At 38.8% G+C, this 72,089-nt stretch overlaps 3 protein-coding genes across 6 annotated transcripts in view; 1 reads left to right on the top strand and 2 right to left on the bottom strand.

Annotated features, from left to right (window-relative positions):
• The window catches only part of LOC121864022 (DNA polymerase subunit gamma-1-like), a 13,913-nt gene extending 9,430 nt beyond the window's left edge, over nucleotides 1-4,483 (bottom strand). Inside the window, exons 1-3 of one of the 2 annotated variants that reach the window (XM_042362899.1) lie at nucleotides 4,458-4,483; nucleotides 4,390-4,424; nucleotides 1-2,621 (exon numbers count right to left, since the gene is read on the bottom strand). The exon at nucleotides 1-2,621 is cut by the window's left edge and continues 227 nt beyond it. In XM_042362899.1, coding sequence (XP_042218833.1) covers nucleotides 1-2,615 — 2,615 coding nt within the window. In that variant the 5' untranslated portion in view covers nucleotides 2,616-2,621; nucleotides 4,390-4,424; nucleotides 4,458-4,483. Of the gene's footprint in view, nucleotides 2,622-4,389; nucleotides 4,428-4,457 lie in introns of those variants that run through there. The other variant, XM_042362901.1, reaches the window with a different exon arrangement.
• Nucleotides 4,484-4,659: 176 nt separating this feature from the next.
• LOC121864024 (serine/Arginine-related protein 53-like) lies at nucleotides 4,660-11,676 on the top strand. Its single transcript, XM_042362905.1, has 6 exons — nucleotides 4,660-4,844; nucleotides 6,229-6,354; nucleotides 6,909-7,037; nucleotides 7,562-7,758; nucleotides 8,337-8,563; nucleotides 11,192-11,676. Exons 1-6 carry the CDS (start codon nucleotides 4,783-4,785, stop codon nucleotides 11,279-11,281), a joined length of 831 nt encoding a protein of 276 aa, XP_042218839.1. The 5' UTR covers nucleotides 4,660-4,782; the 3' UTR covers nucleotides 11,282-11,676.
• Nucleotides 11,677-14,680: 3,004 nt separating this feature from the next.
• On the bottom strand, nucleotides 14,681-43,801 carry LOC121864023 (double-stranded RNA-specific editase 1-like). Of its 3 annotated transcripts, XM_042362903.1 has the most exons (16): nucleotides 43,301-43,800; nucleotides 42,790-43,183; nucleotides 41,546-41,698; nucleotides 38,706-38,846; nucleotides 38,236-38,381; nucleotides 36,322-36,522; nucleotides 32,683-32,917; nucleotides 25,063-25,219; nucleotides 24,747-24,858; nucleotides 23,557-23,716; nucleotides 22,545-22,771; nucleotides 21,964-22,157; nucleotides 21,648-21,790; nucleotides 21,301-21,497; nucleotides 20,453-20,541; nucleotides 14,681-20,266 (listed from the first exon to the last, which is right to left on the bottom strand). In XM_042362903.1, the coding sequence occupies exons 1-16, from the start codon at nucleotides 43,661-43,663 to the stop codon at nucleotides 20,263-20,265; spliced, it is 2,916 nt and encodes a 971-aa protein (XP_042218837.1). In that variant the 5' UTR covers nucleotides 43,664-43,800; the 3' UTR covers nucleotides 14,681-20,262. The 3 variants fall into 3 exon arrangements, with proteins under 3 accessions (XP_042218837.1, XP_042218836.1, XP_042218838.1); XM_042362902.1 differs by having other exon boundaries at nucleotides 42,790-43,801; XM_042362904.1 differs by lacking the exon at nucleotides 41,546-41,698 and having other exon boundaries at nucleotides 42,790-43,801.
• Nucleotides 43,802-72,089: the final 28,288 nt, after the last annotated feature.

Here is a 72,089-nt window from a genome sequence, read left to right as displayed (position 1 = left end):
AGTGGAACAAAAGCCACACCAGGAATACCAATATCCCTTAACCTCTCTTCCTGCTTACTTTCTTGTTTGGGTGTTTTAACATTCTTAGTCTGATTTTGAGAACATAACTCCCAGTCTTCTTCATTAACTAACAAGCTATAATTATCTGTTTCAGAGAGTTCTGTTTGGTCCTCAGGATATTCTTTCTTACCAGAACACATTTCATACAATGCCTTAATAGGAAAACATGGTGAATCTTTAATAGTATTATTATCAACTGGAGGAATTTTAGACTGGGGTATCTCGTTAATGCTATTGTATAGTGGTTTCAGGTAACCCCACCCATAATGCCTTTCATAATGAAGTGGAAGGCCATCCCAAGTGAGTCTTAGTAACTTTGGTACAACCTGAAGACCTGTGCTCATGTTTTCTGGTTCAGGGGTGCCCTCTCTTTCACCAGTACGAGCACAGAGCTTTCTGTACCAATTTGGATAACCAGGTAATTTCTTTACTCTTCCTTTAGGTACTGACCAATCAAGGTTCCATAACCAAGGGTCCTTCTCATATTGTTTATTTTCCATGTAACCAAGAGCTGTCTGAACTTGTTTTACCAGTTCTTTGTTTAATAATTCTTCTATATGACGGAACTCTGATTCTGCTGCTGTAACATACTTATCCCAATTTTCTGTAACTGGGAGGAATGTCAACCCCATTTCTAACATTCCAGCAAATGTAACAGGATGAGGAAATCTGTCAAAGAATAATGGTAAGAGTTTGACCAAGACCATTTGTGTTGCTTTCACATCATTGGCACAATATTTCATAAGATTTTGAAAGTCATTGCGGACATCCTCTAATTTGCCTTTCACAAATACATCTCTAGTGCTCTTCTTGAGATCTTCTGCACGACAATAAAATTTGTAGACCTCATTAAGGCTGTTCTGGCATCCAACAAACATCCATGGGAGCCTGATTTTCTTATCACTATTTTTGTTCTTCATTACCAATGTTCGTTGTTCTGATACTAAGCCACTTGCAGCAATGTGTAGTGACATGGTGTCTACAAAGCGTAGGGAAGTCCCCTCCATAAAGTACTGTTCACGAACTCTAATTCGATCATAACTTACATTGTGGCCAACAACCACTCGAGGAACATCTCTGTTTTCATGGTGTTGGGAGGTGTCAGAGCTCTGAAGTGGAATGAGGTCTTCTAAAGTAAAACTATCACTATGTTCCTTCTCAGGATGAACCAGGCACTGGCTGCACCAAGAATACCAATATTTATCAGATACAGCAGTGGCCAATGTTGGTTGACTGCCCTCCTTCACACAAACTTCCACATCAAAAACAATGGCATGACAGTCTGGGAAGTCCACCTGTGTGTAGGTGCCATCAGAATTGTACCGAGTCCATCCTGGATAAAAGTGCCACTCACTGGGAAAATATGGAAGGTCTGCTCCTACCAGTTGATTTAACAAATCTTTATATGGAGCACACTGTTCCTCAGCAATAACACGGAAATGTTGGTCTAGATCAGGGTCCTCTAGTGGAGGTAATTTTAAGTCATAATCTGGGATGACTGATGACTCCTTATTCCATAGCCCATGTGCTTGTAAATGATCTCTGCTTCTCTCAAGATCCTCTTGTGCTTCCTGAGCATCCTTTGGTGTAACTGTACTAAATATCTGATCAGCGAGAGAAGAAGAGAGTGTTTGTATACCAATTGCATTCTTACAATATGATGAAGAACACTGTCCAGGCAAAGAATCATTTGTACATGTGTCTTCACCTTTCTTATCCTCCTTTAATCCTAGAGAAAATTTATTGTACTTTTTATTAGGGCTTCCTGTTTCACCTGCTTCTGATGGTTTGTTAGTCTGGTGTGAATCTGTGTTAACCTGAGTCTTCTCACCATCCTCTTCAGTAGACATCCCTCTAACATCTACCTTTTTACTGTTTCTTTCACTTCCAAATACAATGATTTTCTTTTTTTTCGTAAAAATATCTGTTGAGCATGACTTTTTCCTAGTGTACGTGATCCTAGTCTTATATGTATTTTTAAGGAATTTTTCGTCTTTTCCATGAACATCAGGTCTCCCATTAGAAAGTGAATTTAATGATTCCTTAGGTAGAAGGCTACCAACTGTTTCCGTGTTGACCTTTTGGCCATCCTTATACATATCTCGTCGTAAATTTCCAAGCACCTCATTAACAGATGTGATCCCAATGGCTGGAGTTGGACCCTGTTTAATTTCATTTTCATACACTTTTGTTTCATTTTGGATCAAACTGGAAGAGTCTTTGGAAGCTAACTCATCATTATCTGATATATGCACTGAATTTTGGTTGATATACTTGTACGATTCCTCATTTTCTGGAGAATAATCAGACAACTGACCAATATGTACATTTGAAAACTCAGAGCCGTGTTCTGTATCATAATGTTTTTCAATATCAATGTTTTTTTCTATGGGCTTTTTAATAGTGGATTTGTGTCTCTGTATGAAGTGATGTAAGTTCACATAGCTCATACATCGCCCAACACTGGCTTCATGTCCAGGGGAACACAATGAACAATAAAGTGGAGGTAGAATTTTTCTGAGCTGCAACACAGCAGCCATAATATTCTTCCCCATTCCCACCTGAAAAAGAATAACACTATATTGTGTACTCCCTGTACAGTATACTGTACATGCATATAAGGTAATTCCGAAAATTAACATGAGTTTGACTAAGAAAATTATATCCTATCAAAAAGGAAAATTCATGGAAATCTTGCTCTATCAGATGCCCTTTGTTCAGTGAATTAAAGCCAAGAATCCTGGAATCCTGCATTTTAATAAGAATGAACCACTGAGAACTGCACCATATTTTAGATCGCTCAGAACACTTTTTGGAGACTGGAATGACGCCACAAGCTTAAAAAAACTTAAGAGATTAGGTGTCGTCGTCCATAAGCCTCTTAATTGCTCGAAATTCACTAATACAGTAGTGCAAGTGTCACAAGTCATGTGTCAGAGAGAACTGACTACAATTTAAAAATTTGAGCGCCTGACGAACTGCCAATATCACCAGGAGGTTTGTAACGACCCCGTTCATTGGCTCGCTAGATAGATGTGACAGCTCATTGGAGGAGAAAAAAAACTTCAAATATATTGGCCGTTGATTCTATGGCAAACATACGAACAAACATCTCATGACACGTAAGTCACTGCGACCACGCCCATGGCTCAGTCGTTGCTGAGTGAGGGGAGTGGGAGCGTGTCACGCGCAGTTCCTTTGAACGTGCATGCGGTATTATACTGTAGTATAACGTATAAAAAAGGGGTATTTTTATAGTAGTTCACACAACTTTCCTACCCCAAATCTAATATCATATTCGAAAAATACATCTAATTTTAAGATAATTTTCTTCTACTGCATTACCGTTGGAAACGTATAATAACGGAGATAGCGTATGCCAAATCTTTCTCTATTTTCATCCAATAATCTTCAGCCATTATTGCCTACCCGACCACCGACTCAGCGTATTCCCTTCATAAACCGTCATGCACATGCGTTCCCGTACACGTCACGCAGCCACTCAAAGAGTTTTTTTTTGCCATCAATTAAAATAAATTGTGGTTTCTGCTTTTAGAATTTGTATTTTTTGACCAATCAGATTCGATTGTGATTTTGGGTCTCTCATAATAACGAATTTCAAATTTATTTCCGACCAGGGAAATCTGTGATGGGCGTCACTTCAATTCTATGGAGTTAATTGCGAATTTTGGGGAAAAAACTAACAAGCAATCACATTTTTTAGATCTCATGGTATTCTCCCGACCTCAGTAAAGTGTCCTAAGTGTAAGAACGAGTGTAAATATCGTCAAGACAACATAGTTAACATTGTAGTAACCAAAGTTAAGCGACAATCAGCGTCAGCCACCTGTACTGATCTCAGAATCCGACGACGAACCAGAACCAGGTCAATAAGGTAAGAAATACAGGTAACAGTGATTCCCTCATATGGTGAGAGTTTGGTTACGTAAAATCACCATGAGAGTTAGGTTAGGTTAGGTCAGGTTAGGTTAGATTATGTTAGGTCAGGTTAGGTTAGATTATGTCATCCCAAAAAAGTTTAGGTTAGGTTTATATGTTTTTCTAGTGTTTTTTGGTGTATTTTGTATTCACTTGGCCATGATTTTTGTCAGAAAACGACCCACTCAACACCCCGGTTCCCAACAGGATCCCCAATCTCTGTTGAGGATAGAAGGGGTGGAAAAGCAGTGTGTTCTTGCTAGACTCATTGGCAGCATTAACCTACACATTAACCCCAAAATAGACCAATCAGTGCCGAATTAAAGGTAAGAAAGTTTTACACATTCCAGCTTTGAAAATATTATGTCAATCACAGATAGAGTTACTTACCAAACTAAATTAAATCAAATAAAAAACTTTCGAGTAAGGGATTTTGAAACTACACTCAAGAGGCTTGTTTGTTGTGGCTCCTCGTCTGGTCACATTAAATGAATCCCTATGAATACTTATTTCTTATCCATCTATCTCTATAACTATATATAACAATTTGAAGATTTTTTTTAATTCTTGATAAAATCGTTTTATTTATGTGTTATAAAATAGCGAATATATTACTGCATTTGTCATGAATATAAGATAAACTCACTAAGATGAATCTGAACCCGTAACACAACAACAGTACCAAGTGTGTGTGGGTCTGGTGCACACATTCTCTCTACTGTTAATAACCAACTATTGTTCCCTTTGGTAATATAGAGCAAGAGAAGTAATATCTAAGCAAGTATGGGTCGTTACTCCAGTGAATCAGATAGTGAACGAACAAGTAGAAGAAGAAGGAGAAGCCGGTATGATAAATGTTCAGTTTAGTCAAATGGTTAAGCACTGCTAAGCACGTTGATTATTTTTTTTAATTCATTATTTCCATCATTTAACAATTTGCTAACCATTTAGGTGTTTGATATGTTCTTTGTGGCTTTGAGTAATTAATCCGAAAACAGGGGTAAAGGATTTAAGCATGATAAAGAACATTTTAATGCAGTTTTTCATGCTGAATGCATCGCTTGGTGATATTAAAAGTTTAGAGAAATGTATAATTAATGAATTATGACTATTCCTACCCTGTTAATATTGATCTCGTCAAAAGTGGGCAGGGCTTCAAAGCAGAGAGGGAATGTGAGGTATAAAGCATAATTAAAACCTAACCCAATCAATCATCATTGTGCTCTCCTACTGGATTATTATTCCACAAACACTGACATATGATTTAGGCTCATAAGCCAGTGTTTTGGAAATATTAACCTTGCTTTGTTGTGAACTTCATTATCCAATGATAGTATAAGAGGAACCCTGTGATGGTTGGTGGGCTCACATTGAAGAACACCCTCCTCACCTCTGACCTGGGCTGGAGATTGAACCCAGTGCAGTGTTCTGGTACCTCCTCCTGTCTGAATGTTCTCCTTACTAATTATGCTCATGTCCTATGCCTCTCAGACTGTGGTGCCGTATGTGACTGTGTACAGTATTACCAGACAGCTCCCCGGTTAGGTTAGGTCTTGGCATAAAATCATGCATGCCTTTGTTCACATTTGGTGAGATTGGAAGCTTCCTGAATTACCAGGTACAGTACTGTTAAATAATTTATCGTTCATAAATTGAACCAAACTACTATGCTGTAGTGTCCCGAGGTAGAGGGGCACTTGGAGAACATTTAGGTGGAGCCTTGGTGATGAAAGCAGGCAAAAAAACTGAAGCTAATCTATGCAAAGTTTTTGGTCGTGGCCGGAACGAGGACTGGCTAAACTCTGAGCCCACGTGGCATGGGGATGCTACCAGTGGACTGTATTGGACATGACCGCTGGTCTGCTGGGGATGTTATCATGGACTGTAAATGAATCAGCCGCTGGCTCACACAAAACTTTTTCTACCTGATTGCGTTCGGCTCAACCCATTTTCCAGTGAATCTTAATTCTGTGTTAACCGATACCGGGTAGTAATAAAAAACAGTGTTCAAGGGAATCCACATGGAACATACCAGCATTAAGTGAGGGGGCAGTGTACCAATGCCTAGAATTTTTCATTTTAATCCTTGCATGTAAGTACAGTATTTAACCAATTTCATATGCTATTTTTTTTTATTCTATGTATTAATTTTTACATATGCTGTACACTACTACATTTAGTAATATTTCTGTTGAACATACCTATATAGAAAATTAAATTTATTTAAAGATCTCGTAGTAGCAGCAGTACAAGTTCCAAGAGTCGCCACCGCCGTCATAAGAAGTCACGGAGACACAGGCGATACTCCAGCAGCCGGTCTCGCAGCCGTTCTCGTAGTCCATCAAACAGTCATAGGTAAGTTGAGTGTACTGAATTGAATCTTGAATGTAAAAAGAATTTCATTATATCAAGATATAGAAGGGATTCTGCTAGGTAGCTTAATGTTATGATTAATCTTATTAAGTGGAACCATAATACAGTATAATGGTTGAGCCAAATGTTCTGTAATGACTGGCTCTAAGATCCCCAAGGTTTTCATATGCTTAAGCACTACACAGGAAGATTGTACAACTTGTCAACTGCACTAGCTCACCATTACCCTGATGAACATCCAGGTTTCCAATTACTGCTGGGTAGACAGAAACAAATGGCACAAAAGAAACTTGCCCAGGAATTGAACTTGGGGCTACTCTCTTGTGAGGCGATTATGCTGACCATTATGTCACAGGTCATAATTGTGAAACAGTGTTATAAAAAGAGCAAATTAGAACAAAGAGATAGGAAACTCATAATGATAGCATGTCATGGCTATTTTTTACATCTTAAGTAGGATTTCAATTAATATAAATTTGTACTTGGGTGCATGTTACAGTATGGCCCTATGTATGCTAACCTTTTATGCTGAGCAGGTCCCGTTCGATAAGTCGAGATCGAGACCGTCACAGGCGTCGTCGCAGCCCTACTCGTTCTCGATCAAGATCAAGATCCAGTCGGAAACATAAAAAATCCAAGCATAAGCATAGAAGACGCAGCTCCAGGTATGGTACACATATAATTGGTTTGGTCTAGCAATTTTATGGACTGCTGTATTGTTTCTGTAGCTTTATGGATAAATGACCTGAACAGATGGTATCATAAATGTAAAATGAAGGAAAGAATGAGTTTTTCCAGGCCTCAGCAGTTCAGTGTTTATTCAATTATCATGAATTCTCTTTTGTACATGTGACGAGTTAACCATTAAGTCTATTCTTGTGATCACTTACCCATTAAGTCTGTACATATGAGCAGTTACCCACTAAGTCTGTACAGTATGCAAAAATACATATAGAGGGAGTGATTACAGTGAGGATTGCCTGTATTTTAATTCAGTTCAGATTGAAGGCATGAAGTTTAACTGAGTAAAGAAAGCAATTGCATTTTAAGATAATGAGGGAGAGTTTGTGTTGCTCTTGTGTTGGCCAACCGGCACCTTACAAGAAGGGCTTGCAAGACGGAAAAAACACAACTCCCTCATTATTTAAGTCTGGGATGTACAGTATAACACTTTTTTTTTTTTTTTTAGTTCTGATTCAGATCGAAGTGAAAAGTATTCAAAGTCTCGGTCAGCTAGAAGTAGCGTGGATCGTGATCGGAGTAGCAGAGGTTCTACCAAGGACCGTGATAGAAGAGATAGAGACAGGGACAGAGATAAAGAGAAAGAGAAGGAGAGGGATAAGGTTCTTAGTCCTGTACCTGAAGAACCAAAGTCTGCTAAGAAAGGTATGGCATTTGACATATGATTTTGTCTTCCAGTTTGCCCCTTGTTACCTATTAAGCATCAGCCATTAATTATTGTAACGTATTCCTAAGTAACACATGTAGAAACTGCTTTACCAATCAGAAATTTATGTAGAAACTGCTTCCCCAATCAAAACTCAAGCTAAAACTGCTCTATCAAACCAGTCATTGAAAATTTCTCATTGATGAGGACTCTCCTTCCCTGTCTTGCTGAAGTATTTTCTTTATGTAATTCTCCTCTTTATAAATTCTTCTCTTCTCTAGGTGACTAATTCCTGCGTAATCTTCCACATAATCCCATCTCTGTCTGTAAAAACATTCACCTCTTCCCTTTGCACTTGACTAATCCTAGGCATCTGTGCTGTGGATGTTCTATAGATAGTGTACTTAATACTGTATTGAAATATCATTGCCACATGGGTGCCTTTTTGAGGGAATTTAATAATTGATTACAGCTCATTTTGTAATTATGTATTATGCTTATTACTCTAGTTCTTTAAAAAGCTAATTGATGATTAAAATCACAAACTCTTTACTGTGATTTTTCATTTTCTCTATAGAAATGTCAGAATCTGAGAAAATTGCCTATTCAAAGGCCATAGAGGAAATTGGAGAAGATGGATTTGTTCAGCAGACCTTTAAGTCCAGCCGAGGTGAGAAAGCAGCTCCAAAGAACCAAGCTGACACCAAAAATGGAGATGAATTCAACTTTGGAACACAGGCAGAATTGTCTGCAAGGGCTGGAAAGTTTATTCCTCTGAGTGATGACAGTCTGTTTAGTCCACATGTAAGTGTCATATGATTGCTGTAAATTCTGTAATGGGTGAAACTTTGATTTTGTACCTGACACAACAGGTATACTCTTGAGCAGGAAGGATGGCATGAATACACAGAGATAAAAGAGAGAGCACTGCACTTCAACTAAACATGAAGTGAGACACGCGGTCTGAAGTGGATGCAGGAGGAAGTGGGGGTGATGTAATGCCACCGCAACCGACTCCGAGGTGTGCACAATTTGAATTTTCGATCGTACTATTTTTTGCATAAGTGAAAATCCCTTTCAGATAGCAATAAATAGGTGTATGAATAGAACTTTAATATAGCATTCATTTGTATAGTAAGGGATACCTGTACAGTACTCCTTATACTGTATTGAGTTTTCCTTTTATTTTGAATGTATTTCAACATTTATATAAAGTTACTTAAAATTTAAAGCGCTAATTCTTTTTGTGCACAGCGGAGGTAGCCACAGATTTGTATTAGAACATAAGAAAATAAGGAGTCTGCAATAGGCCGGTTGGCTTGTGCATGGCAGCTCCTGTCGAGAGTTACTACCACTCTCTGTCATCCATGAATCTATCTAGCCTCCTTTTGAAACTTTCCAGAGTTCCCGCACTTACTACAAAGTTGCTAAGCTTGTTCCACTCGTCCACCACCCTATTTGTGAACCAGTTTCTTTGTATCTCCCTCCTAAACCTAAACTTATCCAACTTGAATCCGTTGCTCCGAGTCCTATCCTGCTCGGATATTATAGATTATAAGAACTTTATCTATATCCCCTTTATTGATTCCTTTCACCCACTTAAATACTTCTATCATATCTCCCCGCACTCTTCGTCTTTCTAGGGAATGCAAGTTAAGTTTCTTTAACCTATCCTGATATGGAAGGTTTCTAAGTCCCGGAATCATTTTTGTCATTCTTCGCTGCACCGACTCTAGTGAATTTATATCCATTCTATAATACGGGCACCAGAACTGAACCGCATAATCGAGGTGCGGCCTGACTAGCGCAAGATATAGTTGCAATAAGACCTCTGCACTCTTGTTACTTACACTTCTAGATATAAAACCCAATACTCTGTTTGCCTTATTTCGAACATTAACGCATTGTTTTCTAGGCCGTAGGTCCGGGCTTACAAGTACCCCTAGGTCTCTTTCACAAGTCGACTTCTCTAGGTTGATGTTGTTAAGGCTGTATACATTTTCAGTATTTGTTCTTCCAATATTAAGTACGCTGCACTTGCTGGTGTTGAATTTCATTTGCCATTTTTCAGACCACCCCTGCAGTTTATTTAGATCCTCCTGTAATGCATTTGCATCCTGCCCTGAATTAATCTGCCGCCCTATTTTGGTGTCATCCGCAAACTTGCTTATGTCACTGCTGATCCTAGTATCTAGATCGTTTATGTAGATTATGAACAAGAGTGGGCCTAGTACTGACCCCCTGGGGAACCCCACTGGTTACACGGCCCCACTCAGATTTAACACCATCTACGCTGACCCTCTGCATTCTATCGGTGAGCCATGATTTTATCCGATTTAAAACTTTCCCCTCGATACCGTGAGCCTTAATTTTTCTCAGAAGCCTCTGATGCGATACTCTGTCAAATGCTTGGTGTAAGGATTAAAATAATTTATTCAGTATCTACTGTACATAAAGCAAATTTCCGAAGATAGATATTAATGATTGACCTCAAATAATAAAAATTATTTAGTAAAGAACATGGTTATAGAATGTACAGTACTTACTAATCTGACAGTTTCTTGTCTGTAAATATTATATGATTATTAATTTCTATTCTCTTCATTGTTGGTTCTCCTTTGTGCTGTCAGTACAGTATCATTGTGGACCCAAATGCAGTGTATGAATAGAAACCTTGTAACATGGGCAGTAAAGTCACTGACTGGCTAACTTAGTTTAGTGAAGGGGCCCCACCAAATTCGCGGATTTTTATTTTGCGGTTCTCTATTATTCGCGGATGATACTCTGGATGTACCCAAGAATGTCTGTGGGTAGTTTTAAAGTTGCCGGCATTTTTGTGGCTGGGATAGGGAGCCATTCATTCTAGAGACAGTAATTTCATTTACCTGTATTGTAAATGTGTGTGTATGTGTGTGCAGACACACACACACACATATGCAAAACACACAAAAATATTGGGAAAATTCTCTTATAAATTATCAGAAACAAATTTATTAAAAATGTGAGTCTACACTCAAGTCCGTGCTTTATTAATAAAGCACGGACTTGACGGACTCATATTTTTAATAAATTTGTTTCCTAGAGTATTTTCCCATTATTATTTATTTGTGTGTGTCTACACACACACATACGTATATATACAATACAGGTAAAAGAAAAGAAATAATTGTCCTAAGGGCAAACGCATAAAGGGAAAATACATTTCTTTGTACACAAGTAAAACTATCCCCCCCCCCTTATTATTATTCACGGATTTGGCAATTCACGGCCATTTTGAGAACCTAACTCCTGTGAATTTCGGGAGCCCCCTCTGTATCGGTTATATAAATAGGTTGGGGATCTGGACACACACAAAGTACGTAAGATCATTGACAAATTTTATATTAACACTTGTACAGTATAATCTTAAACCAATCAAATTTCTTTCCCCAGCTGTTTGGTGATCCAGAGGAGCGAGAAGAAAAGTATCTGCGTAGGATTTTCTCACTTCGTCAGAAAGCTCTGTTAGGAGAGCCAATATAAACTTAGGTATGACTAGAACTGCAACTGGATAAAATCTAAAACTTACTTCAGAACATGAAGTTAATCCCATCACTGTCATAACTGCAGACATTTAGTTTCCTTCATATTTTGTACAAATTAGAGAGAAAATGTTTATGGTGGTCTGTAAAATTAGGGGTGCCCTTGTATTTAATAAAAAAAAAGTCCAAATATAGTTCAGTAATAATTCAAGTTACATGTTTACCTGTATGAATAGCATGCTTTCAGAGCTTTTGCATGTAAAGTGTCAAGTTTTTTATTATAAATATCTTAAGATAATACTTCGCACCTTTTTGTACATGATACTTACAGTACACTATGACTTGTGTACCTTGATGAATAATTAGATATGGTAATTTTATAAAGAGATTTCAATTTTCATTGTTTTATATTCCAATACAGTACAGTATAATACTCATTTAAAGAAAATGAGATGTCAAATTTAATGAGATTGAACTCAGTTTATATTGTGAAAGATGTATATTCTTGTATGACTAAACCATAGGCCAGGGTTACCAAACTGAATTTCAAGTGGCCCTCATCTCCCTGGTAGGAATGTTAGCAAACCTCTGGTGAAGAGACAGGTTGATAAAAAAAATTTTTTGCTATAGCACCAATCAAACTTAATCTAGCTTATTTTTTATTTGATTAGGCACATGTATATGGATCTGGTATTCTTGGCCAATGTGATGCAACATTTAAATTAGCTTCAAGCTTTAGTTGCTAGGGTGAGATAAGCTCATATGATGTTTTTAGAAGTCAAGGCATTTGAAACAAAGTTTCTTGTCTTCTTGAAGCAACTAAGAGAAAGTAACAGGTCACACTTCCAATGATGTGAAAGCATATACCACACAACATGGTTAAATTTTGTTGATTTTCCTTGTCAAGACATCCTGTGAGTCCTTTTTACGTGTGGAGTCTCATTATCAATTTTCAGATTTTCACAAGCACACCAAAAATATGATTACTTCAGACTATGAGACTGACATATATGTGTTCCCTCCTTTATATCAAGTGGAACAGACAGACTAGGAAATTGATGCCTTCATGGATATCTTTCAGACAAGTCGCCTTATCAGCTTTACTCCAGCATTTCTTGAGAAATCCTACGCAAAAGTAACTTTGGGCTGGAACAATTACAGAATTTGGGAATAAATACCTGTATGTGGAGACATTCACCAGGATGAAGTGTGTTAAGTCGAGGCCTAGATCACGACTGTCGATCAGCACTTGCATCAGATACCAAGGCTGCAGGCTATCATGAACATGTTGGTTAGTGCTAAGCAAATGCCTGGTTTTCAGTGAGTGACAGCAAGTTTAAAGTAAAACAAATTGTGTTTAATATATTTGATTTGATTATCACTGCTTCCTTCACTGTATTAATTAATTTTTTTTTTAAGTATTCTGGCATTTGACACACTCAAAAATCAATTTCAAACAAGCTGGAACTATTTAAGCAAGCACTAATTAAATTGTTTTGTAACTACATTATCTTAACCCATTCACTGTGCCTGATAAGTATGTGACCTCTGAATAATAAGAGAGTTCACTGCACCTGGTACATAAAGGTATACCCTGTAAACCGACATCCCATTGACCGATACTTTGCATAACCGACAATTATATACAGTATTAGGGAAACACCCACCAAGTTTTGCCGACTGCCCCCATTGATCCAACGATTGGGGTAGGTTTTGAGTTTGGTGTGGTGCAAACTCTTGCCAGGAGAGCACTTTACACACTGACTTTGACTCGGTTTCCCTCCCTGCACATCTATTTTGCTTTCCATGTTGTCTCCGACTTTGTGTTACACAATCATGCCTAGACGCCCCAGCAATACTTCGTGTTCCTGGCTGCTAACATAGCTTGTTACAGCTTATGAATCAGGATCTGACCAAGTCATACAAGCAAATTTATTGGAGGAAACAAATGAATGAATACCAGGTTGTTCTGGAAACATCAAAATTTGGTGGGGGACCTAAGGGAAGCTCGCTAGTTACAAAATTTCAAGAATTACAATTTACCAAACGCTTTTTACAATGTGGCTGAAGCTTGGAAACCAGTACCCATGTCTACTTTAGCTAATTCATGGAAAAAGTTGATAACAGGTGAACTTCCTTGGTTTTGGATCGATTGATTTCGTTAACCTTGCAATACCTGTAGAAGTAGCGAGATGGATGTAGCAGATGAATTGCCGAGTGGTTGCAGATGGATGCTGATGACTGGGTACTGTCATGCAACAGAAGAGAAAATTGTTGCCACTGTTATGGAAACACCTGATGAAGCAGCAGTGAGGATGACTCGACAGTTGCTAAAATTAAGTTATTTGAGGTGCAAGATGGTCTGGACAAAGCATTTTTGTGGATCACACGCCAAAGTGGATCATAATTACTACCCTGTGCTGTGAGACTTGTGTACCTGTGTGATCAATCCGCAACATGCACAATTGAAACAAGTTAAACTCCACTTATTTTTCAAGCCAATGCCATTGTCAAGAAAACATAACCAATCAACTAGTAGTGATTCTTCTGGCTTCATTATAGGAATGTTCTCTGAACGACCTACCTAGGTCGTCCATTCACTCACCCTACTCCTCTCGAGTTAGATTTGCATGTAATCTCTAATATGCCAACACACACCCTCGATTCCAACAGTGATTAAGCCAGGAAATAATATCTAGATTCAAGTGCATACTAAAAAAGTGCATACAAGTGCAAACTAAGTGTAACAATATACAGTAAGTGAAACTAAATACAAGTGTAAGTATTGTACTGTTAAGTGTACAGTATTTAGATCTAAATATGAATATACATACTGTAGTGTAAGTAGCCTCCCCCATCATGATTCATATGCTATAATAAACATGTGTGCTGTAACTTTGTTTTGAAGGAATTTTTCAGCAAAATGATGGTTTAAAAGGTTTACACCTAAGTCACAGCCTTGAGCCCCAGTCTGACTTAGAGGTCTTATTGCCACACAAGGAGGTAGGTCATAAAATAAACCATACACAAGGAATGGATTAAAAAAAAAATTTTAAAAGGTAAACCGAATCACTTCTACCATTTTTTCACCAACAGATTTTTTACCATTTCACATCTCATGTTGCCCATGGATGATACCAATGATACCTTAACAAATTTAGGGATCCTTCTGTTGGCAAAGCTCCAAGAATAAACTGTATCATGGTTAAAAAAAACTTTTTGTGGTCTGCAAAATCTGTTCTGGAGACCCATCAAATTGTAAGTAGAGCATTTGGGCACAAACACCCTCGGCTGCTTCTATAACGGCCACCATTTCGTTTTTCCCCAGGGCTACTTAGGTTTTCAAAGATGCCAGTGTTTGTTGAAAGGGAAACAGGTAAATAATTCAATTTATTTTTAGTAAGTTTTCATTTATTTAATCTTGTGATGAGGAGAGCTCGAATATATAAGAATTTAGGAAATGAAACTATGGTTATATTGATTTTGTGCCCCATATAGAATACACAAGCCAACATGACCTAGAAACTACAAGAGGAACTTAAAATATTCAAAATGTTAAAGTTAGAAAATTTTATGATTACACAACACCATGATTACCCACAGCTTTGATAATATGTATCAATGTCAGGTCCTGATACTCATCATATTTAACCATTTGCACTGATCAATTACAAATGCAAAAATCTACCAACATTTTTCAATAATTCCATTTGCTAAGCCATGGATAATGCAGCATTTGTGTTTCTATGCACATTATTTGAACATGATAAATGCAATAATGAGCGGCTCCCTTCATTAATGGTGGGTATCACCACTATTGTGTTGGGACAACTACACCTAAGTGAACTCACTGTAGTAGTTATGGTGATGATGTTTATATTTATCATGTATGTAATTAACAAATAATTCTTGAACGATGAGTCAACTCTTCGGTATCTTAAAACATATAAAGGTCTATGAAGTAACAAGTCTCTTAAGAATTTGGCCAAAACCTCAATTATCCAAGAACAACAATCTACTTATTTGGCAAGTTATGGGGACAACTACCATTAGACCTGACATATTTCAAGGTGCAGAAGTGTTAGTTGATTGTACTGTCATCAATACAAAAGGAAATATGATCAGGGTTTAAGCTAGACAAGTTGAATGTTCACATCCAAGCATGCAGTACAAGGAAAAAGAGAATGACATTTTTTGAGGACAACAATCCATTAACTCCAGCTGAAAGTAAAAGCTTTATCAACTAATATCTTAGTGGTCAATAATAAAGAAATGGTATGATGTTCAATACATACCCATTTTTCCATTAACAAAACATGACATTGAATAATTAATCTCAATACACCACCTGACATGTCTAGAGCAACTCATGGACCAAGTATTTGAGGACCAATCCACTATACTGTACTTCTAATATATTGTCATAAAAAACTATATCAAAGAGTACACCTATTTCACAAAAGAAAATCTTTGGCACATAAAAATGCTCGAGAGCACTGACATCCAACGGTCTTCAGCTTAAACCCGTGCACAGGATTTAAATGTTTATACCATACCCTTTTTGATTCATGCAATGTTTAAGTAGATTTTCACAGCATTACTTGAGAACTACTATCCATGTCCTGTTTACTTCCATGGCTCCCATATTAACAAAATACATTATTTGTGTGTGCTCAAAAGAAATTTCTCTTAATGCCAGAGGTTAATCCTTTAAGTCTATGTGAATGATGTACTGATTTGAATAGAAATGCCTCTTTATAAAATGCAGACAAGGTTACAGCTGTTTGTGGGGCCAAAATACATTCCTGTAAGCTTAGTCCGAAGCAAACAGATGGACACCCGAGCCACAAAAATGTCTTGGGAACAACTCTTAATTTCATCTACCTTAACATGCTTGTATATTTTATCTAGTATAGGTCTGCATATGTTGCTACTCCAGATTATGATTAAGAAACTTTGACCATTATACATCCTAGCCTCCTCAACATTTCCTAAATAATTATCTGCATTTGGAGTTTAGAAGATAACTTTCCTTTTCTATTTATAAATGACAAATAATAATAAAAAATACATACATAAAAACCTTTAAATCTAGTCCAAAAACAAGTACTCTAACGGTTTCAGGAACTCAAAATATAAAGGCTATCTCTAAAAAGTAGTCCATATTAATTCTCGACACATTAAAATACGTACACTGACAACTGTAGGTATGAAGCATTGACACTTAACAATAATAATTTCTTATGCCATGTTCCAATCATGCCTTCTCTCAAAACCAGCAATGACTCAAAAGTTTTGCTGTAAACCAATTAACAAGGTCTGATACTTGACACAAAATGGAAAGGAAACGGAATGATCTTATTTGGCAAAAGTAGGCAAATCGGTTTTTGGCATCCACACTTCCTGTTTAGCAATCAGAAGCCCATTTCTCTTCCACCATAGGAATCACATCTTCAGCCAAGTTCCAATCTGAACTTTAAACTATATAACAAAGTGTACAACTTTTTAAAGAAATGATGCAAACTGGTGCTGAATGTATTGTATTATTGATGACTTCAACTTTTCTATCAAAATTACAAACCAGATGATTAACATTCTTAGTTTCAAGGCCATAATGTGTTGCCTCTGGTAAGAAAATAATGCTATAACAAATTTTAATTCATAATTCCTGGTAATATTTATACAATAAGTTGTATAAAATCCTATACTTTTCACATCACTAAAGTGCCCTGAACTGTAATTTCTCTATGTTCCTGAATGACGATCAGAATCATCTTAAAACTTTATATAACATAAGGTTTTCCCGCCAATATTAATAACAACCATAATATTAATGTGAAACAACCATTTATTTATGTATGATTTTAATAAACACATAAGTACCAATATCAACATCACTAATTTAAGAGAGTAACTTCCAAGAAAGAAAAAACTATGCCCTTCGTTACTTCTCAAGTGCATATGGGGTGTTCAGGACCATAATCTGCCAAGAGCCATATTTTCCCAGAAATGTGTTATACCATTGTTCCCCCCAACACCCCCTATCCCTGGGTAAGTCAGAGAGCTAATTAGGAAACTGTACGTGTGGGCAACAGTCGTCTAAAAAGCAAGCTTGGACACTCCTATACGGGCAGTCAGCCAACAAAAATTATCTTATTCAGTGTCTCTTCATTACATAGCACATGACATACTAGCATACATCATTCTTGGCCAATGGGAGCTTTACTTATCATAGGGTTTCAGCCAATTACAAATTGGTATTTTCTTTTATACTTGGAGCCACCCATGTAGCGAGTATGCTGCAGGTGCTTTGATTGTATTTATCTCGAGTGATACGTGCCTGGTTAAAATGCCTTATTTCTTCATTAATTGTTGTAACCAAAATGGGGGATTCTAGTGTATGCATTCATTCAGAAACTAGTTGATAAAGTACCTTGGAGTAGCATCGGAAGTAAAAAAAAAAATTAGCTGCTCAAGGTTGCCTGCATCCTTTTAACTACATGTACACTGTTGTGTATGGAAATAATAAGTATCCTCTCGACATTTTTATTTATTTTTTATCCACATTAAAATAAATTCAGTACCTGAGAATACCTCATTGATCCCGTGGAAATATCACACCAAGTCAGATCTGTGCCTGGCGCATCAGAGGGGTGGATATCGATTTTATTAAATTTATTATCGATCCATTACTCACATGTTTAATAATACTATACATTCAAAATAAAGTTAAATTAATCAGAGAACATAATAATATGTTTTGTAGCAGTTAGTTAGTTTTAAAACCATAACCTTAGAATTATTTTTGTTAAAATAATTACTTTTTGCTATATTGCATAAAACTACATGTCCTTAGCTACATTATGCAAGAAAAAATTTGTCAGATATCATTAATGGTTAAAAAGTTATTGCAATTTAAATATGGAAATTCTTCCTCTATGTTGGCACTTGGCAGATTACAGTCCGGAGCACCTCATATATGCCCTAAGTACAGTACCTTACAATGAAGCTTAACCATACTCTGATATACCATTACAGTAATTACTACATTTCAAACAAACCTTCATAGACACACCACTTCATATTAGACCAAATAAATGCTATTAAATTTATCTATTTTAACAAAGTACTGTACTGTAGTAAACATTCATTTAAACAATGATGTGAAACAAGCTATTAACGCTGTCTTGCAAGATTCCGATACACTGCATTTGCACAGTGAAAACTCGCAAACCAAGACCTCTGGGTATCTGATGTTGGCTGGACGGACTGTAGGCCTCAAAACTGTCCATTGGAGACTTATTTGTTAATGTGTATACTGTACTGTCAAAATAATTCTTGAGGAAATAAATGAAAATGTGCTTGAATGTAGGCCATTTTAGACTAGCTTTTTCCAATATAATTAAAATTTGTAATTTTATCATCTTTACTAAACATATATCAGTTTAAACAACTAAGCCTTCATAACAACAAAGATACCATACAACAGTGTATGACATGCAAGGTGAGTTTAATGGCTGGAAGATTTTTATATCTAACATTCCTACAGCAATACAGTTAAGTGACCTCTTTTATTGCTCCCTTCCTTCCCTTGTAAACGCAATGCTGCTGATCATACCCAAATTTTCTAATCTGCTTTGATATCAGTATAAACATATCTCTCAAGACAAACTGTAAGCATGTAATATGGTATCTTTCGGGAGTATAAAAACATCCATATCATGGACATTCCCTTTTAACCTGAAATACTTAAAATGATTAACTTAACTGTAACCTACAGATCATGGTTCATCTAATACTTAATATATGAAGACACATTTGGCTTCAGACAAAAACAAATGTAATTAACATAGTTAATCAAAATGGTAACCTTGGTTGTAAGAGCAAAATCAAATCCAATAACTTTGTAAAATAAACTGTTTTAAAGTACTAGGATGAAGTATACTGTACATGGCCCAGCAATGTTGCGAGTTTAGCATGGGTTCCTACGTAAACCACTGAAAAAGTGAAAGATGGTCCTACACTTATTGTAATTCTGATAATCCTAAAATTATGGAATCTTTTCCTTTCTCTGTGTGCATACATATATAATCAGGAGACCAATCATGTACACACAAAAAGTGTCTAGGTTCAGTGTGTCAAGTATGATATTCCACTCAAGAATCTTACTTTTAGATCAGTGGGTGAAATAGCACAAACTTTCAAATTCCTAGTCATGCCACATACTTCTCATACTTACACATTGTACATGGGGGATTTTTGTTTAGGAATGAGTGTATTATATATATTGTACATGATTCTGATAAAATAATACAACACCTACTAGTGCATTTTTCAAACAAGTTAATAAAAGTAGTTTTTACAAACCTGTTTGAGATATCCCAACCACCTAGGTTGTGCATATTTTTTGCCGTCATTAAAAATAGTTTTATAAACCTGCTCTTTGAGAGCTCCAGGTTAGGGACTATTTCTACTGTATACCATTCATACTCAGTGGGTTGGCTATGCTCCAAATACCATTTCAGTATCTCGGGTTGAGCAAGCAAAAAAAGCGTTAAATTATAAACTGTGAGAAGTCATGTTTGGAACAAGGATACGGCTAAAAAAAAATATATATACGGAACGACTTTAAAAAAAAGGACTAATGAGGTACATTTGATACGATACTTAAGTTTAAAGAAGTTCAATATAAAAAATTTTGTTACATAGAAACTTTAGCTACATATTTGAAGAATTGCACTGACAATGCATCACAAGGACCCTGCATTTATCAACTCTATTTGATTATTTCTAAAATTTGCTTCGAAACTTTCATCAAATATGACCGAGCCAGTGTGGCCTACACATTCAGTGGCGAGTATACGATCCTCAAAATTCACACATTTAGCTAAAAAAAAAAAAATTATTTCGTCATCATCTTGTTAAATTTTGAGAGGGTTTTTTCATGATGTCCTCAAACAAGATGGTTTCAGGCTGGTAGCATTATCTGTATCAAAGAAAAGATAAAATTTTGAAAATCAAGTACTGCACAATACTGGAGTTAATAAAATGAGGATTAAATCCTGCACAAGTCAGAAGCACAACAATATTGTGGTTCATGATCAAAAAGTCAATGACATTACTCTGTAAGAAGCAAAGCCCCTAAAATATGAAAGGTAATAGGAGAACTTACATATAGAAACTGTCTTCCTCCATGGGTTTGCTGATCCACTGACCTAGTCCTGCTCGGGAGAATGCAGATGCAACTGCTCGCTTACTGGTCTGAAATATAATTTTCTTTCTTTGAAAGCTCTTTACCACAATACTGTAGCAGTAAATGGCTGCCAAGATCTAGTACAACTTAAGACACTCCTACATTTAATATATAATTTTTTTCATTCAACTAACTCCTCTCTTCTTTAACAGGTACTCAAGATGTAGCACTCTTTTATTATAGTGCAGTATTTCTTTTTATTCTCAAGTCTTTGACTTTGTAGTGTTTCAAGCACTAGTGAATTCTTTAGAAGAACTGGTGCATTTGAGAAACAAAAGCCCTTCTCTGGGCAGTATTAGTGTAATCAAGCAAGTTATTGCTCCTACTTAGAAAAGGCTCTTACAGCATCAGACATAATTACTGGAATTTTTGGGGGGTGAATTTTCTCTTTTGTGATGTGGTATTGGAATCAGTACCAATTGGACGAGATGTGACGCAGACATGCCATGGTGCGATTGTTAATACCCCCTGTACTGTACTGTATTGTACAGTACAGGCATACCAGATATTTGTGAACACTAATATTCCCTCTAGCACATCTCATAATTTATTAATACATTTCATAAATTACTAGTATGCATACAACTCCACCAGTTTTTATATTTAAAAATCTATACAATGATTAAAAAAAAATTCATTAAAAAATAGTGAGGGTTTATATACCTGCAGATATCATACACATTTAATACAGGTGTTTTTACCCTTGTCAAAATGTAATATATCTAAACAATAATGGTTATAAAGTATTCCTTAAAAGTCATACGTACTTGATAGTTAGTGGCAAGAGCTTTGATTTCGCCATATGAGAGACACTTAGCCGCCCCTGGGTCTACTTCAGTTAAGGTTGGGAGACCATCCAAAAGGTCAATAAATTTTGATAGGAACCGTCTCTTGCACAATCTAGAGTAGTTCTCCCCTTCTTGTCTACCAGTCATTGCATTAAGAACTTCCAGCTGGTTTCCTTCTGTGAGAAGAGGAAATTTGTTAAAGAATATATATTTATACTATACTGTACAGATATACACACAAGTACAGTATATAATTTCAGATCAAAAGGTTGTTCATAGTAAGCAAGAAGAGGGTTAACATGACATTTCAATAGAATAAAACTGACCACAATCCCAATTAACTGAGATGGTAGGAGCTTTTTGTGGTTGACGGGATTCAGTGGAACTTCCTTGATTCATTTTTGGCTGGTTTAGTTTGAATGGCGGTGGCAAACCCTGGACGGATTGCTCTATTCTGCCACAAACCGCTCTGTAAATAAATAGATAAATAAAATAAATAAATTTTGAAACTTCAGGAAATTCACAATACCAATTCAACTATCTTTCTGAGAATCAAACTAAATGCACCATACCCATGATTAAGGATTCATATACAGTATTTCTATTAGAATGTCTCGTTTTGAATTAATAGGGAGAACTTACCTGTACATATGTGATGCACTGAATAAGGATCCTAAGACTATAGATTCGAGGTATATAGGTTCAAGGAAGTGGGAGAGAAGTGAACCCTGCAGCCCAACTATGTTCCATCTGGCAATTTTATCAGAACACGACATCGTACGTAAACGTTCTCCTTGTAGGACTCCATCCCACGTTTGAATATTATCTGCATTAGCCTGAAAATTTAATTACTGTATTATCTGAATCAATAACAACAAAAATTATAGGTCCATTAAATTGCAATTATATGACACCTGTTGGAAATAAGTTTTTTAAGTCCCATAATTACTGCCTAAATCAATTAAATTTCATAATTAAAATTTCATCAAGAAACACACAGGAAAGAAAAAATATATATGCAGCACACTTCCTGCCAAACTCAGATGTTAAATATATCTCTTGTGTCCTTTTGATGTTATAAATATGATTACATACTCTGATGTTCCATAATTAAGCTTATATTGTCATGTAAATAGCCAAGTTTATTTTGATGGGTAGGCAAGCTTATCCTGATTTTATACAGAAAACTGTCAAATCTGCCATATAAGAATACCTAAACTTACCTTAATAGGTATTGTGCCCTCTCCAGACTCTATTTTTGTTCGAAGCAACCCACGACTTTGCCTGTTAGGATGTCTGTCCGTTCGATCAACTTCTTCTTCATGTGGAGCAAAGATTCTCGCATCACCACATGGAGCAGTGTTAATATAAAGATGAAATTTGTATTCTGGGCAGACTCGGAATCCTTTCTGGTCCTCTAATTGCTCAAATATAGTTTCTGCAGTTGATCCTGGATAGGAGAGAGAGAATGACTAACAACTCGGTTTTATGTGAATTTATACAATCCTTCAGACAGAAAAACAATATATAGCAGCTTCATATACAAGCATATTATTAATTACTCCCAGTACTTAAAACACAAATTTATTATTACATGAAAAACAAATCTGTAGACATAAGTGATTTGTCATTTATTTAACGGAAAAACTCGTCAAGACTGGAGGTCAGGTTAGAAACCATCCTTAAGTAACTGATTGGACATGATCTAATCCAGAAAGGTTTCTGAGGAGTAACCACCTGTAGGTCAGACAATCATCGTGTGTGTGTGTATATACTGTACTGTAGAGGCAGTACCCAAGTTACGAATGGGATACGTTCCTGGACCCTCTTCATAAGCCAGAGGTGTTAATCCCACAGTTTAGGTTAAAGCACAACCCTACCCATACAAAACAAAAAATTATCCCATAGATAACAAGTAATGTAAATGCAGTAAATAAAGTTACGTTAAAAAACATAGTCATGTAAAAAAAATGGGAATTTAGTTACAGCTTTGCCTATACAAAACAATAAAAATCCATACATAACAAAATATATAAATCCTGTAATTGAAATGATGTTAAACAATAAAGAATAATGAAAGTATAATGTAAAAGATGGGATTTTCAGTTACAGATTTTTTTATGAATATAATGGGGTCCTGTTTGTAAGTGCGGGTGTTAGTAACTCTGGGATTGCCTGTATATGGTATTAAAAAATAAAAAATAAATGAATATAAAAGCAAACAAGCATACAAACCATTCTTATATGATTCTGCAAGCTTTCCTAACTGTGAATAAAGGAAGTGACGAAGACATCTACGAGCCACAATCTCCGCATGGCAGTCATTAATACACTGGCCTTGAAGACTAAGATGTTCACCATTGATACACTTTGTGCCAGTCGCTACGCTTATCACCTGCAAAGAAAAATTTAGTTTTACGTATTTGATTACAAATCATATACAGTTTGTGAGGCATAATGGTAAAGGGAACAAGGAATGCACAAAATGATCACTGGTAATCCACAAAGGAAGGAGAAAAGTAGTAATGTGCCATGACTCCAGTATTGTCAATTCAAGACGTAATTTCGCAATCAAAAATGTTATAACCAGTGTGAAAATAAAAACTTTTTGAGCTCTTCATAATTAGTATATCTTGCTTTTTACAATAGCTTTGTTAAGGAATGAAGCTTCTTTAAAATGAAGTACACAAAAAACAATAATTAAAAACTGAAAAATTCATATAAACAGTTTAAAAATAATTGAAAAGTTTGTTTGCTTAGGTATACAGTAGGGTCGCAGAGTATGCACATCCATAGTACGCGACCCCACTTCCATGTGTCTGACCCCCTGAACCGCCCTTATGCTTGAGCCAACCCACCCAGCATCTCTCGCTAATGATACTTTCTTACCGAATCTCCCCCCCCCTCTCATAATTTCTGAAATGCATCCCTATGCCTCCTATGTTATACCAACCTCAAGTAACAATGTTTTACTGACAAAAAAGTGAAGTCATGGAATATATCCACTTCATTAACGAAGGTATTACTACCCATCCGCCCAAGCACACTAAGCAGAACAACTGTTGAGAGGAATTTACATTTTTCACCAAAAACATGACATTAAGTGGATAATGAGTTTAATTTTTGTGAACAGATTACAAAGCAGGCATAAAGCCAACTAAAAATGTTAACCCATATTTGTCATTATAATTCATTTTTTCAAACCCTGTAACTAGTAGAGTAAAACAGTTTTCATATTCATGAGTAGGCTCAAAATTAAGACAAAACCATTGAAAAGGCAAATAATAGAGAAGGAAGATTATTTCCTTGTAGTATAACTAACAAATAAATACTAGTCACACCCATTACAGTATTTCATGAAAGGTTAATCCCAAGGAAAATGCTTCTAAAATATGTATTGAAAAATTCTTCAGGAATAAACAAACCTTCATATCCTCCATGTCCTTTTCATTGGTCAACACAATACCTGCCAGAACCTTTCGCTTGGCAAGGGTTGGATTACCAGACGTCAGCTCTGAGAATTTATCACAAACCATTCTGAAAGTAAGTTTAGAACCACACAAAACTTTATTAACTTTCACAATCTTCTGTATCATATTTCTATAAACAAATTCTTAATGTCTAACAATTATAAGCAACTGTATACACACCTAATATGCCTAAGGCCCATTATCAAATTATGCACAGTACTGAGATTCAGCTAAGAGGTAATCATGCAACATTATACTGTACTGTACTTACTTTGCTACCCTGTCAGCTAATGTCTGTGGCATATGAATATTTGGCATGTTGGAGATGGGTGTGTGATGAAGAACTGCTGTAGGTGTAGAAATAACTCCATACAGCTTGCTAAGGGCTTGACGAGCAGCTGCTGCCTTGGCCAATTTCTTGCTGTTGCCTGTGGACAATGTACTTGGTAATAATGCGTTTCCATGAGAATAGAATTAGACGAAGTTCTTAAAGGTAACATGAAATGGTGGTATTAATGCACAGTTGGGTGCAATATGCATGTACTGTACCAGTGTTTTAGTCTGCATTAAAGCAGAGGTTAATAGAATATACTGATGCCAGTAATTATAAACTTGATGGAAAAAAGCAGAAACTGAGCAATTTTATATTATCCTTTTCAGCACCAATATCCTCCATAAGCTAACTTTGCCAGCTGCCCCTCACAGTCTTCAGGAAGACAGTGGGTTGACGAGACTGGAGTACACGATAGATAGAAAATTAGGGTACAGGTTTATAATGGACATAAAATCAGAACACATGATAAAATACAGAAAATATGGGAAATAAAAAATAAACACTACCTCACTCAATCTTGAACTTTAATATACAATGGTAACTACCTTGGAATAAGAGTTCCCAAATCACAATTGGTTAAACTGTTAACACTGGATAGGACAATTTTCTTCCACATTGCAAGTGACAGCAGAGGGTCACTCTAGCTGAGTAAGAGCACCATTCAGAGGCCATTTTGCACGACTTGAGGAACAGAATTTTGTTATTTTTAGAGAGTTGTAGGAAATAAAAATAAATAAAACTGTAAATAAACATGTTACTACATATATCTGCATTTAAGAGGACGTATATAGTTAACAACTTATTAAATAAACGGATTCTGATTTAACCCCACACAAATTAGCAGTTGGTCAATGACTAAGCTCAGGAGAAATTAGGAGAAATTATACACAAACCCAAGACGTGAGAGAGACTGAAGACAAAAGCACACAATTATACAATACTGTATATGGTTATGGGATTATTTTTCTATAATTAATTATTATTTCTTTATTATATGGACAAAGAATACTAGAGATGATTTTATTACTTTCCAAGTTGTATTGCCAAAGACCACTCCTATTTGGAATTCCCTTCAAGCCTACAATGATGTTTAAATACTAGTTGAAACTAATGTAAAATTTGATACCACCCTTTACCAAAGAAATGTACAGTATATGATATTATCCCTCCTACTCATTGAATTGTGTTTGATTTTAACATGAATGAACTACTGAGCACTGCTAAAATTACCAATAACACCGTACAGTAATTGTTCATGCTAGGTGGTTCTTCAGGCTAAAACCCCCGAGTTCATTTTTTGGTTTGTTTACACTTCAAGAAGCAGTGGAGGCTCTGGCGCTATTCACCCCATATGGCAAATGAACATCAGTATGTTTTGATGTGAACTTTTCAGTCTTCAAGTTTAAAGGAGAAACTGTAGATAAATGTATTCTTTGATGTAGACTGAGCTAAACTATTTTTTATTTATTTATTTATTTTTTTTGGGGGGGGGGGGGAACTTTTTGGAATTTGTATAAAATAACAAGGAAACTTTGAAATTATGCATATAGTGATATCATAAACAACAGCTTGACTAGCTACAAAGGCTAATTCAGTGATCCCCCCTCAAACATACACAGTACAGGTATATTTGACAAACAAGTATGAAGAAGATACCATAGGGACTAAACTGCCATCCAATAGGCAGGCTCTAACAAACTTCCTTTACTTACACACTGAACAGAAGAAAATTATACGTGAGGCAGCCTCAATAACGATTGAAAAGATCCAAGAGTTTTGGAATGATGTGGGATTCCCAGTCCAGCACAAGCAGGATGCAGTGAAGATGGAGAAGCTTTACTATCGGTGGGTGGCATTGAAGAAAAACGCCTATCTTAAGGTGGCAAAGCAGGCCAGCAATGTGGGACTTCAATGATTGCTTTGAAGATCTTTTCGACATCACCCACACCAATGCCCTCAACATCATTATAATCATCTAGGACAAACAAATTCTCCATGCCCAGTGTGAGAAGGGCCACATGGTTCTAAAACTAAAGAAGGAAAAGAAGCAAATGTACCTGTCCAATGAACATAACCGAAAGCGGAAGAAAGATGTAAGAATGGATAAGCTGCTAAAAAGAGTCGTGCTAGACAGCAGGAGCACATCGACTACTGCTGATAAAGATTCAGATGCTGATCCAGTTCTTAGGCCTGAGAATAAAAGGATAATCTTTTGGCTAGTAAAATGGGTGTAAATTCTTTAGATACATTGTAAATGCCTTTAAAATTAACAACACTACTTTTTTATATATAACAAAAAATGGTTAAACATCTACTAATCCAGAGGTGATGACATTTATACATTAAACAGACAGATGTTCAAAAACAATTTAAAGTTATGGTATGATACACATTTAAATATTTCTTACCCTTAAAATGTAAAACTGTACAAGTAAAACTGATCTACAACCCAGTTATAAAATGGCACTGTATGCATAATACAGTAATAGTCAAACCCTTGAAAATTATGCAATAAAACAAGTACAGTACAAGTATGTATCTTCAGTCATTACAAATGCTTTCCCCCTCTCTGGATGCTCCTACACACACACACACACGCACACACACATACACACGCACACACACACCATCACTGCTCCACTGTTTATATAGCACAGTTCCTGACAACCTCATGCCGTCCATTTTTCTTAAGAAACAACTAGCTTTCAAAGCACAAGCCTCCTTTTGAAGAGAATTATCCACCCAATAGTAAGGTCAAGGCTCTTCGAAACTCATTTGATGATGAAATTGCTTCGTTTTCTCCATGATCACCGGTCCTGAAAGAGGTTTACCCCCACCCCGATTCTCCTTTGTTTGATTCTGTTTCAGCATAAAACTTCATGTGCTCTTTGTCTTTAAAATGCAAACTGTAATTTCTCCTACCCCATACTCCTCAAGCTTACATTCAGTTTCACCTGCCTCGGTGAGTAGCTTGTCTGTTTTGCACTAACGCTGTTGGGCAATCGATCATTTTTTGGAAAAAAAAAAAAAAACTGGGGCAGGAACCAATATTTCACCTAGTAAGGCTGAGCACTGACTGGGGAGGGCAAAAAGGAGGTTGAAGATGGCAGGGAAGAACCATAGACAACACATTCTCTTAACAGTGCCAACCATAAGTAGCAGACCACATCCATTCCCAAAAATCAGTATTTCTATTAAATTGCATACACATAGAATCAGGAACTGTACAGTGCAGTTGTTGGTTTAGGGTTATACAAGACTAAGCTATCCAACCTTCTAATCATCTCCATAATTCTTAATGGGGAAATTGTAGCAACAATAAAAGATCAAGTATACAGGTGATGTTGCTCTGACTGCTGAATGATGAGTGAAATTAGATGACAAAATTCAGATTAAGTAAAATGCTGTAAATATGGAAGCCTTTGTCATTTTTAAATTAAAAATAAAATTAAAATTATTGTAAAAAATAAAATAGGTAAAAGGGAACATTAAAAGGTGGAAGATTTTGTGTACTGTACTTGGAAAGTAATACAAGTTGCGACACTGGAAATGAATGAAAAATTAAAATAATTTGTTTTTATTTATTATCGGAAATTTTTGATGAAATGAGGGTAGATATATCTGGGGCAAGAATATATTGAGGCAAAGAATGGCCTTCAGGTGTAACTACTCGAGGTTTATCATTTTTTGTTTTGTGGAACAAAATCAGAGAATTGAGTCCTGCAAGTAGACAAATGGATCATTTCTCGAGTTACACATTTTGCCTCGGATTTTCAACACTATTTGTGAAGGGAGGTTACAGGAGTATTTACAGTACAGTACAATACTGTAGTACCATATCAAAGAGGATCCTCAATTACTGTGATTTCTTGAACTACTTCCAAACAATTACAATTAAAGTCATTTTAAGTCTTTCCTGGATGACCAACAGATAAGATTGCAGTATCTATCAGTACAACTTTTACATCATTGACAGCGACAAAACTTGGTCCTGACCAATACCCGAGGCTTGTAGGAACTAAAACATTTTAAAGAGTTACCAAGATCCATCAGCTCCAGAAATTCAGTATTCTCCCCTAAAAATTCTCAGAAACAACCAAATTCTTCCACAGTTTTTGAACAGTGCCCAGATGACCAGAATGTTCATGACAGCAACCAAAGGAAAGAGACAGTGATCAAACACTTGCCTAATGTTTGATAAGGTCAGGGAATATACAAATACCACTCCACCACCAGGTGTATCTGTCCTGAGCAACTGAGAACATGGAATAAATAATGTGTCTTAGGAGGAGGAGTTATTTAACAACATTGAAGCCTGACTCAAAACAACAAGGTTTCAGTACAAATAAAATGTCCTAAAGGCAAATTCTTTCAAAATCCTAGCAACATACATCAACTTGAACAGGTTTATCCTCAGTGGGCCCAAAGAGAAGCACATAAGTAATATATTCAACTGGCTTACATAATTATCACAAGTAAGAGGTCACATGACTGGCTGCCACTCTGGATATTTCCATAAAATGCAGGACTGTATCTTATTTCATGGTTCTGTAAAAATTACAAATTAAGAGAGAAGGCTCAAATGTAGGTCAAGTTAAAGAAAAACCCAACATAACCCTTGGTTCATGTTACCAAAACACGTAACTGTCTTTCTTTATGGCTTGTGCTTTCCATACCCTTAGTCATATTCTCAACTTTCTGTTCCCAAATTCATAAACCGTACTACATGCCTTTATTATGTCCCTTAACAACATCGCTAATTTCAATCAACATTTTTATGCACTGTACAGCATACCTTTAAAATTTGCAGGGGTTTGGGTCTCAAAATGGCCAAATCCATGAATGACATTTTTGACATTTGCTGACCAGGTGGAGGTAGGGTTGTTACATTTTTTTTCTCGTGTGCAAAGAAATGTATACTGTATTCCCTTTGTGTTTGCCCTTAGGACAATTATTTATTTCACCTGTATTTTGTGTATGTGTGTGTGTGTGTGTGTACACACAAAACATACAAATAAATGATGATAGGAAAATCCTCTCACAAATAATGAGAAACAAGACCACAAAATGTAGAAAGAATGCAAGGAACAACTCCGTCCACCCACACACACCGCCACCCCCCCACACACACACACGTAAAAGAAATTACTGTCTCTAGAACGAATGGCTCCCTGTCCTAGCCGCGACAATGCCGGCAACTTTAAAACTACCCGCATACATGCTTGGGTATATCCAGGGTGTCCCATTAATAATCGAGGTCCGTGAATTAAAAATACGCGAATTGTCAGGGCTTGCTGTATATACAATAGACGAACATTTTACCACCTGATGGGCGGTTCAAATTTCACTAAGCATGGTTGGGGTACCCTTCCAAGGGAGAAAAAAATTTATATAGCAAGCTTTTAACACAACTCTATGCAAGAGTTGTGCATCACCACCACTATCATTCTTTTCCTGCTTGATTAGTGGCTAACTATAATACCTTTCAGGCATATAACTGAAGACTGTAAATGTCTGTCTGTCAGCAGGGGTGTGGAGTGGTGGCATTAACATCGTGACTGGCTACCTTCATCATGTGAGCTGTATTGCCACATATTTTATTTTACTTGTACATTACATACCAAATACAGTTACTCAATAATATAGTGCAATTAAAAATTTAATACGTAATTGATGAAAAAAAATATATTTGACTAATTTTAATTTACCAAGCCAACCTTTATATATCAATCTAATACAGTGGTCCCTCGGTTAACGAAATTTCGGTTAGCGAATTACCTTTCATGAGAATCTTCAATTCAGTTAACAAACAAAAATTCGATTAACGAAATCCTTACCAAAATCACGTTTTGCTGTGAGCATCAGCTGATGGGCTATTCTGCCAATTCAGTAATCTGTTCTATGTTTACATTCGTTTCCAATGGAGTAAATATCAATAAAAGTGTGCTATTTAATATTTTTGCATATTATATATTGAAATTATTAGTCATTTTAACATTTATTTAACATATTGATAATATATGCAGTACAGGGAACTAGTTTGTTGTGCACCCATCAGATGCGCGAGTCGGTCACAAGGCGTCAGTTGAAACTTTGAAAACAGTGGAGAGAGCAACTATTTTGTTGGTGTCTTGAATATTTTAGTATTTTTCATTGAAATTATTGGTCATTCTGAACTTTAGTTAACATATTGATAATATATAGCGCAGAGCAGTGTTGATTTGAAGAAAATAATCTTGAATTACACCTAGTGAACTTAAAATTTTATTGGTGAAATGACGGCATCAAGCATGGGTCCCCTGAAAGGTGATTTCTCCTCCATCCCCACTTCCTTCTCTTCACCCTTCTCCTCCACCCCACTTGTAATTCCCATCATCATCATCATCATCATCAACCAGGAACCTTCTACATACACACCTCAAAGTAAGTGTACTTTACTGCATTTTTTTTGTTACTTTGTATGTATTTTTCGGTGAGCTGGAACCAATTACCCAATATCCCATTGAAACAATGGATTCGGTTAACGAAATTTTCGGTTAAAGAACGACCTTCTGGAACGAATTGTGTTCATTAACCGAGGGACCACTGTACATTAAAGTGTGTGGTTATGGACTGAACAGCTGACTCACCCTCCGTGTGGCAGATGACAGCAGTACATGGAGAGCAAGGTGGTCAAACTCACAAACTCAAGGTCGAATTTGGGTACTGTATTACTGTACAGTACATACAGTACTTTTAAATCTGAAAACGTACCGATTTTTTTTACTTTAAGATACATTTATCGAGTAAAATAATCATAACTTTTTTCACACTAGTTCAACACGTTTTATTTGATACTAAATGTACTACTGGGAATATCAAAGAATATGAGAAATTTATCGAGTCAAATCATACAATACGCAACTATCTTATGCAACTCTTATTTTCTTTCACCCCCTAGGCCCCGTTGTGGGTCGACGACCTGTGCCCGGTGTGGTCGCTATTCGCGCACCCTTCCCCCGGTAGTACAAAGGCAATAAAATCATCATACAATACGCAATAGTGATCAAGAAGAAAAAAAAAGGGTCGCTACCAACCATTGCTTCCACCCCTCGCGCACGGCAGGGGGAAATTTAAAAATTAATTATCTTCCAAATGCTGTAAGGAGTGTTTGATGCAGTTAAAGAGTAGTATCGGTAGTACAGTCTACTGTATTGTATTTACATGCACAAAATATGTTCTCCCCCCCAAAAAAAGTTTATAATGTATGGTTCAATAAATGTATGAAATTAATTAAAAATCTCTTCTTGCCAATATATATACTGTATATATATATATATATATATATATATATATATATATATATATATATATATATATATATATATATATATATATATATAATATATATATATATACATATATATATATATATATATATATATATATATATATATATATATATATATATATATATATATATATATATATATATATATATATATATATATATATATATATATATATATATATATATATATATATATATATAACCCAAGTGGTATTAATTTGTCTCACCTGTGCCCTCGAACAATTGGCCTTCCACAGTAACTTGGAAAGTGAAGGTCTTGGCATGCGGCTCTCCTGACTCTTGTTTCAGCGTGTACTCCACTCCCTGCCTTAACTCATTTAAGAGCATGATGGGATTCTTGGATGTCTGTGAAGGTCCTGAGGGAGCTGTTGTGGAAGTGGGACTGGTGGACACTGGAGAGGAGTCCATTGTGATTGTAGTCGTTCTTGACGGGGTCGTCTCCTGTAAGCCAATGCACTGGCACCCTTAAGACGGCACAAGGCCGTTCCGAAAGAAGGTTTGGCACCAGGCTTCACACCACCACTTTTGCAACCAACAAATATACAGCCCCCATCAGCACGGGTAGGACTGAGCATGGGCAAGAAGAAAGAAAACACAAGAGGGAACTGCACTCTTAAATTCCTTAATCAAATTGTAAGAACAGAGAGAGGGGACTACACCACACATTAACTGAAAAACAAAACTGCAGACGCTGGCAGACATCAACTACACCGTCAAAATACAACCAGGATAATTCAGACCACTCTTGAAGCCATTTAACAAAAAGCCTTCATATCAGAAGATACATCGGAACATATACAAGATGATTAACCAGCGTTAACCTCAAGTCTGTAGGCTAAGATTGGCAACTTTAATATCTAGATGCACGAAGGAGTTATGCATCTGATACACGTGACTGAAAACTTCCATCTGACTGAAAACTTCCATCTGACTTTTCCCAGCGACCACTCAACCAATATCCATTCAGTACGATCAATGTCCTTTTCACCAAACCGAAATTTACCGCTTTCTATTTTTTTCTTCACTTTTATACGTCTTTTCCTTTTACAATGAAGACAGTAGCCAATCATGAGCAACAAAAACTCCCCATCCAATAATTGTCTCATTCTTTCATCTTGTTATAATGAAGGATAGACAATAAAAAGAAGCAAACATACTTTGTCTCATTCATTCTTACTGCTGCAAGATGTGTTCTGTCAAAGTATTTCCCCAACACAGCAAGATCTAAAATATCCATCTGATTTACCTCTAATGCTCCCAGAAGCTAGTTAACACCTAATAACACCATATCCTTCCCGAAAATTACTTTAACCCACCCCCTCACTCTCCATTTTCTCTTCTTCATGACCTTCGCCTTTATATTAGAACACTCTTGTTACCCCTATTTTACTTCTCAATATGTCCACACCACTTGAGCACACCCCCATCTCTTCTCTACTCAACACCTCTTCACAATTATTTCGATATTTTTCTGTTCATTCTGTTCACTCCACACACTTCACTAAAGCACATAATTTCTGCAGCTTCTAATTTGCCCTCTCCTCTTGCTTCAAAACTCCACAGATAATACCCATCCTCTGATAAGGTTCTCTCTCCCTACAGTTGTTAATGGACCTATTGCTTTCTTTCCCTCTGCTACTCAGGGTTTTGATCCATTATTAATTTTGATCATAAATCCACCCCCATTTCTTGTCTAACTACTAGTCCCGCTTGATTACCTATCCTTTTTTATGCAATAGGTGCAAGTTTTCTTTTTCCTCAGTTTAAAGGTTAACATTACCATGCAATCTTTTTGGCAAGTGTTTCTAGCACTTTTGTTGTACTTTTAACGTATATTTTATTTTTTTCATGAAGGAGACATACCATGACTAAACAATCTGCACAGGACTTGATACTCAAAATCTTGATACTAGAAAAACATCCTCCAGAGACAATTAAAAAAATTCCACACTTAATGTAAAAGGCTTAAAAATCTTTTCCAAGTATTTTGGAAACCAAATTTGTTACTAAATAAGACCGAACAAAAGACATCCAAATGTTTGAGCTATTGCTGAAAAAGGACATCTTGTATATTTTTATTCACAGTTGACCTGATGAGTGGCTGGAAAAATACTGTACAATCATTCTCAGCAGTTGTCTCAGCATGCAGCAGTCAAGTCATCTTCTGACTGTGACAATTTAAAAAAATTTGGACTGGGTTTTACATAAACTTAAGATCTCCCACAAATCTGACAATCATTATCTCTCAAAAATTTTGTTGAGCTATGGCTCAATCTGTCACACTGCCAGTGGAATGACCATTGACCCTTGTGGTAAACTTTAAACCCTGACACATTTTACTTAATTGTAATAATAAGCAATTCTTTCATTTCTTATTTATACACCAAGTATTTTATCTAATTTCTTATATTATCCCAATGGTAATTTCATGATGTTTTTTGTTCTGAATCCATCTGCACTTGATAGGAAAGCTGCAGTCCAGTTAGTTTTAGATAAAATGATCAACTCCCCAAATTAAAACTAATATTAATAGGCTTCATTAACTGTGTACACAGAAATTTATACTTGAAGTCTGGTGGCAATGCACTCACTAGAGCAGAAATTATTGTAGAGTAAACCATTCATCTAGATGTTTACATGAAAAGCACCGACAACATATCCCAATAATCTTTGTTAATCTAAATGATAACATTGAAATTAAGATAGTCCGAGGGGTTTGCAGTACAGTACCTGTAAGACAGTTACTGTATACACATTTTCCCATATCTAGAGTAGCTCCCATTTTTAATATCAAAGATACATCAGATAACCAACCATACATTGTCACAAAGTCAGTCAGGTGCCACCAAGCCTTTGTGGCACCTGACTTGCTTCAGAATGCTAATGTTCACCATCTTACTAGAGACCTACACATTCTTAACTATACACCGCCACCTACTTGGAAAAGTGCAAGGTGCATTTTACCCAGATCTTGTTTATTATGCAAGATAGTTGAAATAAACTCTGAAAATCTTTGTAAAAACAGCAACAATATCTTGAAGATATGACATGTTTCATTATCAACAACAGTCACGCACTGATGGAACAATAACACAACTATTAAAAAAGAACTAATCAGAAAATACTCAACATAAAAATGCATAACTAAACTTTCTATGCAACATTTGCCCAAGAACAAACATATCCTCAGTCCAAAAGAATGCAAAGATTAGCTAACGATAAAATGAAGAGGCAGTCACTAATTCAGGCAGCATTCCATTGCAATACACAAAGCAGCAGCAAAATACTCCTGACAATATGATGGTGCACTTCAGCTTACGACCCAAATTCATCTATCTACTACCAACGAATCTTCCCGATGATCGAGACCATACAACACCCTTGCTCATTATGGGAGCATGTTTGTATATTTACTTAGTCACACGAGTGATGGGTTGAAGCCTGGAAATGTGCCAAATTAGCCACCTTCGGTTATAATAAAGTAGAAAATGGAGGAAAACTACTCTTCTCAGAATTGCTTTAATATAATACCTAAAATAAACCTACCAGTAGGCAAAATGATTCATAAAAATATCAAAGGCTATCAAGCAAATTACTTAAGGAATTGAAAAAATATTTTAAGATATATACTGTATATATATGAAGTTATATATATTATGTATTTACATAAAGTAAATCTACTTACAGAAAAAAGGGACTTAAAATGCCAATAACTCATAAGACAAAGAATTCTATCAGAATTTTAAACCATATTAGTAAACTAAGAATGGGCTGTGAAATGGCTTAAAAATAAACACAAAAGAAAAACAAAATCTCAAATTAATTGTTTGAATCACCACACTTACGCCTACAGCCGAATTTGTTCCAAACCCTGGTTCAGACACATCACTAGTGAAGTCTTGCACTGCTGTAATATTAGTGCCAAGGGCTTCAGCAGCATCTGAAGCATTGCGGAACTGAAGAAATGACCTGAGGGCAGCTTCGGCTGCAGAGTGTTTGGCTAGCTTCTTACTGCGCCCTGAACCTTGGAAAACCTGACCATTGAGCTGGAAAGATAATCATAAAAGTCAACCAATGACAATATGAACTTGATATGATCACAAATGAAGGAGTGACACTGAAATGGTTATTTCTTAGCCCATAATTAAATAACATGTATTAGAGCACCAAGTCTGAGGGTTGGAAACACACATCCATAAACATTAATGGCTGAGATTAATACATTACTAAGTTTTGCCTTCTCATCATAACCCAAATAAGGATCAAAGAAGCAAAAACCACTACAGTACTGTACTTGTGTAGAAGGTAACAAGTTCTGACATCATAACAGTATGTGTAAATTAGGTTTACCCTTTTGTAAACCCAGTCTTCTATCTATTTAGTTCCAGCTAACTTCTATGTTACCCACTGGTAGGAGGGAGAACAACTTGTTTAGTTAAAGGCTCAGCCATAAAAATGAGATTTCAGAATAAATTCTTCATCTAAAACCCAATGCCCTGAACACTGTGAATCACATATCAGAAGCCACCTAGAAGATGGGAGGTGGCATTATATATATACCGTATATACAGGTTGGACAAGTATTACAATACTGAAATTAATTTTGAATGCTCACTACAGTTTCAATAAATTTATACGGTGACTAACATCAAATTGACATTCTGACATTAAATTGCATGAATGTTGTCAGATTGTACTTTCAAGTGGAACAGAATTATTCTATCCAAATTTGTACCATTTTTTTTTAATTAATCCAGGAGGGTTTACTGTACCCTGGCACTATTTTAATGGTTGAATATACTGTACATGTTTCCTCATCTTTTTAACCAATCCTTGTCTGTTAAAAATTAAGAACAATAAAAAAAGTTCCCCTATTAATGGGCTTTTGTTTTCTGTAAGGGCAACTACCTATTAAGTCCGGTGATTGTGATATGCATAAAACAAAGGCTATGAGAAAACCAAAAAGATAAGACACACAGACATACCACGATATGCTCCATACTGAGGGTATACATAAAAGAAACAGCTAATGCATGAACGAGGAATTGTGTCAAGATAATCCTGCATTGTTTAGCTTCCACACGTAGCCTGTCACTTCAGCAAACTACGATGTGTACAATATGCTAAATTTATTGTCTAGTAGTGTAATCAATTAACTAAAGACAACCACTGACCAGTACTCTACCAATTTACAATAAAAAAGGGGCTATGTTTCGCAACTGATTACCCCATAAAAAACTGCTTTGAAAGTGCATATAAAAGACACTATGGGTGAAAGATGGCAAATTGTCAATGTTTCGCTTATTTGCATGATGTTTTCTTGAATATTACACAAATACAGTAGTATTATTTGGATAGGTGCAGAGGAAGCTCTGGAGAGGGTTCAAACTGAATCCTTGTTGAAGTTCAACTTACAATTTGGAAACAACCATTATTTTTTTCTTTACAGCATTAACTCTCAACCCATATTCTCCATCTTTTTCCACTAATCTGTTAACCAGTTTTGTAATGCCTCTTCACTATCTGTGATAAAAGCAGTATCACCTGCACAACATATACAGTATTTGGTATAACAGTACTTTACCATTAACTCTTATTCCTTCATTGTCACTTATAACTCCTGTATTTGCTGTACATGTAAAAAAATACCACACAGTTGACATAAGACCACAGATGCAGGCACTGATGGACAAATTGTGATAACTGCCCTCTCAGTTATATCTTACAGATCGGTTAAAACCATGAATGAAATTTCTCACCTCTACAGTCACAGTGAACACTGGAGCATGGGACGGCCCTTCCATGCCCAGAGTCTTGTATATCAGGCCAGGACGCAGCTCATTGAGAGTACTGATAGGATTCTTGGGCTGTGGCGGCCCCGTCTTCCTCCTTTTGATGGCAGGCTCTGAGTGAATGCCAAGAAATTATACATCTACTCTTTACACTTACATTGTTCTGATACAACAGTACGAATATAGTTACCAAGTGTCAAATTACTGCTGTTACACTACATTTGATGAAAATGACAGAATGGGTTCAAAGAGTAATGAAACTCAATACAGTATGTCAAAAGAGTATAAAATCTCAAATCTCCTCCCATATACCTGTACACTAGTGCAATCAAGAATCATATTTTAACCAAGTACCAAATCTCTGGATCTGCAAATTTTGGTATAACTTTATTAATAAAGGTTGAATTCAGAGCATAAATGACTATTCATTCACTCACCATTTTGTGCGTCTGGTAACTCCACATCGCCTGAAACGCTCCGCTTCAGGGCAGCAGCTCTATCCCCTTCACCATTTTCTTGTCCAGTCATCATGTTACCCACATCTCTGAGACCATTTTGGTGTCCAACATCAGCATTTCCTGGAGAAAAAGGAGAAAAGAAATAAGTTTTCCTTTGTATGACCACCATTTTCTAAAAATCTAAATTTCTTGCTTTACAAGAAAAATAAAATGTTACCCATAACACAACAGCAACTTAAAATGCACGTAAATGAGACTATCCACTGTATGGAGCACATACAACCTGAGTGCACAAAGCACCACTATGGTGAAAATCGAGATTCATTCATAAAAGGAAAGGGACACTACCTCTGTATCCCAAGAGAGACTCAGTTACTCAGAATAGATGTGGCAATACGGTCGAATTTACTATAAAGTAAAACTATCCACGCATCACTTCATGTGGGACTGGCAGTGAGGGTGGTGGGCAGAAGATCACAGAGGAAAACACCAGAGGTCTCCATTTTTTTCTGGTGCTTTATCCAACCTGGTTGTACATACCTCATAAGGAGCTAAATACAAAGGTTAACTAACCTAAGTCATGAGGCCAAAACAACAACATTGTGTTCCAGCAACCCAACCCTAATAATTTTATGATAAACAACAGTATTTCAAAAACATTTCTATATTCAAGAGACTTCAACCTACCCCATTTTTTCAACCCATTACCAGAAACACAGGATTTTTATTTCAGGCCCTAATATACAAATACAGCTCCTCCCTGACTTACAATGGGGTTAGGGACCCAAATCCAGGTCGTAAGTCGAAATGGTCGAAGTCGAAAATGCTTAATACATAGAAAATCTAAAATGGGTGTCTTTTTCTTCTCAGCACCACAAAACCCTCACTTTTAAGCTTGCCAGCCATTTAAAGTGAATTACAAACGAAAATTTTGTCTGTGTATTGACGTTGGGACTCGAAAATACGTAACTTGACAAAATTTTGGTACAAATGAGGCAGGTCGTAAGTGCGGGTGGTCGTAAATCGGGGAGGAGCTGTATATTGGGTCATTTTGTTGCAAAAGCAAGATGCATCTGTATGTGAAATTTCCAAACTTAGCAATACTGTACTGTATGGTGCTTAAGAAATGGAGGACTGACCCTAAAATTCCCTTTTCTAGCAGTCCATAGGCAGAGGGTACTCAAAATTAAGATTCCTATAATTTTCAATATAAGTGCAGAATGAATTTTAGGTGCACCAGTATGTAGGCAATGTGTGGATGTGCTTCCCTTACCTTAGCACTTGGATACAGCTGATAATTTACATTGTAAAGCACAGATTTATTAACGTGTAAATGCTATTAATCTTACCGAATACTTGGTGAAAATACAGTTACCCCTCAGCCACGTGTCCTACTGTCACAATTTCCCAGGCTGAAGTGATGTCGCTGTTGCAGACGATATGTGCAGCTGGAAAAATTAAGTGCACAGCACTTGATGGACTGCTGTGCAACTGTGCAGCTTAGACGGAACACTGCTCATAATAAAGGGCAATTTACCAAGAGTCCCCCACTAACATCAGCTATGGTGAATTTGTTAATTTAATTGGATATACGTACCAATTACCTTCCCAACGTTTTAAGCTGTTAACTTCGAATAAGGGGGACTTGGTGATGGTTGCTCCTAACAGCTGGAGGTCTTACTAGACACGATTCCTTTATCAGCATTCACCAAGTTAAGGCTATCCTCCGTCATATTTGATTCCAAGTCAATAAGCTACTTTCTGTTTAGTTCCAGCAGTTATGAACTCAAAGAGGATGGAAGTTGGGTTCCAAACAGCCTGTCTACTGTACATGCTCTACCAAGACCAAGGGATTTTAGGATCTATCCTCCATTTCTGGTATCACCCTTAAGACATGAGGCTCTTGTAATACAAGTTCAGCTAAAAGAGGAAGGTGGTGGTGTCACTGAAGCTCTAGGGTTTAAAAGACAACAATTAATCAATGTTGACACTATATTGTACACTATATCCACTCAGTTGCCAAATGTTTACCAAGATGTCTTCCTGAGTGAGATAAAATAAACACTGATAGACTGCAATCACCAACCAGTCTACACCAAAGAATCAAACCCGAGAATGAATCCACGAGAAGGTTACCATCTAACACCTAACCTGCATTTAAAACCTGAATTCTCAGTACAGTATACAGTATGCTCAAATGTACTAAAGAACGGTAAATTGTTTAGAGGCTACGAAACGAAAGTGAACTTAAAGCATAACTGTTTCTTCATAGAGTGCTCTTGGTGAAGTAATTTTGAGGACCCGTTTAACCCATGAATGTGTTGGTCTCTATAAAAGTAGTTTTTCATGTCACTGAAGGATGAGCATCAACATTGACAACTCTTTATTTTCAAATGGCCCGCCTGCAGATGTCACACTTGGACTGGCATTTTATTATAACAATACACCTATTCTTCTCCTGTAATTGCACCAAACATGAATGGCATCTCAATAACAACACTTTATTGGGTAACAAAAATAAGCTAACCAAACCTGGCACAAACCTACTTATATTCTTTCATATTTTGGTTTATTTAACTTACAAGGTAGATTAGACTGGTTGGTTGGTCATCTACACCATAAATGGTTTAATTTTAGCCTTTTTTTTATTTTATACATACAATAAATTTAGAAGGAAATATACAAATCGCCAATTGGGTCTTGTACCTAGCGACACTCAACTAGGCCCACATAGGTACACGTACACAGTGAGAATGTATAATCCTGCTCGAGATAACCACTTAAGATCTAGTTTTACACAGCGGGGAGACATCACTCACCAGGCTGGGCAGAGTTGAGACCATCAGCGTCGCCGGCCAGTGCTGTAGGACCGCCAATCCTCCATTCTTCGTTTCCTTTTCCACCTCCCACCGCTCCTTTGTCTTTCTCCCGTCTCTCTCCACCTTCCCCGCTCGCCCACATGACCCCTACGTCTGAAGCAGGAACTTCCATACTTAGAGATTGACGAAGACTAACGCCAAACAGATATATTGCACAAAACGTATAAAGGTAATTTTGTCGACGGCGGACTCCAACGTGTAAACAAAATCCATAAGCAGTGAGGCGCGTGCGCTGATGGCCGTCGCTGCCAGATACTACTGGAGTGTTATTTAGAAACTTACTCCCTAAATGAAGTACATATTTGAGTCATAAGGACAGTGAGAACAATTTCCGTGGGATGGTAATCAGATTTGTTGATCATCTTAGCTACATGTGGGTTTAAATAACTACCAGCCAAAACAGCATAGTACTTTAATTTCTGAAGTTAAAGTCAGAACAGTTGAAACTGGAAGGAACTTTTAGACTAACTGTTAGTATACAGAGAATTCCTATCATGTTTCTGTACTTATACAGTAGCCAGTTCCAACGCGTTCCCACATTTTATTATGTTACATCCTGAATTTATTTTTCGTATTTAAGTTTAATGATAGCGCAATTTGAAAATACAAATTTTACGTGTTACTAGTGACAGCCCTCATATACCAAAATTTATCGTCCATGGTCATATTGTTTCTCACAAAGTATCCACAGACAGTTGATTTAGCTACTGTACATGGGTGACATTGACATACGAACATGACCACTGAAGTCAAGAAAATTAACTTAGGTAGATTAAGGTAATTGCTGATCTGCTGCACCTTGAGTTTAGTTAACGAAGATATTAGTGTCATTGTTGAATACAGGGCGCCGTTTAATAGGGTGCTGTGATCACTTTCACCCTGCCAAGCTCGCTACACACGACGCTTGGCCACCAAGGGTCAAAATAACTAATTTTCAAAAGTCATTACTTAGGGTGTAAACATATTTCAGAAATGAGATGAAATCACCCTTAAACTCCCTAATTCACCGAAACCCTGTCCCTACCAGTAACAGCTTGTATAATTATACTGAAGAGCATTTCTAGTCATATGTTAAGTGAATCAGGCGCCGCTGGCTGGGTATTATTTACACGTTCTAAAATCACCTCTCAACCAGGATTTCCCCTACTTGGACTAAACTTCTCAAGCATCTAACTCCCTGTTACCTGTAATTTGTTCTCTGTTGGCACTTGGGCGCACCACATCCTTTACAGTTCCTTTGATATCCATCACCTCTCTCAGCAAAGATTTCAAGTCCTTTTCTACTGAGGCAACTCTCTCTGATAATAGGGCGAACACGTTATCGTTGACACCATCGTATGACCGTGACACACAACACACTCGGTTGTCTTCAATATAGGTAATTTCCTCCTCTTCTGCGGGGCTTCTTAGTTCAGTCCCCTCAGAATCTGTTTCTGTCAGTGAATCTCTTTGTTCAGTAACCTCAGAATATCTCTGCTCAGTCACCTCAGAATCACTTTGTTCAGTCACCTCAGAATATCTCTGTTCAGTCACCTCAGAATTTATTTCTGTCACTTCAGAATCTCTTTGTTCAGTAACCTCAGAATATCTCTGCTCAGTCACCTCAGAATCACTTTGTTCAGTCACCTCAGAATATCTCTGTTCAGTCACCTCAGAATTTATTTCTGTCACTTCAGAATCTCTTTGTTCAGTAACCTCAGAATATCTCTGGTCTGTCACCCCAGAATATCTCCGGTCTGTCACCCCAGAATATCTCCGGTCTGTCACCCCAGAATATCTCCGGTCTGTCACCCCAGAATATCTCCGGTCCGTCACCCCAGAATCTCTTTGTTCAGTAACCTCAGAATATCTCTGGTCTGTCACCTCAGAGTACCTTGCAGTACTGACGCCCCTACACTCATCACAAGAACACTCTTCAAAGACACCATTAAAACTGTTACTGCTCGCGCTGTATAAATTTGTAGTGGGCTGATGTTGTACATTGTGAGCTTTATGTTTTCTTGTACCCCCACGGGAGCGTTTTTTGCGACCGTGTGCTCCTCGTTTCTTCTTAGGCATTTCTATCAGCTGCCACACACATATACATTATCAAACCCATCAGGGGATCAATATACTAAGTAGACGCAGCTCAATATTGCACTTCTCGCAGGCACAAACACAGCCGTACTGGACGTGTTCAAGTTAGCTCCGTTGGGTGGGCGCAATACGTGTCGCTTCGCTCCTCCCCCTCCCCCCTCATGTGACGGACTTGCTGTTCTTACTGAAGTCATACCTGGTAAAAGTGGTGTAAGCTAAGAGCCCCAGTAAGTGAGGTTCGTTGTGAGATTGTACTGTATTGCTGTACTGTATTGCTGTACTGTGTTCCTGTTCTGCCACAGCCATTTCTTGTCATTTTCTTTCTTACCTTGAATCTTTTTATAAGCGCTGAATCATGAGCCCCTTATCGGCCACAGCAGTTGCCAAGGTTATAATCTGATATAAGTATATTACTTTCCCTGTAAGTGTTTGTTCTATTACTGGTAAAATCACCCGATGTATTTACTATGTATAAATGACAGAAGATAATCATAATCTTATAAAATGTCTAGACGAATAAGCTAAACTATTATTTCCCAGAAGTATCTTGCAATAAATTTCATAATTTCTTGGAAACTTTGTTTATGTTTAATCGGATTTGGTTTTTATATGCAGTACTTTTGCTCTTTCCCAAGTACCATTATTATTTTAATATATCGAATTATTTCTCATTCACATTACTCCAGAAACATTATAATATTTACCCTTTAAATATCTCCCATTTTCTGCCACCTTCATAAAATAGTTGTCCCCATTGCCGTCAACTAACGCTTTAAATATTATTGCATATCCATTAAATTAATTACTTTAAATTCACATTGGTAGTCGTGAGAATATAGACAAAAGAAACAAAGGTAAAGCAGCATTCATATAAATCTAGTACAATAATCGCCAGCTACATACTGTACATGTGGCAACTGTTAGAATTGTTGCCGTTGATATAACTTTTTTAAGCGACCATTAATGCCAGTGTCGTCAAAACATTTATGTTCAATATCACACTTATGTCCACATAGGTCTGATAATATATTAGTGAATAAGAAAGTTAATCAAATTGCTGGTGTGAAAACAAGTTCAAGGTTACATGACATTTGAATGACTTGGGTAAGTTGTGTATATCAAGATGTGTTTTTAAGTATAGGGTTGGTGTAGTCGGCATCTGTAACGTTGCGTTATCATCTTCATTACCTTCCGCACAACATTATTTCTGCTCTCCCCACCAGCGACCTGAATATGTAATTGCGTATGTTAGATAGAGTATATCCGTGGTCGTCAGCCTTGTATGCAATTTGTGTGTAATTTCAATGTTGCCTAATGGAACTCTACTTTGGAAATGCGATGGAAATCATATTAACTCTCTTGTCTGTTAAGAGCTGGCACTGATCACAGTGCAGTATTGTCATCACATTTCGTAATGATTTCCTGCTAATGGCGGCTTTGAAACTGTGTTGAAATTCTGTTCATAATACATTTTCTCAACTTTTCGTTTCGGAACTGGGGAACAAAAGTGGTTGGACTTGTTCATACTCTCAATTCAACATCTTTCATTATTGAAATCAGGAAAAATGGAAGACAATAAGACCCGGAACTTAAAAATGACCTGCGGTATTTTTTAAACTTTCATAGTATTATATTATAATATCTGCAAATACCTCTTTCTTTTTTTTTAGCCGACAGCGGAGTACGTGGAGGATAATTATATTGTATATTCACTGGAGTTTTATACCCAGTCCACCTGAGTTCCTAACAGTTACATAATCAACAGTTAATAAACAAGCAGGAGTGTGAAATGAAAATAAGTGAGATACAGTCTCTGGACTTGTGTTTGGCAGCCTCGTAACCGAATCGTAGTCATTTATTTGTTTTGTTTAACGTTATTTATTCATTTCAAAACCTGTATTCATTATTTTCAATTATACATTGAGATCCGCTGCAACTGGAGTAAATGAGAAAATTTCTGTATTTAACAATGGCTGATACACACCTGAAAAAACAAAATGTCAAGATTGTACAAATTACATCACCTGACCCAATCAATGTTTACCACTCGGGAAACTGGTAACATTTTACGTGGTGATTCTCCTTCTCTCAAATTCCCGCCCAAAAAAATTACATAAAAATACTAGACCTGCATGGAAATAAAAATCATCGAACCGTGATCATGTGTTAATGAGGTTTGAGGGGGCTGGAAAATATGACCTACAAATTCAAGTATAATGGCAGTCGGGCTATCGATTACGAAGCTAATGATCGGAAACCATTGGAGTTAACGGGATGGGCGGAAGGACGAACAAATGGATAGACAGACACATAGTACGGACGGAAGGACGAACGGAAGGAAAGACAGATACACACCAGTCAGTCTCTCGCTTGACTCAGAGCTTCAGAGGATTAAATTCAACGCAGCAACGACGACTTATTTGGAAAGAACTTCATCTGCCAACCGTTCTTATCTGCCTCGTTTGATTTTGTTACATAAATTCCTAACTCACTTTTTACCCTGTTTAATGGACTTTAAGAGAAAACTAATTTACTTTATTAAGCGAGGTTTAATTAATTGTTGTGCCTGAGAGACGAAGCAGTTAAGTAAGGTATAGAGTATATGGATTTCGTTATAGTTGTCATTAAGCTTTCTCTGTCAGCTTCAGCAGGGTTTTAAGCTCTTTCGCTTTTAAAATGAGTTAGTAAAAACTTATTTTGTTTAATGAGAGAATTTAGTCGAGTGATTTAGCTGTGATACATGGTAAAGTGGGGCTACAGGATCTCAAGTCACAGCTATTATTAAGCTGTCCAAATTAGCAGGCTGAAGGTTCTACATTAGAGCTATAATTAAGCTCTGAAAGTTAGTAGGTTAGTATATAGAACAAGCTTCACGAGAAAGCTATTATTAAGCCTTCCAGCCACTCACTTGGTTGATAAAAGCATATTAAACGTAGCTGTGCGTGTGTGTTTTACAAGGCTCAATAAAAAGAGGGAGTAACCTTGTTCGGGAATGGCTGCGCTGAGGATAAAAATCCGACTCGGCTCAAATTCACTTTTCGAGGGATCGCCACGTGCCACTTGTGATTTTCAACAGTTTGTACGATTTATTTGTTCCCCCTCAACTGGTGCTGTGACGATGCAACTAATTGGAAAAGATAACAGACCGAAAAATGACGTCGAAATAGTAATGGGACTATCTTAAGAAGAATTGTTTGTATAATCTCCAGCTAAGATAAGCAGTGACGTAAACACTCTTTATGAATCCTGATGAAGGATTCAGATTCCCTTTGATACTTTTAAAGATTCTTTGAGGTATATTTTCTGCCTTAAATGAGAACGGAGAGAGAGAGAGAGAGAGAGAGAGAGAGAGAGAGTACTAGACATTGGCAGGCAAAGCTGAGCGGAGAAGGAAATGGCGCCAATTTGCCCAGACGAAGGCGTTCCAGTTAGAACCTTGAAGGAAACATCTCAACACAATCTTCCTTCCTGCATGGTATACATTCTATCTGTCTTTCTATTTCTTTGACACACGTTGTTCGTCTGTCTCTCTTTCCCACTGTTCTGTCTCACTTTCACACAATAGTTTTTTTTTTTCTCTCTCTCTCTCTCTCTCTCTAGCACAGAATGATCATGTCAAATGGTTAGGTTGATAAAGAATAGACCAATCATAGTGCAAGACTGACAGGATATTAACCAATCAGAGGATTAGAATAACAGGATACGAATGAATCAGAAAGCTGGATTAGCAGGATACGAACCATTCCGAGGACAGGTCTGAATGGATACCAAGTTACCAACCAATAAGGGCAGGACTGACGAATAGTTGACCAATCAGATATCAAGAGCCACCACCAGCCCCTCAGGCCACTCAAGACGACCCTCTCAAGAAAGGAAAATCCTCTCCCCTCACTCCAGGGAAGAGAGTGTGTGTGTGTGTGTGTGTGTGGGAGGAAGGTGAGAAAGTGAGAGACGCAAGAGAAATGTGAGAGAAAGGTAAGAACAAAGAGTTTGGCGAGAACTAATGACCCTCACAATAATCGAACACAATTCTTTTTAGCTTGAGGTAAAAAGAGACAACACAATATACGATAATCTTTGAACAGGAGACGATCATCAGATGTGGAGGTAAACAAACATAACATTTAAAGACATACTGAGACCGCCTCCCTCTCTCGAGTATCGTGTGTATAATAATATAATTTATAAAGGCAGACAACACACCTAACCTATACGAAATATACGGCAAACTGCGAACTAGCAAGCTGTTGGTTAAATTACAAATGGTAAGTTCTCAGTTACCTTTGCCATGTTGAAGTTCTACCCCGTTATAAGAGAAGCAGCACTTTAACACACCCAGATGATAACAATGAAACTGTAACATAACTTAAATATCATATGAAATAAGACGGAATGTAATCCCTCATATATCGAATCCTGAAATCCATCTTAACCGCGGATTAGTTTTACGAACGCACACAACATATCCGGATTCAGGTCTCCAATACTGTACTCGAGGCTGAAGGGGTGACGCGTCGCCTACTTGCACCAGACATGACTGAAATATCTTCTTGGGGTGGGGAAAAAAAATAAAGCTAAAGTTTGGGAGTCACATATTAGTTCCTCAAAATTATCCTCGTGGAGATAAAAAGTCAAAAGTCTAAGTTGAAATTGACGAAGAATCTGAGAGAGTAAAGTTGAAGGGGGGAATAATTCCTCTTTGTGGTCTGGGTTAATTTGGGTGGAGCGTTTGGGGTTAGTTTTACTGAGGAGTTGAGAGGGTGCTTACGTCTGTGCGGAGAGAGAGAAGAGAGAGAGAGAGAATCTTGATAGTTCTGGGTCCAAACTTTCACACACTCGTAAACTATTTTTCCCGGCCAAATAATTATGATGTTTGCCAGTACTAATCTAATCAAGCATAACAAGACTCAAACCTAACCTAACCTAATATAACCTAATTTAATATAACCTAACCTAATCTTAATTAACCTAACAAATCTAACCTAACCCAAACCTACCGGACCTTAACTTAATCCAAACTTAACGTAACCCTACTCTATATTTATCTTAACTTAGCCTATCTGAACCTAACCTAACCTAACTTAAACTTAACGTCCATGAACATATGCGTGCGTGCGAGTGAGTGAGTGAGTGAGTGAGTGAGTGAGTGTGTGTGAGTGAGTGAGTGAGTGAGTGAGTGTGAGTGTGTGTGTGTGTGTGTGTGTGTGTGTGTGTGTGTGTGTGCATGTGTGTGTGTGTGTGTGTGTGTGTGTGTGTGTTAATTTACTTAAGGGCAATGTCTCGTTTGCTTCGGCGAAATTCATGAGTCCATTTTAGCGGCTTAATTCTGGGTGCGTGTGTGGGAAGGGAAGGAGGGAGTGAGGGAAGAAAGGGGATAATGAAGGATGGAAGAAACGGAAGGAATGAAAGGAGAGAGAGAGAGAGAGAGAGAGAGAGAGGTAAACATCAGCTGTCATACCAACATTGATCCCCTGCAGGTAAACAGGTATAAAACCTTCAGGTGAATCAGTACGGTGAGAGTATCTCCCGACACACCTGAGGTTCTGTCCAAGGTAAAGGGGTTCAGAGTTGACATCTGATTTTTACCGCGCACACACACACTTTTTACCTTCTCTCTCTCTCTCTCTCTCTCTCTCTAAGATCAAAAGCCTGGAATCTTTGTGACCCAGAACAACGCTTATTAATGTAGAGAATCCTTTGATAATACATCGTAGAGGAGGTGGAGAGAGGAAGGAAGAGGAGGAGGAGAGGGGGAGGAGGGAGGAGGGAGGAGAGAGGGGAGGGGAGGAGGAGGAGGAGGGGAGGAGGGAGGAGGGGGAGAGGGAGGGAGGAGAGGGGGAGGGGGAGGAGGGGGAAGAGGAGGAGGAGAAAGAAAGAAAATGCAAGAAAGAAGATGTGGAAAGAGGGCGTGAAGGCGAAAATAAGGAGAACCAAGGACGCGAGAAGGAAGGAAGAAAGAAAAGGAAGAACAAGAAAGAAAAGAAAAACTACCCTTTCCAAAATATCACGTCCCATTTTTCATGCCCTTTAACTTTTAAAGGAAGAATTAAACTCTTCTTATTTGTATTCCTCTCCCCTCCTCTCCCCCCCCCTCACCTTTTTCTCTGTGGGTGAGTCCTGGCCTTAGATGTACAGAGTTGTAAGTGTTCTCTCTCTCTCTCTCTCTCTCTCTCTCTCTCTCTCTCTCTCTCTCTCTCTCTCTCTCTCTCTCTCACACGTTATAAATGAAGAGTTCTCTGGCTAAAGGGATATTAATGTACCTGTAATAGATAATAATATGTACACACTGGCTTAAGGGATACAAGCAGCGTGTTCTGTACTCAGCGATGAGGGAAATTAATGACCTTTCTTCTGCCTTAAGTGATACAGATGACGTGTACTCTCCTCCACGGGACTACTGACGTATTCTTGGGTCTCGATGGCAACAGTGGCTTGTCATAACGAGTAACTATTTACAAATATTTAACTTAACAAAAATCAAGGTAAAATAATTTAACATATAATGCACAACTTAGAACCAGGTTCGTCTGATGAAAGTTTCTAGTAATTCAAGAAGTTAAAATGCATCTATTATGTTAACTTAAGCTAAAATACAATAAATAATAACGTAAATTAGCATCAATCGTACACCTTAAGTTAATATGTTCACTTATGACCCAAGTGTTTCTCAAATTTGATTCTAAGTAAAATTATCTTGTCAGGGGACTGTCAAGCTGATTTTTTATTATTTATTTTTCGGGGGTAAGCTTATTTTTGTGTTTCAGATTAATGATTAAGTTAAGTGTATCGTGATATCTTAGAATACGAGGAACATTAATCAGACAAAACTTACAAGAATCTGAACCATAAACTTAAGTTGTTTTTTTCCCATCTATTGACAACCATAATGCGAGCCGTCAAACCCACCAAGACAATCACTTCAACACAGGACTTCCAACATTAAAACATTCTCCCGTTTTTATAGGTCCTTCTACAGACACACACCTGACGACCTACACTTGGTACCACCACTCCATACCCACCAGTAAGCTTCGAGGACATCTGGGAGAGCACGAACCATTCCCATCAAATGTTCCAACTTAAACCTTCACCCACCTCTACTCGCCAGAAACACTTTATACTCCCGACAGGTCATTCTTCGCGACTCCCTGCCACTGTGTGTTCTTCCTGCATCAAGTATAACCCTAAAAAAAAAAGATCAACAAAACATTATTCCTCAAATATCTTCAGTCACTGGAGGAGGAGACGCCTCGGTGAATAAATTGAACAGAGGCATTTGTCTGACCTCTCCCTCCCTCAACAATTTGTTACCCCAAGTGAAATAAAGAAATCCACACAACATTTGCTTCTCTCGGGAAGATACAACGTGCACTTTGAGAATTCTCCTTGTACGCGAAAAGACAAAATCCACATGAAGAGAGACCGTCAGAGAGATAAAATTCACAGGAACTGAAGTCTAGAGATAGGATTTACACAGGCTCGGTCTCTGTCTCTTTTTAATCTCTCTCTCTCTCTCTCTCTCTCTCTCTCCCTCCCTCAGAGCGCTCTTGAGAGATAGGATTCACACGGACGGAGCTCTTCTAAGAGATGGGATTCACAGGAACCGAGTGCTGGCCTGAGGGACGAGATTCACAGGAACTGGGCGCAGGGCAATTAAACTCTAAACAATGCAATGTTGGAGGCGTTGCAGAGCTCAGGCAAGATCACCCAGCCGACGACATTACTTGTTGCAGTGTGGCGAGTCCTCCTGTGTTTCATGGGAGTTACATATACGTGTGTGTGTGTGTGTGTGAGGAGGGGGGGGGGCAGGGCTGGGGGAAACCTCACTCTCATCCATTGATCGCCCGGCAGGGAGAGTCCCCTCCCTCCTACCACCCACGCTCTCCCCTCTCACACCCACCTCTTGCACCCCTTCACTCGCACACCCACGTCTTGCACCCCTTCACTCGCACACCCACCTCTTGCACCCCTTCACTCTCACACCCACCTCTTGCACCCCTTCACTCTCACACCCACCTCTTGTACCCCATTCACTCTCACACCCACGTCTTGCACCCCTTCACTCTCCACACCACCTCTTGCACCCTTCACTCTCACACCCCTGCCTCTTACACCCCTTCACTCGCACACCCCGTCTTGCACCCCTTCACTCTCACACCCACCTCTCCACCCCTTCCTCTCACACCCCCTCTCACGCACCCCTTCACTCTACACCCCACCTCTGCCCCTTCCTCTCCACACCCACCTCTTGCACCCCTTCACTCTCCCACACCCACCTCTTTTTGCCCTCTCCACACCCACCTCTTGCACCCCTTCACTCTCACACCCACCTCTTCCACTCCCACACCCTCTTGCCCTTCACTCACACCCACCTCTTGCCCTTCACTCTCCCCTCTTGCACCTTGCTCCCTTTCCCACCTCTTGCACCCCTTCACTCTCCACACCCACCTCTTGCCCCTTCACTCTCACACCCCTCTTACCCTTCACTCTCCACACCCACCCCTCTTGCCCCTTCACTCTCCACACCCTCTTGCACCCCTTCCTCCGCACCCCTTCCTCCCCTTGCCCTTCACTCTCACACCCCACGTCTTGCACCTTCACTCTCCCACACCCCGTCTTGCACCCTTCACTCGCACACCCACGTCTTGCGCCCTTCACTCTCACCCACGTCACTCTCACACCCACGTCTTGCACCCCTTCACTCGCACACCCACCTCTTGCACCCCTTCACTCGCACACAACATTAACCAAGTCATTATACTAATCATTAGACGATGCCTGTCATCTTTTAAACACACACACACACACACACACACACACACACACACAAGTGCTCTTCGCTTATCATGTGAAGTGATAACAGGGGGTGCATGTTGGGAAGCACTAAGATAAGATTTTAATCCAGTGGTCTTTTTATGTCTAGAGATAAACCCAGTGTCTATGGTCTCTATCTCTCTCCCAGTACATATAATGGTTTAATCCAGTGGTCTCTATGTTTAAGTTTAACCCACTGGTGTATATATTAAACTGACCCCGTGGTCTTTATTTTATGCCCTATTCAATATCTAATTCACTATTTCATGAAGCCATTTCAGTTATCGTCTGAAATGGATATGTTAGCTGAATTTATGCTCCATTACGCGGTGGCAGATTGGATACAACGCTCACATCCTGTTCCATGGGTCGTTGGTTCGATTCCCACACACACAAGTTCACCCAGCTGTAAGTGGGTAATCAAAGTAAATACGAGACTGATGATTTACAATACATGCAAACAAGCAAGCAAACACACACACACAGCTGACGTATGAGATTGTCTTGCTCCCAAATTCAGTATTATCTCACCTGTAATAGGACACAGTATCGATCTCACAACCCAATTACGATATCTCCTTCCTGAAAAGCCAAGAAGGTGGGAGGGTGAGCAGAGGGGTGAGAGATGGGGTGAGGAGATGGGGATGAGGGGGGTGAGGAGAGGAGTGGGTGAGGAGAGGAGTGGGTGAGGAGGTGGAGAGGGGGTCAGGATATTGAGGATGGCAGTCGCGGTGGCAGGTTATGACGATGACTGTAAGGGTCTGCTATAATCTCACGCCGTCTGCCACAATTACGGCTCGGCATGATAAGAGATTGGTTTCCCTCTCTCCTGGGTACTGTTACTAGATTATATGTCTACCTGTGGTTAATTAGTTTAAGTCACCTGGCTATACTCTTAATTCCCACACCTGTTAAGGGATAAAGGCCAGATATTCATGTATGTGTGTTCCTCAGGGTGTAATGGCTGCCCCGGGTGATGGAGGCTCGCCTAAACACACACACACACATATATACACCTACACGCACACATACACCTACACACATACACCTAAACATACACGTATACACACAATATGTTTATACTGTACCTGCATGATACCCCACGTACACACACACACACACACGACATCTATCCGTGCATGATCCCCCAGGTCGTCGCAAGGTGTACACAATCGCCACTGAAGGCATCAGTAGGCAGGTCTCAGCTGAGGGCACACCAGCTGAGTCCTAACACACCTTCAGAGTCATTCGCCAATCACGCCTCCCTACTGCATATTATCGAGGGGGAGGGGGAGGGTGCATATTGCCCTTGGTGATAAAGAGGGCAAGAGAAAGACAGATAGAGAAACCAATCTCTTATCATAACTCTCCGTAACTCTGACACAGCGTGAGATAACAGCAACAGATCCTTATATAGTCATAACCTACCACCGTGACTGCTATCCCCAATACCAAACATAAAACTAAAAAAAACACGTTCTTATATCAGCGGTATATCAAATTCTCATCACGGACCTTATATTCATGACACACACACACACACACAAACACACACACACCTTCCATCATCACTGAACTAATTATATTCACAAAGGATCGCACCAACCATCTGTCGCCATTTATAAACGCTTGATCATATAATAAATTTTAGTAATTCAATTCAATGCATACGAACCTCCCAATTATTTCCCGCAAAAAACGCCTAGTGATATACTGTATATTTTCCCTCTCGCTACGAAGCTATAAATTACTCCTGTGCTACAAATGATCATCAGTAGATTTTTAATTGAATCTGTCAATACTCTCTTTGTATCTGCCAATTAATGTGAAAAATGACGTCGCTGTCATGAGATCTAACGCCATACTGTACACAAGAGTAGAATTAAATCACCTATCGAGTTAAAACGGATCCTTATTGGATGAGCTCACTCGGCGTTTCCTCCGTCACCTGAAAGCTCTATTTACTTATTTATTTTACTTCTTTCTAGTCAATTGTATTAAACGTTTATTTGATTTTAACCTTTAACATTCCACAGAGAGTTTAGTGGAGTCCGTATCACACAGGTTATCACATGAATTTTGTGGGTGCTGTTGTGGTGGTGGTGGTGGTGGTGAGCGGGCGGTGTGATATTGGTACAAAAACCTAATCTTTACTGTTTATTTTTCCTTTGAAGATTTCTCTGTGAATAGTCGATATATAATCAATGTATACATACATTCACCTTCACTCATACATAAACACACACGCACACTTATTCGATACATATACAGTTGTACACACGAGGCTATACTCCACGTCACCTCATCTTTAATAATTCATCTCTCTACCTTTACCCACTCCAATATTTACAAAAAATAAAATAACGCAAAAATGTCCTTCCATAATCGTTAATGTAAATAACGAGGGTGGTTTATTATTTTATGTGAATAAGTGATTGAGAAAAAATGCTTAACTTTCAAACCGCGATGAAAAACGTTGAGTAGACTATTTCTCTTTGTTAACCTTGGTAGTATTTTTTTTTCAATTCATGTGTTATGAATTGAGAGAGAGAGAGAGAGAGAGAGAGAGAGAGAGAGAGAGAGAGCTTCCTAGTTATACCCTGGGCCCGGGTCTCTAAGCTACTTGCACACGCCACAGATCCGTCCAAGCGCTTATAGTGGCCTCTCCTTGCTGCTGCTTCCACACCTCCCCCCCCACTTCCTCCTAACCCATCTTTTTCCTCTTCCTCCTCCTTCCTTCTATCTCTCCTCCTCCTAAGGCACTTTATCAAGAATATTAAGCATCACAAGAAAATAAACATACACACCGTTTATCTTTTCCATTTTTCCTCAATATTGTTCATTATTTATCTTTTTCCTATATTTATTTTCTTCCTCTCCCTCCCCCCCCTTCCTCTTGACCTGGCTGTACCCCTGGCAACGTAAATAATGCGACACACACACGCACGCAACATCCTTCCCCACACACAAAACCATCCCCCAACCATTCTCCCTACACCCACACAACATGCCCCCACACCCCACACACACACACACATACACACAAACCGGGGAAATCGGAGTGTACACAGATCGTTCTTGTACCAGCTGAAGAAGTATTGCCAATTTGCACGTCAAAAGTGAGCGCGGTTAATATTCATAATGCAGAGGCTTTATATACACAGAGTGGAGGGTGCGAGGCGAGGCAGTGCTGGCAACAGTGGCTGGTGGAGGCGTTTAAGTGACGGGGAGGACGGGGGGATGAAGGGGGGAGGGGGGGGTGAAGGGCAGAGAAAGGAGGGACGGGAGGAAGACGTAGAGAGAGGGAAGGAGTAGACAGGAGAGAGAAAGAGGAGGGACAGGGGAGAGGGAATGGGGTAGACAGGGGAGGGGATGAAGAGTGAAACGGTCTGGGGATGGGAAAAGGGGGATGGAAGAGAGAGAGGGAAGGAGTGGGCGGGGGAGGGGATTGGGGGGCAGATAAGGGTGGAGGGGTGATAACACACACACACACACACACACACACACACAAAACGTGAACAACAAAGTGCAAACACCTGTGCTGATGGACTGGCTGTCAGTGGCTAAGTGCAGAGTGATGTAGGTGTCAGCTGCAAAGCTATAGGGTGTCAGCAGAGCAAGCAGGTCAGCGGCAGCAGAGCAATAGGGTGTCAGCAGCAGAGCAAGCAGCAGAGCAAGCAGGTGTCAGCAGAGCAAGCAGGTGTCGGCAGCAGAGCAAGCAGGTGTCGGCAGCAGAGCAAGCAGGTGTCGGCAGCAGAGCAAGCAGGTGTCGGCAGCAGAGCAAGCAGGTGTCGGCAGCAGAGCAAGCAGGTGTCAGCCAGTCCAGAGCCACTGCAAGACAGCCATATTTCAAGTGGGGTGATATTTCACATTAACCTAGAACCTCGAGGTAAATAATGACGAGCGCATGATTCAGTGGTCTCCGGGTTCTGGTCCTAATCTTTTATACGTTATTCCAGACCAAAAGATGAAGCTCAGGGGAAAATATATTCACATGTCGCCTGAAATATGTCTTTATTTTCCTTATAGATGAAATGGCATGAGTTTTGGCAGTATAAAAACATGGATGATAAAAATAGAGAGATCTGATTCCATGAAAGCCTCCTGGATCCTCTTGGTTTTGTCAGTTGTTTATTTACATCGGATCGGATCTTATGCTAAAGGGGATACATATATATAAGGCGATTTTTTAATTTTTAAATACGTAGCATTAGTTCATAAGCTACAAGGAGGGATGGATATTTTTATTTTAAATGATTCAGTGGTCTCCGGGTTCTGGTCCTAATCTTTTATACGTTATTCCAGACCAAAAGATGAAGCTCAGGGGAAAATATATTCACATGTCGCCTGAAATATGTCTTTATTTTCCTTATAGATGAAATGGCATGAGTTTTGGCAGTATAAAAACATGGATGATAAAAATAGAGAGATCTGATTCCATGAAAGCCTCCTGGATCCTCTTGGTTTTGTCAGTTGTTTATTTACATCGGATCGGATCTTATGCTAAAGGGGATACATATATATAAGGCGATTTTTTAATTTTTAAATACGTAGCATTAGTTCATAAGCTACAAGGAGGGATGGATATTTTTATTTTAAATTTTATGAAGCAGTCGAGTCGTGGAAGGGATCCCGTAACCCGCGAGAGAATATTGGAACCTGATTATCGTACTGGTCCAAAGAGCTTAGCAGGGTCATGGTTTTGACAGTCGCTTCTAGAATTTGGCATCAGTGTAGACGGATGGATAATTCTCCTTGGAATAATCAGCGGCATCCAGTACTGCCCGGTAACACATAAGAGTCGATAATCACAGGTATCCAATACACTCAAGTAAATGCTGTAAAGTTGCAATAATCAGTGGTACCGGGGGCCAGGTGAAAACATAACAGTTGGTATTATCAGTGGTACCCAGAGCCTGGACAGACAAAGCACAGTTATAATTAATCAATGGAACAAAGGCCCCCACACATATACGAGCATAACACCTTACTACCCACGCCATTCAGTGGAGTAAAACAATAGCGCCACCACATTACAGACATCCACCGCACGAAAACAACAAACCAACCTACATTTTCCTAAAGAGATTAAATGTTTTTCGAAAAAATACATAAATAAAAATCTTTTTATGTATTGTGGAAGCGAAATTTAATGCATGGAAAAATCTACAACAAAAACACACACCAAAACGCATTGTACACGTTGTCTAGTGAATTTTGAAGCCTGAACAACTCTGTTAAACCTTTCTGCCATCTGTATTTCATTTATATTCTCCGTAAATGTGTTTGTATTTAAGCTGTTAACAATGTATCATCACTGTACAAACATGATTTAATGTTTTAATATAACAGCGTGCGTGGGAACCAAAATAATGAATGGTCTGTTTTGCAATTATTATTTCATATTTTCCTGTGTGTGTTTAGCCAGGATGGTACATCATACACCCACTCATCCACACACCCACTCATTCACCTACCCACTCATCCACCTACCTACACACCCACTCATCCACCTACCTACACACCCACTAACCCCCACATCCACTTACATCCACACCCTCACAGTAAACATCCGTCTCAACCATCATTAGAAATACAATTCGTAATAATAGCAATTAAGTTTCCTGGACCCAAATTCGAAGTGGTTTGCTTTTAGTGATTTTTCTCATAACTCGAAATAGAAGAACAGATCTAACGAACTCAATTAAACACACACACACACACACACACACGTTAGAAGACAAAATAAACACATACATCATGCTTGTAAATCCGAATCCAGTCCTGGAATCTTACAAAAACGGATCAAGCTGGATGTGAACCTTTACCACCGTGAATCTTGTTAAGTGCGAACCCTGATATTTGTAAACCCTGACATGTACAAACCTTGATATCTACAAACCTTGATATCTATAAACCCTGATATCTATAAACCCTGATATCTATAAACCCTGATATCTATAAACCCTGATATCTATAAACCCTGATATCTATAAACCCTGATATCTATAAACCCTGATATCTATAAACCTGGGGTATTCAAACTATAATTTGATATCTATAAACCCTGATATCTATAAACCCTGATATCTATAAACCCTGATATCTATAAACCCTGATATCTATAAACCCTGATATCTATAAACCCTGATATCTAAACATATCTATCAACAATTAAATACATACATCTTAATTTGTTATTTTGTTTAGCCTTTCTATTCGGCACATTGTTTAACCTCATTTTTAAGTCAAGTCTCCAATCAAAACAAAGGCTCCGGTAAACGATGCTTAATGAACCTTTTTATCGAAGCTCTCAAACACCCCCCTTCCTCCTCCAAAAAAAGGAACATCAGCAGGAGAGGATTCCACCACCCCCAACCTAATACTTATATTTTAATACGAACTTCAAATGTGGACGAGTTAAAATGGGTAATTAAGCCATGCCGGATGTACTAATTAAGGTTTGATTTTGTGTTAAGCGACCATATCTGCCTCTCTCTCTCTCTCTGCATCTAGCACGAGAGAGAGAGAGAGAGAGCTAGTTTCACACCCCTCCTGAGTTATGTACACGTATTGAACGAGTCTATTTATTCGAACAGTAAAAATAAATCGTACTATGGCGCTGAAGTGTCGAGTTTTATAGAGAAAATATTACTATATTTCATTCGTTTATGCATTTATTAATTATTATTATTCCTTCACATAACACTCGACCAATTTATATATCAAACCCATAAATAATGTTTGTTTGTTTCAGTTGTGTTGACATTCTGAATGTTTCAATGGAGACATACGATCACATTTTTTTAGTTTTTTTATAAATGAAAAAAATATATATTTTCCTCCCGCTTTAAATTCCCGCGCATTTTGTCTGTCACGTCAACAAATATTTTTTTTCCTCTTATCTGTGACATGGAGGAAAACACAGGTATAAATTTATTTTAATATTTTTTTAATTATTTTCACATATCGAATAAAGCTATGTACGTTTATTATCGAATGAATGTAATATCAACTAGGTAAGGTAAGGTCAGGTAAGGTAAGGCAAGGTAAAATATTACATGTTTTCAATGGTGTTTCCTTCCTTGGTGAGCTGAAATTGATCTTAGCACCAATCTTACACCATTCCCACCCTCCCCCGCCAGCATTACGTCTACCATTCACCAACATCTTCACTACAGGGACGCCACCAGATAATGTTATTCACCTAAGAGATATCCCCATACACAAGAGGGCAAATACCTGTACAATACTACCTGTTTTACCTGTCTGCTCCCATCCATGCAGGTAATATGACCGATCCAACGAACACAGTAATTTAAACTCCAGAAATATACCAAAGAAACTGATAATATACTTAACTATACCAGGAAATGTACTCACGGTGATACAGACGAGTGTGGTGGTGTTACGACCATCACTCTCGACACACCTGACCCGTACCTGCTGGAAGGAGAAGACGACTAATTAACACAGGTAAATAACGCAAATAATAATAATAATAATAATAATAATAATAATAATAATAATAATAATAATAATAATAATAATAATAATAATAATAATAATAATAATAATAATAATAATAATAATAATAATAATAATAATAATGTCACGGCATCTACAGTAAAATATTGCTGACGAGGGCTTAAGCTGCACCTCAGTCAGTCGCCACGCTCACTACTGCTCTACGTCACACCCCCACAGTGAAGAAAGAGGTTAGGTTAGGTTCGTGGGACTCTGACAGCACGAGGAGGCCTGGGACTTAGGAGGAAAGGTGAGGGAAATGAGGACGCAGGTAGGAGGGGGTGGAGGTTAAAAGAGTAAGAAAGGAGGGAGAGAACGGGGAGAGAGGAAGAGGGAAAGGTGGTAAGAGATAATGGGAAGAAAGGAGTCAGTACATCCTAGGTCGACTGTCTCTCACACTTCTCAATCCTCACTCACCTCACCCCTCCCATTCTCAATCCTCACCACCACCCCCTCCCACACCCCATCAACTCCGTATATTCCATCACATTTATAAGTAACTGAGCAACACACTTTACCCCAGCAATAAACAGATCACAATATTAATCTACAAGCAACTTCTATATCAGGCATGGTGTAGCTTAAGCCTTCAATTAATCGTAAAAACAAAATAATAATGTATTTTCGTGATGTTGTATTTTGTATAAATGTCAGAAGGGGAAAATATTATAAGAAAACTTTTATATGAAAACAAAGGTAAAATTAATGAGGTTTTAGGCGATTTAAAATATTAGTATCGATATAAGTGTTTTGGATATAAAATGTTGACCTTTGACCTCCAGTGGTGACCTTGAGGCAATCATGATATAATTATACTTTTGTAATTAAAATATGCACACAGAGAGAGAGAGAGATTTAAATAATACTAATAAACAAAGACTGATACACTATTAAATAAATATATAAAATACAAAAATAAGTGGATAAAGAGGAAGAAGACGAGAAAAAGAGGTGAAAGGAATAGTAAATGAAGTACACAGGGGCTGTCATTACCCTGACTAAACTCTCCTCTTCCACCTTCTCTTCCACCTCCCCCTTTTTCAAGCCTCATCACCACCTCTTCCATCTCCCCCCTCCTCCTCCCCCCTCCTCCTCCCCCCACTCTCCACTGGACTAAATCTTCATGGAATAATAACAATAATAATAAACCATGGAATTTAAATAAAAATCTCAATATAAAATAGAAAAATGAAAACCCTCCTTCCTCACCAGAAAATGAATGAAAGGAAGGAAAGAAAAAGAAAGAGGGGGAGAGAAAGGCCAAAGAAAAAGAACTTGTTTTTGGAAGAATAAACAGAGGAGTGTTTTGGGGGATAACAGAGACACGAAAGACGAAAGAAGTAGAAAATATGAAAATAGTATAAAGAAAAGAAGAACAAATTAAAATAAAGTTAATGAACAAAAAAGTATAAAGAATGAATAAAAATGTATATAAAAACGAAAGGAGAAAAAAATGAGACAAGAAGAAGGATGATAAAAGAGGGAATGATAACAGGAGACCGATATACAAAGACAGACCATTAAAACAACACAACACACTGTCAAAAGTTAAACTGGAAGGTTCTGGAAACACCGCGAGGAAGATAAAACCTACCTGGAACTAAACCTATTAAACCCTGTAATACTCTGGAAGATTCGAGAAACATTGCAGCGAGATTAAGAGATGTCGAGTTCTACGCTTCTAGACTCCTGGACGTTTCTAAATGACTGGAAACATTTCAGGGGGCAAGAGATACCTGGAACTAAGGCAGTAAGGCTCTGGAAGTTTCTGGAAAAGACTGGAAACATTCCAGGGAGGTAGAGAGGCCTGGAACTAAAAGAGAGAAAGACGCTGGTGAGCCACTAAAGAGGATAGCTTGTGGGAGCTGCCATGAAAATATCAATAAGGCTGAGTCCGGCTTACTCACCTCAGCGTAAAAAGAGTTGTGTTGCAGCAGCCGACTCAGCCCGGCTGACGACAGCCGAGAGTAAGGTAGAGAGTAATTATCGAAGGTCAGGAAGCAAAGACGACCTACCGTAACAGATTCACGACCCCAACGACCCAAGACGCTGGATCAGGGCGGCAGCGTCACGCACACCCCACGAGTTACTTAACACTAATTGGATTCCTACAAGTTATAAAGGCTTGTTCCTCAGGTAGCATGGACCAGAGATTATGGTCACCACTAGGCCATCTCATGGTCCGACCTCAGCCGCCCATGAAACACTGCCGGAAAAATCTATCGAGGAGGAGGTGTTCCAGCTAAGCAGACAGCCAGGATGTAAACAAGACGTAGTTAAGCAGAAACAGACAATAAGCAGAACACAGAGAGGCAGACTATGACATTACACAGGCAGACAATTGACATGCACAAGCAGACACTTGATATACAAAAGCAGACTACGGCAGACAGATAATTCCTGTTAAAATAAAGAAATCTAAAAAAAATCAAGTAAACAAATAATTAGCAAATCCGTGAAATAAAAAAATGGTTAACTTCCGGTAAAATAACGAGATAATTAAAAATCAGTCAAAAGCGAAAATTCCCGGTAAAATAGTTACATGTATTACCGGTACATGTAGTATGCTGTATTTATGTTAAGAGTATTCAAAATTCCCGGTAAAATAACAAAATGTGTAGCAAACTTTCATTAAACTCGGGTAGTGTTGAGGAAATCTCCACTAAACCTATAGATAATGAAGAAAGGGAGGAAGGGGTGAAAGGAAGGAGGAGGAGGATAAGGGAAGAAGAAAGAAGGAGAAGATGATAAGAAAAAAGGAAGGGGAAGAATGGAAAAAAAGAAGGAAGATAAGAAGAGGAGGAAAAGGGAAGAAAAGGTACAAAAGGGGAAGAAAGAATGAAGAAGAAAATGAGGGGAGGGAAGGGAAGAAAGGAGAAGGAAGGAGGAGAAAAAGAGAAGAGAAGAAAGTGGAGAAAGAGAAGAAAGAAAGAAGAAATGAGGAGAAAAAGAAGAAAGGAGGAGGAGGAGAAAGGGTGAATAAATGCAAATGGGAAGACTGTAGTAAAAGACTGTGGTAACAAATAGTGGGGTTAAAAACGGTATTAATCCTTAAGACAGTGGTTAAAAAGACTAGCGGATAAAGACTCCAGCAGAGAACGAGGGAACTGGCGGGAGTCTTACTAAGCGACACACACACGCTTAAGAGGAACTATATAGCACCGTAGAGACTGTCTCTTCCTCGCGGTGGTGGTGTAAAGGAGATAGGAGACACTCTCTCTCTCTCTCCTCCACGGGCGAAGAAAGAATGAAAGAAAGAACGAAAGAAACACTCATATCACAATACTGAATACGTAAATCTCGCCTCAACTTAGTTTCAATTCTCATACACTTCATCAACCATTATTTTTACCCCTACAGCATCTGTCAAGCCTTTAAGCTCACACCACTTTAGAAAATAACACAAAACGGCTGCAGTAGTGGATAAGGTGCATTACTAGAGCTCACACAATGAACACGTAGTAAAGAAGGGTGGTATTAACTTTGTTTTATGATGTGATGTAGACGAATTATGTGAAGATTAGACATCCCATTTAATTTCTCGTGGTGATTAGACCTACTAAGGCCAATTTAAACTAACGTCAAGCTAATCTAACCTAACCTACCGCTAACCTAACCTAACCTAACGTCAACCTAACTAAACCAAACCAAATTAACCTACCGCTAACCTAACCTAATCTTGCCTAACGTCAACCAAACCAAACGAAATCTAACCTAACGTCAACCAACCTAACCTAACTTAACCCCCTTACGTAGCCGGGATGCCTAATATTCAGGTAATCCAAACCAACTACTAACAACCACTTCTACTACACACTGTATATAGTACAGTATACGCATAAAGTATACATAAGACTTATCTCCTAATGCTAGAGAAAGAAAATTGTTCCCCCGAGCAGGAGTAACTAAAGCAAAAACATAAAAAGTTTTGGAAAAGTTACATTTATCTGCCGGGGAACACCATATATTTATATCTCTGTACAACCAGGGTGAGTAGACCACTAAAGTCTTTGTGGTGGGGGGGAGAGGGAGGGAGGTGAGTGGGATAGAAAAGAGGTGGGAAGGAGAAAGAGCGGGGGTTGAAAGAGAGGAGGGTGGAAGAGAAAAGGGGGTGAGAAAGGGATAAAATGGGGTGAAGGAGAGAGAGAGAGAGAGAGAGAGAGAGAGAGAGGTCATGCATGAACGTAACTCAGGAACCAGGCAGCAAAGTTTAAACGGATGGCTTTGTTGGCTCTCATCGTGCCTATAGTCTCATTGTTTATCCAAAAGAATAACAACAACTTAAAACAACAATAACAACAACTTTAAACAACAATAACCTAAAACAATAAAAACAACTTAAAACAAAAATAAGTTAAAACAATAATAACAAAAAACAATAACATGAACAGTTAATAAAAGAAGAGCTTAACTACTACTACTATTAAAACAACAACAGCAACTAAAACAACAACTATTACTGCTATATATAACGACTACCACCACCACCAAGCAACACCAACAACCAAAAACAGCAAAACAAAAACACAATAATGACAAAACACAAGACAATTACGCCACCAATCTAAACCACAACAAAAAAAGTGTACACCAGTTTAGATTACAAAGACACAAACGGTATATCATCACCCAGACCTACAACCCTTGTAGGTTTCAACATAAAAAAAAAATGCCGGTATTTTTTCCCCACTCATATTTCTTTTCCCTTATTCCCTTTTGATAACATTTATTTCAGTTCACGTTTAGCACAAATGGAAAAATTCTGAGGATTATTTTACCGGAATAGCTGGGTATCCCGCTCCCCCCACCCAACCATGTCTTTGTTAACGTATAAAATTTACATATGTAATATAAAGTTCTAGGGATTTTTTCATCAATGGATAGGGATTTTTTTTTCTTATTTGGTGTAGCTGTCTATAAATTACAATAAATTTTGCCTTACCTAAATTCTGGAGATTTTTACGTCAAATGCTATGAATTTTTTCTTGTCTGGTCTGAATAAACTTCTCAAAAACGAAAAAAAATCTATCAGCGTATTTTATATCTCCGAATAAACTAACTTAAATTTACTGATTAATTAAAACAAATGAATTCTATAATAAAAAGTAAATTGTTTAAATCTAGGGACAACGAAAATAAAGTGAATCAGTGTACTGTATCATCATATTCCGTGCATAAATAATGAAACAATGACCAACTGCAACATCGTATCAACAAAATCAGTAAAAAAACAAAAAACAATGAACGTTAAGTATTACAGTTATATCAAATTATACAAAAAATAATAATAGTGAGTTAGTGAATGGAACGGAAGCTTTTTAAATCCAGGTTATAGTTAGCAATTAATGTTATGAAGGGCTGCCGGGGACGACTGACCCTGTATATTATTGTAACCTAACCTAACCTCACCTAACCTTCTCGCATCCGACCTGAGGAATCGAACAAGCGACAGCATTGGTGAAAGGCATAAGGCGCCAACACTAATACCAACATTACCAGCAGACCCTCAGGTGGACAACAATTCAACTAAGCTTCCCCACTAAGCTTCCCCACTAAGCTTTGTGTCTGTCTGTCTGTCTGTCTGTCTGGTAAACTTTCTCTTAAATGGCCCAGCCCCCCCACCCCACCTTCACAAAAAGGACACGTTGAGTAATACTTCGAGGACAGGCTCTAAAGGGAAGGGGATAAGATGTTGTATTAAAGGGGAAGGGGGAGAGAAAGGGAGATTATCGTACGCCCGCCAGTGATGATAGCACCACTTGCACGCTGCCAGTTGACCCGTCCCAAACTGTCGTATACTATTTAGATGAGACGGGGATCTATGTTCATACTGACAAATAAATAGAAGTTTAGATAAATAGATGTATAGATAAATAGGAGTTTTGATAAATAGATGTAAATAATAATTAAAATAAACGAATTGGTATATGAATAAATAAATAAATAAAAACAAAATTAAATGAAGTAAATCTGAATTACGAAAACAAGTGGCAAACATTTCTATTAATCTCGTGTAAGTGGGCAACTCAGTCCTGGGCAGTAAGTTTACCTGGGCATTCCCCTTAGCAGATTAATATGTAGCGTCTCTCTCTCTCTCTCTCTCTCGGAAGACAAACCAAAAATGGTCTTCCGGTACAAGAGTAGGGCGGCTCATAAACGCCCCCCCCCCTCCCCCCCGAGTGGCCATATAACCAAGGTATAGGGGAAGGGGGGTGAGTCAGGAGTGGGTTTTGAAGTTTTAGTGGTTGAGAGGGAAATAAGACGAAGGAGGTGCTGAAGGAAGATCCTTTCAAGTCTTTCCCCTTCTGCTGGTCCTCGAAAGTTGACCATAAATCTCTCTCTCTCTCTCTCTCACCACAACTCAATCAAAATAAAATGAAGACGGGGGAAACAAGAAACAAAGGAGAAACAAGAAAAATACGAAGACTTGAAGGAGAATAAGAGAAATACCAGAGAAATGAAGAGACGGAGGAGGAAGAACTGACGGAAGAGGAAGAGAAAGAAAGAATGAGGGAATTAAGAGGATTGGGAAAGGGGAGAGGAAAATAGACTTGCAAATAGGAAGAGTATGGAAAGAATGAGAGAGAGAGAGAGAGAGAGAGAGAGAGAGGAAGGGGAGGCGTGAGAATTGGGAAGGAAATAGTTAAAAGGATAAAAGAATGAAGAAATAAAATGAAAACAAAGAAAGGGTGAGAAAGGAATTTTGAAAGAGAGAGAGAAGTAGTGTCGTGTTATGGTGTGGCTGTGTTATGTTGTACACGCCTGAGGCTGAGGAAGGAAGGAAGGAAGGAAGGAAGGAAAGAAGGAAAGAAGGAAAGAAGAAGGGGAGAGGGGAAGGAAAGAAGGAAGAGGGGAGAGGAAGGAAGGAAGAAGGGGAAGGGGAGGAAGGGGAAGGGAAGGAAGGGGGGGGAAGGGAAGGGAAGGGGGGGAAGGGAGGAGGAAGGAAGGAAGGAAGAGAGGAAGGAAGGAAGGAAGGAAGAGAGGGAAGGAATGAAGGAAGGAAGAGGAGAGGAAGGAAGGAAGGAAGAGGGGGAGGGACGGAAGGGAAGGGGAGAGGACGGAAGGAAGGAAGAGGGGGAAGGACAGGAAGGAAGGAAGGGGAAGGGGAGAGGACGGAAGGAAGGAAGAGAGAGGGGGAGAGGACGGAAGGAAGGAGAGAGGGGAGAGGGACGGAAGGGAAGGGAAGAGAGAAGAGGGGGAGGGACAGGAAGGAAGGGAAGAGGGGAGGGACGGAAGGAAGGAGAGAAGTGAAGGGACAGAGGAAGGAAGGAAGGAAGAAGGGGAGAGGACGGAAGGAAGGAAGGAAGAGGGAGAGGAAGGATGAGGAAGAATATTTGCAAAAAGTTAAACACGGGTGTGACAGCGAGGTGAGAGACCAAGCCAACATATTCATGGTGGGTGTGTGTGTGTGTGTGTGTGTGTATGTGTGTGTGTGTGTGTGTGTGTGTGTGTGTAAATGTGTGTGTGTGTAAAATAAAAGTTTAATTTTTTACATTACTAAACCCGGAAAATTACGAGACGTTTTATTTACACACAAACACGGTATTTTCATCAGCTACAAATAAAAAATGGTAAAAAAAATCGTATTTATGAATATTACAGTTTATGGATGTTGAAAATTACCTCAGTCCTGCCCGATGAATGTTTGACTTTCCTGAATAATAAAACTACCTTATATAGCACGCATACATACAGACATAGCACATATGACAATTACATATATGGACAAAGACATACGTACACACACACACACACACACACACACACCAGGAGAGGAGTATGTAGCCTGGTGGACCCTAGTAGTGAAGGTATAAACAAAGTCAGGTAAAACAAGTAGAAATATTCTCCCAGACTTTACCTGGCGGAAAAGTTAACGTCTGGCTATTGTTCGCCTACGCCGCCGCTCAGGTAAACACGACCTACTTTAATCTCTTTTTTTTCGGGAGTTAAATTTAAAACAACTTAATTCCGAGACAACAGTGAATTGTTGGTTTATTGGTTTAGATGAAGATTAACCCCCTGGTTTATTTTACCTGAAGATTGCTAAATTAAACTTAAATCTTATCAAACCAATTCTAACTAAACCAAACCTAACCTAAACTAATCTAACACTACCTAACCTAAACCTAACTTGACCTGGTTTTATAATATAAATTGTTTGATCATGTCCGATTTCTTTAAATTTTTGCTCTCTCACAGGAGTGACCAATATACCTGTTATAGGATTTACAGACATGTGGATCCAAGGTTTTGAGACGGATTTAATACTCACGAACGCCATGTGTATAAGGGAGACGAGAATCCAAGAAGCGTAAACAGAGACAGGGATAAGACGGATTGGAAGAGGAAGAGATGGAGGAGAGGAGGAAGGAGAAAGAAGGAGAAAAAAGGAAGGAGGAAAAATGGGAGGAGAAAAAAAGGAGAAAAAAAGGAAGGAGGAAAAAAATGGAGGAGAAAAAGAGGAGGAGGAGGAGAAAAAAGGAAGGAGAAGGAGGAATATGAGAAGGAAGAGAAGGATAAAGAGAAGTGAAAGAAGAATCAAGATGATGGTTATGTAGAAAGAGGAAGAAAGACGAAAGAGGTGATTAGAGGGAGAGAGAGATAGAAATAAGAACAACAAACAATAAATAACGAATGAGGAAACTAAGTGACTTGATAATTTCAGATATGATTTACAACCTTTCAAATTATCCGAAAAACAATATATCTCTGCAAAAAAAATAATGATAGAAGATAATTTGCTAAGCGATCTATCTCTCAAAGTCTCAAAAAGGTTATCTGATCTCTTCTCCACAATATATTGCCATGAAGTTAAGATGAGATAATTTGCCGTAATCTCTCTCTAAGTCTCACGGAAGTTAACAATTTATCACAGTCTCAAAAACAACTGTTGGGAGAAATTGTTGAAAGGTCGGATCTCAGGGGTGAGGGAACTGGTAGAAGACGTCTCGCTAAACTAAATAACAGCTAAATTAAATAACAGCTAAATTAATTAAGGCTAAATTAAATAACAGCTAAATTAATTGAGGCTAAATTAAATAACAGCTAAATTAAATAACAGCTAAATTAAATAACAGCTAAATTAAATAACACAGCTAAACTAAACAGCCAAATTAAATAAGACCGTTAGATTAAATAAGAGTTAAAAGGTGACCTGTGACCCGAAGTAAGACCAACACGCCAGGTCATTGTGGTCACTGAGGCGCCATTAATCTCCGCCGGGGAGGACTTAACTGATCTTATTGTATTGGCTGCCAGGGAAGGGGGAGGAAGGAAGAGGGGGAGGGAAGGAGAGGGAAGGAGAGGGAGGGAAGGGAGAGGGAGAGAGGGAGGGAAGGAGAGGGAGGGAAGGGAGAGGGGAGGGAAGGGGGGAAGGGAGAGGGAGGGGGAAGGAGGGAGGAAGGGAGGGGGGGGAAGGGGGAGGAGGGAGAGGGGAGGGGAGGGAGGAAGGGAGAGGGAGGAGGTGGGTGTTGGGAGGGAGGTGGTGGTGGAATGGAGTGGAGGGAAAAGGGGAAGGTGAGGAGAAAGAGGTGTACGGGGAATAGGAGGAGGGGGAGGTGAAGAGGAAGGGAAGAGAGAGGAGGACGAATGAATAGAGGAACAAGAAGAAACATAGGAAGGAAGAGAATAAGAAAAACAGGAAGAATCACAATTTTCTTCACCGTCGAAACTAATCATCCTCTCAATTACAATCAATCACGGACTCCAATCACGACCAATTAAACACGTGACCTTGTTACCTGAGCTTAACTTATTTATACCAGTCTGTCTGTCTCTGTTAATCTCTGTCTGTTAATGTCTACTTGTCTGTGTCTATCTGCATCTACCCACAGGCGAGTCTGTCAGTCTGCATCTGTCTTGTCTATTTTGTCTTTCTCTCTGTGTTTGTCTGTCTATCTGTCTACCTGTCTGTATTTGTTGGCCTCTGTGTGTGTGTGTGTGTGTGTGTGTGTGTCTTCCCTCCATAACATACAGGTATTTTAGTGGGCCTGAGCCACTATGTTAAAAGCTTTCCTCTTTATTCTGAAAAACGTGAACATGTAAAATTTTTAAAACGTTACGATGCTGGTGGTAGGGGTGGTGGTGGTGGTAGGGGGGGTGGTGGTAGTTGAGGTGGTGGTGGGGGGTGGTGGTAGAGGTGGTGGTAGGTGGTGGTAGGGGGTGGTGGTAGGGGGTTTGGTGTGTGGTGGTGGGGAGGTGGTGTGGTGGGAGTTGGTGGTGGTGGGAGTTGTGGGGGGGGGTGGGTGGTGGGTGGGTGGTGGTGGGGTGGTGTGGGGGTGTAGGGGTGGTGGTGGGAGTAGGTGGTGGTGGTGGTGGGAGTTGGTGTGGTGGTGGTGGTGGGGAGTTGGTGGTGGTGGTGGGGAGTTGGTTGGTTGGTTGGTGGTGGGGTGGTGGTGGTGGTGGGTAGTTGGTTGGTGGTTGGTGGGGTTGGGTGGTTGTGGGGTTGGGGAGTTGGTGGTTGGTGGTGGGGTTGGTGGGGGTGGTGGGGTGGTGGTGGGTGGTGAGGGTGGTGGTGGGGGTGGTGGTGGGGGTGGTGGTGGGAGTTGGTGGTGGGGTGGTGGTGGGGGTGGTGGTGGGGGGTGGTGGTGGGGGGTGGTGGGGTGGTGTGATGTTGTGGGTTCTCTCTCTCTCCCCGCTCTCTCTCTAACCCTCCTCCTCTCTCTCTCTACACCTCTCCCTCCCTCTCCAAATAACTCCTTCACTTGAGCGACACCTCCAATATGTCACCTGAATTCCCTTAAGCAGTTGTTTGTCGCTTTACGAGACAACGTCGTTCACGAAAGCCGGGTTTAATTCTGCCACCCCGGGCGAACTAACGCCAGGGTATTTTGAAGTGTAAGGAGAGAGGAAGAATAGGGAAGAGGGAGGGAAGAGGGAAGAGAGAGGAGGAGGGAGAAGGAAGAGGTATATGGAGGGGGAGAGAGAAAGAGGCGGATGGAAGGGGGGAGGAGGAAGAGGCAGAAAAAGGAAGATGACAATTTTTTTTTGAGATCACACACACACACACACACACACACACACACACACACACACACACACACAGGGCAACTGAGTGTCATGAGGTCACGACCCTTAACACCCTTGACAACAATAAACCAAGATGGAGGAAAAAGAAGGAAGATAAAAACAGGAGGCCACTTGAGGAGAGCCCTTAAGGGTCTCACCTGGGGGGGGGGGGGGACACGAGACGACAAAAATACATAGATTTAACGCACGACTTCCATGGTTGACCAAAGTAATTAATTGTTTCTTTTTTTAAATCTTTCAGTCTAAAGTGAGTTATATTTTGCGTCAGGCTGCCTTCGATGGACTCGTAAATTGTCCAAAGTAGTTATAGTTTATGTATTGGGTCTAGCAAAGATGGATGGAACTAATTTTGGTTTTAATTTCAGTCAAAAATATATATTACATTTGTTGGAGGTTTTTAAGGACAGAGAAATTGTTTTTATCCCTCCTTCACCCTCCAGCACCCTCCTCCATTCCTAATCCTCCCCCTCCAACACTTACTTCCTGCTTCACCCCCAACTCCCTCCAACATTCTTCTTCCTCTTCCACCTCCAGCACTACCTCCAACAACTTTCTCCCTCCTCCAGCTCCAACATCCTCCTTCACCTCCAACATCCTTCTTCACCTCCAACACCCTTCTTTCTTCACCCCCAACATCCTCCGTCCCTCCCTCCAACACTCCCTCACCCTCGTCTCGCTTATAACAATAACTCACACAGGATCAACCGATGTACAATAACACAAACATGATGTATTGAGGTAATTTTTAAAAACCGACGGGTCTTCTCCAGCCTCGACGGATCTTCTCCAACCCCGACGGATCTTCTCCAACCCCGACGGATCTTCTCCAACCCCGACGGATCTTCTCCAACCCCGACGGATCTTCTCCAACCCCGACGGATCTTCTCCAACCCCGACGGATCTTCTCCAACCCCGACGGATCTTCTCCAACCCCGACGGATCTTCTCCAGGCCCGACGGATCTTCTCCAGGCCCGACGGATCTACGACCATAAAGTTTTGTTGAAGTTAATCTAATCCTTCTTCCAATACCTGGGAAAG

Source organism: Homarus americanus, unplaced genomic scaffold (genome assembly GCF_018991925.1).
Source record: "Homarus americanus isolate GMGI-L3 unplaced genomic scaffold, GMGI_Hamer_2.0 scaffold36849, whole genome shotgun sequence".
Classification (NCBI taxonomy): domain Eukaryota; kingdom Metazoa; phylum Arthropoda; class Malacostraca; order Decapoda; family Nephropidae; genus Homarus; species Homarus americanus.
This window is presented reverse-complemented; position numbering and strand designations above follow the sequence as displayed.

Coding starts and splice junctions, on each gene's coding strand:
- LOC121864024 (XM_042362905.1), top strand. CDS start 4,783: ATGGGTCGTTACTCCAGTGAATCAGATAGTGAACGAACAAGTAGAAGA. Junction 4,845..6,228: donor AGAAGAAGAAGGAGAAGCCG/GTATGATAAATG, acceptor ATTTATTTAAAG/ATCTCGTAGTAGCAGCAGTA. Junction 7,038..7,561: donor CATAGAAGACGCAGCTCCAG/GTATGGTACACA, acceptor TTTTTTTTTTAG/TTCTGATTCAGATCGAAGTG.
- LOC121864023 (XM_042362902.1), bottom strand. CDS start 43,663: ATGCCTAAGAAGAAACGAGGAGCACACGGTCGCAAAAAACGCTCCCGT. Junction 32,918..36,321: donor GAACAAATTCGGCTGTAGGC/GTAAGTGTGGTG, acceptor ATTGGCTTACAG/GAGACGACCCCGTCAAGAAC. Junction 24,859..25,062: donor TTAGCTGACAGGGTAGCAAA/GTAAGTACAGTA, acceptor ACTTACTTTCAG/AATGGTTTGTGATAAATTCT.